Source organism: Seriola lalandi, unplaced genomic scaffold, assembly GCF_002814215.2.
Source record: "Seriola lalandi dorsalis isolate HSWRI2012SDOR001 ecotype SW California unplaced genomic scaffold, Sedor1 jcf7180002054767, whole genome shotgun sequence".
Taxonomy (NCBI): Eukaryota; Metazoa; Chordata; class Actinopteri; order Carangiformes; family Carangidae; genus Seriola; species Seriola lalandi.
In genome coordinates, this window is record NW_019525320.1 from 3286722 (window position 1) to 3339643 (window position 52922).

At 43.4% G+C, this 52922-nt stretch overlaps 3 protein-coding genes and 1 long non-coding RNA gene across 8 annotated transcripts in view; 2 read left to right on the plus strand and 2 right to left on the minus strand.

The window, feature by feature from the left end:
- The first annotated feature begins 3819 nt into the window (after positions 1-3819).
- dhh (desert hedgehog signaling molecule) lies at positions 3820-9378 on the plus strand. Of its 2 annotated transcripts, XM_023425164.2 has the most exons (3): positions 3823-4918; positions 7659-7920; positions 8074-9378. In XM_023425164.2, exons 1-3 carry the CDS (start codon positions 4607-4609, stop codon positions 8889-8891), a joined length of 1392 nt encoding a protein of 463 aa, XP_023280932.1. In that variant the 5' UTR covers positions 3823-4606; the 3' UTR covers positions 8892-9378. The 2 variants fall into 2 exon arrangements, with proteins under 2 accessions (XP_023280931.1, XP_023280932.1); XM_023425163.2 differs by having other exon boundaries at positions 3820-4918; positions 7659-9378.
- Positions 6832-13580, minus strand: LOC147818023 (uncharacterized). The gene is made up of 2 exons (XR_015438387.1): positions 12443-13580; positions 6832-8615 (listed from the first exon to the last, which is right to left on the minus strand). It is a non-coding gene; the product is annotated as an uncharacterized LOC147818023 (long non-coding RNA).
- A 3-nt stretch (positions 13581-13583) lies between these two features.
- Positions 13584-44339, plus strand: kmt2d (lysine (K)-specific methyltransferase 2D). 4 transcript variants are annotated; one of them, XM_023425159.2, is made up of 55 exons: positions 13584-13719; positions 16141-16223; positions 16592-16703; positions 16810-17012; positions 17186-17295; positions 17382-17544; positions 17918-18089; positions 18235-18349; positions 18513-18691; positions 18803-19104; positions 19229-19348; positions 19485-20287; positions 20427-20540; positions 20635-20748; positions 20896-21000; positions 21085-21266; positions 21547-21711; positions 21914-22023; positions 22162-22206; positions 22315-22503; positions 22604-22771; positions 22883-23005; positions 23277-23398; positions 23498-23633; positions 23745-23831; positions 23921-23998; positions 24104-24262; positions 24413-24482; positions 24692-24930; positions 25062-25135; positions 25578-25628; positions 25743-27377; positions 27460-27630; positions 27890-28032; positions 28352-30135; positions 30228-30351; positions 31854-31935; positions 32029-32095; positions 32207-32439; positions 32570-35536; positions 35624-35773; positions 35886-36050; positions 36161-36308; positions 36412-36490; positions 36585-36757; positions 36977-37101; positions 37191-37326; positions 37743-37864; positions 37976-39371; positions 39483-39619; positions 39904-40034; positions 40436-40721; positions 40919-40992; positions 41100-41208; positions 41362-44339. In XM_023425159.2, the coding sequence occupies exons 2-55, from the start codon at positions 16175-16177 to the stop codon at positions 41452-41454; spliced, it is 15189 nt and encodes a 5062-aa protein (XP_023280927.1). In that variant the 5' UTR covers positions 13584-13719; positions 16141-16174; the 3' UTR covers positions 41455-44339. The 4 variants fall into 4 exon arrangements, with proteins under 4 accessions (XP_023280927.1, XP_023280929.1, XP_023280928.1 ...); XM_023425161.2 differs by having other exon boundaries at positions 23295-23398; XM_023425160.2 differs by having other exon boundaries at positions 22165-22206.
- Positions 44340-45811: 1472 nt separating this feature from the next.
- The window catches only part of acvr1ba (activin A receptor type 1Ba), a 15030-nt gene continuing 7919 nt past the window's right edge, over positions 45812-52922 (minus strand). Inside the window, exons 2-9 of the mRNA XM_023425183.2 lie at positions 51645-51881; positions 51274-51534; positions 50798-51028; positions 50342-50509; positions 50016-50172; positions 49062-49186; positions 48809-48939; positions 45812-48244 (exon numbers count right to left, since the gene is read on the minus strand). Of these exons, the coding sequence (XP_023280951.1) occupies positions 48119-48244; positions 48809-48939; positions 49062-49186; positions 50016-50172; positions 50342-50509; positions 50798-51028; positions 51274-51534; positions 51645-51881 (1436 nt within the window). The 3' untranslated portion in view covers positions 45812-48118. The remainder of the gene's footprint in view (positions 48245-48808; positions 48940-49061; positions 49187-50015; positions 50173-50341; positions 50510-50797; positions 51029-51273; positions 51535-51644; positions 51882-52922) is intronic.

A 52922-nucleotide genomic window follows, 5' to 3' on the forward strand; every position in this document is an offset into this window, starting at 1 on the left:
GTTCATTTCCTCATCTCATTTTTCCAAAGTCAGTCCAACAAAACCCCGGCTCTGATTAATTTCTCCCTCTTGATTTTTGTTTGCATTTCTTGTTTTGTTTTGTTGGATGTTTTAATTGAGCTTATTTGGTTTAGGTTTTGTTTTGCACTGCGTTTCCTTTGCTAAGAGGAAATGAACTAAAATGTCGCCGTAACATCACTTGCACATCTGGAGGCTGGTTACTCTCTGAGGAAGTGACACATAAGCCACATACAAGGTGTGTTTGTGTGTGAAGGTTTTGTTCATTATCAGTGTATCTTGAAAGAGTTTGTTCAGTGTCATTTAAGTTGAAACAAACCCAGACTGATGTTGTCAGTTGTGGGGTTAAAAGGTGGTGATTCAGAGCAAAACAACTCAAGAAATGCAATTTACAGTCATCATTCAAAATTTCCTTGGTATATGACTCGGGAAGCACATTTAGAACGGTACTTAGACATTGCTGAGTGATGCTAAGTGAATATAAACCCTTCCTTTGGTAAAATATAAAGACTTAAGCTGCGCCAATGCACTAAGTCCTATCGCCCACTCCCTGAACTGAAATTCTCCTTGACTTTAAAGAAACAATGCCACAACTGTGCTACTGAAAGTCTGGACACCACACTGTGTTACACTTTGGGGAAATGGTGCACAGTTTGTGCCAATGGCGCATTCAACTTTTTGGCTTATTAGAGCATCTCCAGCAAACCAAATTTGATTATTTTTCTCTATGGAGACACATTGTACACACACAAACATCATGAAGCAGTCCAACATATCAGTCTTAACCTTGTATTGTGTTGGAGAAACATTGGTATAGCACCTCTCCCTGCAGCAAAATATTAAGGGTTGATAGTGCAATCAAAGTGTCCCAGCAGTCCCACTGGGTAACACACTCTATTGGACTGGTTGCCGGGCATATCGGGGACAAGGCAGGAGACGGGCAGCTTGTAATGGGATGAGATAGGCTATCTTTATTGTCAAAAGATAAGAATGAAGGGGGGAAAAAGACACAGATTAGCTTTCCTGACAGTCGGCTGTTTGAAGTTCATGCCAAAGTGCATTAGGGGCTGTTATTCCCTCGTTTGTATGCTTGCAAATACAGAACCACTCACAGGAAAAGGCGAGACTTGCTCGCTAATCAACTGATAATGGGTCATACTGTCGGTTTGCCATAGCTGCCCGCCATCCTGCCTGCACACTCACGGCACACTTGCCTCACACTATTGACTGGCACAGGCCTTTGCTTGGCTGGCTCAGGGTGATTGGTGTGACATGTATTTTTAGGGAGAAACCTGTAATATCACAATTTGATTCAATTTAATAGAGAGCTCTTTAAGCATACAGAGAGTGATCTATACAATGCGAATGATATTTTTTTACAAAACAAGGTATAGCATCGTATCTGACCTCTGACCTGCTTGTCTGGGGCCAGGAAGTTCCACCCTTCTCAGCCTATTGTCCACTTCAGTGCAGCATCGCCTCAACTTCAGCTCACTGGTGCCTCTTTTTAAAAGGCCATATCAAGGCTGAGCAAAGTTAACTTAAACCTGGACTCAACACGTTTATGTACACTCTCTTGACTTCACGTGGCTCGTCTGAAATCAACACACGGCACATGCAGTGTTAGGTGTATCATTTTAAAGTGTGTGACTTACAACACAGAGTTAAAATACATAGGCCAAGAATCATGCAGTGTGTGCAGCCACATCAGAATGCACCACCCTGCTTCTTCCTGCACTGATAACACAGTGAGAGACAGTGGAATGGGCGGTGCAGTGGTGGGCAAAGAGAAAGGACGGGGGGCGCTCGTGTGTGTGTGTGTGTGTGTGTGTGTGTGTGTGTGTGTGTGTGTTTGGGAGCGGGGAGGGAGGTGGTTAGGTGTCAGTTCCTTGACTTTCCTTTTCCCCCCTCAACCCTTCTAATGGCCTCCATCTGAGGAAGTGGATCCTGCAGAGTGTCTATTCAGCTCCAAGAGACAAGACAAACACTTGAGATGTCAAAGCCAGCATTGTTTCAAAACCTAATTTCTATTCTATGATAAATGTATTGTTAAAAAAAGAGCTTCCAATCCTAATTTCATCTTTGGCTGCACTTGTATATGACCAGTATTTGCCAGTTATGAGGTAGTTTTTAGTGTCTGTTTTTCACCAACAGCCCCACGGACGAAGGAAAACCTGGCTTGCAGGTATATACTGTATTTGACCACCAGGTATAAGCATGTGTGTCCTTTTGGAAAGAATAAAGCAGGGGAGTCTTACCCAGGCAGGAAAGATCTCATTTTCTGTTCTGTGGCTTTGCAGGAAACCAAACCATTCATCCAGCCATGTACTCCCATCCTGAAATGGGGGAGTAAAATGCTAAGAGCCAGAAGGAGGCAGGGGGAGGCAGGGGAAGGCAGGGGGATAGGGGCACCAAAATAAAAACTAATAATAATGACTTTATTTCCATCTCCAACCCGCAGATGTTTGCTTCCTTCCTTTCCCTTTCATGTCAGATGGAAATCTCTTCTCTTGTATGGCTTTGAAAAGAAACATTGGTGTGGGTAATTGTAGATATGAAAGTGTTTGTTGCTTTTCTTTGATTGAGTCATTCCCTGCATTTGACATGAAGGCTGAAATCTCTCATCTGTGTTGCTCGGGCCAGACCTGATCCCTCTTCCATGTTTATCATGAGGACAGGAAGATGCAGCTTCGCCTTGCCACCCCTCCCTACAACATCCTGGGATCTTCTGGAAACTTCCCCAACAAGGGATGCCTTTCCACGGTCACTGTGGAGCTCTGTGACCTATTCCTCATGCCTATATGCAAAAGCAACATTTTAAGGGCTGTGTAGAACAGGCTCACTATCAGAAATTCAATTGCTTTTTAGGTAAGAGTTTTCATGAGAATTTTTCTATGGGACGTTTAGAGTTTGTTTTAACATTGATTTAACCTGGAAGCATCTTTAAACCCCCAGAAAGCAGTGAGCGGCTCTGCTGAGGGCCAAAGCCTCTCTGAAACAAAGTCACTGTGAGGGAACTGGCCATGATGCATCGAGTCCTGAAGTGTTCCAGGAAGCCAGAGATAGGATGGTGACACACTACGACCTTTAATCTGCCATTAATTTAAGCTTCCGTATGTGATTACACGTGTCAGGCCCCTGAGACACAATGATTCCTTTCTTTTCTGCTCCCTCTTCGGCATTATCTGACACATTTTATGACTCTCCCAGCTATTGTTCTGAAATGGATAAAAATAATATGTTGATGTGGCCAGCGGGTGTTTCCAGTGGAGAGGTCTTGGGTGCACTGGGTTCAGGGGGGGTCAGGCTGGCTCCCCAAACACAGGAAGGCAGCACTGTAAGTCACAGTCAGGGGTGTCAAGGCTGGACACTTGTGTTACCTCTAAGACCCTCACCTTCAACTCTGTGTGTGTGGGTGTGTTATTAATAGACAGAGTCATCAACAGTTGACCCGTCCACACTGGAGGGTGGGATGAGCAAACAGAAGCAAGGGCATGTTGGTTCAGAGATATCCAATTGTCATGAGAGTTTGTTTTCCCAACTGTGAAAATATTGCTTGTGCTTTAAATATGCCTCACAACGGTAATATCTACATTATTTAAAATATAATGTCTGTAAAGTTTTAGTAAATGTAGGTTGAGCTGTGAAGTAGCATTGATTTGACTGTGGAGATTTTTTAATGCGGTGGAGGGGGTGGGGGGTGGGGGGGTCATTGTGTTAACATAAGTAGGCTAATCATATGTCCTTTGTAAAGTTGAATTGGAGGCGTGTGCTGTCGCAGTGGGAGCGCACAGAGGAAGGGAGGGCAATCTTGTCCGGACGCTAATAAGACCCAATGGCTGGTGCAAGGTGGCCAGGAGCGCTGAAACGCGACAGAAGACGGTGGACGAAAGAGAGAAGGAAGAAACAAAACAAAACAAGAGTCTCAACGGACGCATTTCTGGATGGACAAAGAGGATGAGAGCGCCACAGGAGCGTCCATAGGAATTGCAGGGAGTCAGGGAGCCGTCGGGCTTTAGGCGTGCGTCACTTTGTGTGCCTCGTCAAGGGAACTGCGTGGAGAGGAAAGCGGTAAGTGAGCAGAAACCCAAATAAAAAGAATTGAACAAACACCTGCGCCGGGACAGGTACCTCCGAAGGACGTGTGAAGATGACTTTCGGTTCACAGGAGACTTAGAGGAAGCTGATAGGCTGCTTGCTGAAACCTTTGGACAGAAAAGCTGTTATGTCTTCTTCTTTTGAATAACTGGTGCCAAACTTTAGAAACTTTAGATTCAAGCCAAATCAGATCAGTCTGTAGCTGTAGCTTTTGGTGAGGTCAATCATCAAAACAGTCAACTTTGAGTCAGAACATCTGTCTCTGTACTTTTAAGCTCTTTTCTGATCATAAGACTGAATACAGTTAGAAGAAGAATCAAGATATCCCAACATTCAGTAGGTTTTTGTGATGAAAATAACAGCACTAATACTCCATGACTTGGAATGGACCGAGATTTGATCCTCATTCACATGCTATCACACACCTGGAACTGGGCTATCGCTGTAGGCACTGTGAGCCACTGACTCCTGGGAGCCCCAACCCTCCCCAATGAAGCAGTCCTGGTGGGCCCGCCTGGCACAGCCCAGCCTGCTTGCTGCATGGACCTGTATATGGCTGGTGCAGGGATGCGGACCGGGTCCCGGGTACGGCAGCGTCCGCCCCAGGCACAGAAAACTCACAGCCATGCACTACAAGCAGTTTTTCCCCAACTTCTCAGAGAACAACCTCGGGGCCAGCGGGAGAGCAGAGGGCAAGATCACACGCAACTCTGAGCGCTTCAACGAACTTGTGTGCAACTACAACCCAGACATTGTCTTCAAAGATGAGGAGAACACCAACGCAGACCGCTTCATGACCAAGGTGAGACTGGTGTGTTGTTGTTAATCAGGTTCATTTGTCTCAGATTCGAAGGATGGACTGGTTTCCATGAACCCCAATGACACCTGGCGACTGTTGCATAAAGTCAGCTGCAGATTGGCTCAAGGGTGCTCTCACTGTTTCACTGTCTCTTGATCCTTTTCCAGACAGTCCCTCTTCTAGATGATCCTTTAACCACATTTACGTGAAGGGACGGACGTCAGTTTACATGCCGTATTCTGCAAAAATGCAGCATTGCACCTTTCAAAATTTAAAACCTGTAACTTTGCTCACTGTTTGCTGTACTCTTCACAGCCTGCCCTCGCCCGGCTGTTAACGCACAAACAACACAGAGTGTGTACGTTTTAACCTAACTCCCTCTCCCTTTTCTTGTGATAAGAAGATCAGGATGTAATTCAACACTACCCCTTAAGAGGCCGAGTTCTCCTTCAGGAACACTTCCTTTTAATCTTTAACCAAAGTCTTTGTTATTGGAAATAAAACTATTCCTATGGCAGGTTCTCAGTGTGGCTGCCAGGAGAAATATCCAGGCACTTAAACTTGAATTCCTGATTGTTTACTTGGGATGAATACATTTAAAGATCATGCCTAGAAAAGACGGTTGGTGGCCAAGAGGATTTAAGATCTGGGCAGGGAGATGAACAACATTTGGACTACACATTTTGAATGGCACAGGGTTCCCTGACATTCAGATGTCGCTCTGTTTTGGATGCTGCGGCTTTCTGTGATTGTTTTAGGATATGAATCTTCCCGAGTGATTTTTTCTTTTTTTTTTGTGATGGAAATCTCTGGCTGTATATGTGTGCCCTTTTGATGCCCAATGTGAGTGTGTGTATGCGTGCATGTGCCCCTCTTTTGCCAAGATGTGAAAGACGCTCTTTGTGCGTCATTTGGAGACTCGGAGGGGTCGCCTATACAAAATTCCCGCCTGCTGAAGTAATGGCACCGTCGGAAAAGCGACTATTGTAGTTCTGACAATGAAACGCCTCTCTTCAATGGCATTGCGAGGAAAATGTACCCAGTTTGTTTTCTGTCTCTCTCGCTTTCTCACTCTTGGTGTCACATTCCCAAGTCCATGCCCATACATTCTTCCCCTCTGCCCTCTCTCTTTAGTCCCAACCTCAACTCTCCGCTACACTGCTTTCTTCTCACCCAACTCTCTCCTTCTCACACTCTCATCACTTTCTCTCCCAACCCTCAGTTTAAAAAATAATTAAATAAAAAATCAGCTGCAAGATAAGCTTTAACAAGTCAATTATAGGCCACAAGACCTGCCACATCACAGGTCACAAGCGAATTCAGGAGATGATGATGAGTGTATCACTTCAGACGTTGACGTCATCATTTTTCAGGCTGCTATTTTGTGACAATGCTGACAGTCTGTGATATTACGGCCCACGGGGGTGTTAAGAGTCACTGTGCACATTTCTGATTAAATGTCTCAGGGGTGAAACAGAGAAACTCAAGCCTGGAACAATCTGGAAAGGCAGAGAATGGCCTTGATTATTCTGTCACCCTGTCGAAAAGGCCAAGGAATGTGCCAAACTGGCTACAGTAGCTTTGTTCTTGTACCCTGATTGTTTGAGCAAGGTTGAGATGGACTTTAGCAGAGCAGAGGAGGAATTGTGTGACAATGCCAGCAAACAAACAATCATAACCTGGGAGTCAGAGACAGTGCTGAAATAATGGAATCATTTTTTTCTGAGTTGCACTGAAGTCTGTCTGTAGAGTCACATACTGTACATACCTCCTGGCTTCTTAGGTGCCATTCCCCTTGTTAATAAATGATTACAAGTGTCTATCACTTCGGCTTGAGCTTGGTTGAGACATGGCTTTCTCTGTACATTGAACATGCTGCAGACAGAGTGACTAAAAATATAATTGTTGCCTTAAAATTAACCTGAGAATCCTTCTTCTTTATTATCCCCTAAGTCCTAAAGCAAAAGTGTCCAAAGCTACACAAGAAAAACTCACAGTATAAAGTGCTCAATACAGTATTTTTCTACGCCTAAGAATAAACCTGCCACTCAACTCACCCCTCCCCTCAGGCAAAATAACAGACAAAAATAGGAATTATAACTAAAAAAAGAGACTCAGAAATACACGTTAATCCAAAAGATCATATATCCTTACTCATTTTATCACAAAACTAAGATCGAGGTTCAGTTTTACTGAATCGGCATCCAGTATTGACTCTGCTTATTCATATTTCAAAAATACCTCATTGATCTTGTTTCCACTTTTTAACAACATCAATAAATAAAACTTTAAAATAACCTAAAAATCAAAAGTTGTATTATTAACATTTTTCCAGGTATATTACATATTTAATATTAAGGTCGATTTCTACCTGAACGCTTTGCACATTAGTCTTTGATATAAAAAAAAAATTGAGAAGGGAGAAGATAAAATATTTACTAAAAGATTTGTTTGACTCTTGGCACCAAGCTGGAACCAGCTACCGGATTCTCACTCAAACATAAATGTTGTTTTCTTTAGAATAATGTTGTTTTAGAGCCACACTGGATTTTTGAGTCCGTTTATAAATCAGATGGCAAATTATGGGCCATTTTTTTACATTTTAAACATAAATGTAAAGCATAAACATTTTTTAAGAAGATTCCTTAGATTTGCTTCAAAACTATGATTAATATGTGCACGGGGTGGGATATTTTTTTACTGCTCCAAACTTAAAACCTTCCGTCTGTCTCATTTGTTCTAGCGATGCAAGGACTGTTTGAACAAGCTGGCTATCGCAGTGATGAACCAGTGGCCAGGGGTACACTTGCGTGTGACAGAGGCCTGGGATGAAGACGGTCACCACCCTCCTGGCTCTCTGCACTATGAAGGCCGGGCCGTGGATATAACCACTGATGACAGGGAAACAGAGAAGTATGGTCTCCTGGCCCAGCTGGCTGTGGAGGCTGGCTTTGACTGGGTCCACTATGAGTCCAAATATCATATCCACTGCTCCGTAAAAGCTGGTAAGTTTAAAGAGGGAGCTTTCATAGAAGGTCATGCTGTTAACTGTGTCAAATGCCATCACATCGCTGTATGGTGTATCAGGACATTTAAGACAAAAAAGGAACATAATCTGTGTTTAGTCATCTTGGCTTTTTCTGCTGACCTTCCTGCAGATCACTCTGTTGCAGTGGAAAAAGGTGGCTGTTTCCCAGGCTGGGCCCGGGTGACTGTAGCTGGAGGGGGGCAGAAGAGCCTGTCATCACTGGCTCCTGGGGACAGAGTCATGGCCCTGTCTGGGACAGGCCAAGTCGTGTTTAGCCAAGTCATCCTGTTTCTGCACCGGGACCAAGAAAGCTGGTCTACTTTCCTGTCTCTGGAGACAGAGGATGGCCATAGATTGGCCCTCACTCCACATCACTTGGTCTTTTTAGCCCCCTATTGCAGACTCGACAGCAGTGAGCACCAGGCTCAGTTTGCTAGCAGAGCCAAAACAGGAGACTGTGTTCTCATCCATACAGCAGAGGGTCACGTACGTCCATCTCGAATCATCTCAGTTTCAGTAGAGGAGAGCCTGGGAGTGTATGCGCCCTTGACAGACGCTGGAACTTTGTTTGTTGATGGCGTGCTTGCATCCAGCTATGCACTGGTGGAGAACCACAGACTCGCACACTGGGCGTTTGGACCTCTGCGACTCCTCTCCTCATTCAACCAGCTACTGTGGGGGGAGACAACAAAAGAACAGCAGACCACTGGTGAAACAGCTCGCACTAAGACTCCATTTCATTGTAGCACTTTGGCCACAAAGGATAAAGCAGGTGTATATGTGAATAATGGCGTTCTGAACAAACGAGACAATCTGAGTGAACCTCTGAGGATTGAAATCAATGAGAAGCGCTCCTTTCAAAGACAGACATCAGATGTGCACTGGTATGCTAGATTACTGTACAGTTTTGGATGCATCTTTTTAGACTCCAACTCCTTTCATCCTTAAAAGCCTAAAACTATAGACTTATATTCAAAATACATGTACTGCAATTTTGATACATTTACCCTAATACTTCCTGTTCATTTCTTCAATAAATTAAAAGCATTGGAATGACTTGCTTGTTTTTTTTTTTTTTGTTTGTTTTTTTTTTTTTATTATACTCTATCATAATGATATGCTAATACATATATGCAGACACAGATTGTCTGAGCAGGTTGATGTAAAAATGGTAATACCAAAATGACTGTATTATAGTCTATTTGTACATCAAGTTATTTCTTTAATTATTTCAGTTTTATATGTAAAAATATATATATATATGTATTATTCTAATGGGATGTAATGCATTTTCCCACAATAGAATCTTTATTTTTGTACTTTCTGAATCATAATATATAAATGTTTCATTTTATTATAATTCCACTACATGTACTGTATGTCCTCACATGTTTTCATGTCATAAAACAAATTAAAATGTAATTTTATTAAGCAACACTGTTCTTTTTTCAGATGTGGAGAAAATTTTGTTTGTTAAGCTGATTTACCTTTTGCTCATTTTGGAAAAGAATTTATGTAAAAGTTCATTTCCAGGGCTCATTTTGTTGAGCGTTATGTATGTCACCATGGAAATCCAGTCTGAGGGAATGACTGGTTAATAAAAAGCCCAGACATACTTAATATTCCCCACACTGTGCCGCCACCTTGACTTTATCACAGGCGTACACTTTATCACACAGCTACTTCAAGGGAGTTATCAGGTTTCTTAGAAGAGACAGTTTCATTAGTATCTACTGATCAATTAGGGTCACAAGTACTGTATCTGTTAGTACTGTCGTACAGTCCATTGTGTCTACAACTTTCTAATTTGCTAAAGCCCATGCTCCATACTTGCACCAGTTTGTACTATACATTTCAACATTTAATTTAACAGTTGCTATTAAACATCTACTTTAATTATGTTTACTGTAAAACAATGTTTCAAAGATTCATAATCATGTGCAGGGTTATACTCAATAAATCCAGGGTCATACACCCCCTTGTGGAGGAACTGGTATAACCCCTGTGAATTATCCATGTCGTTTCCTAAATTTCTCCATACACATTATAATGAACTCTAAACTCTAATTTAATAAACCATGATTTGACTTAATTTATAACACTTTTAGTTTATTGGTAACTGCCATCAACAATAATACATTATTAATTTGCAATTTTTTCAGAGAATCCATTTTACAGCACTGACAATGCAACAAATATATGAATGGAGCAGTCCGCACTATCAAAATCATGAACAGAAAACAAACTCCAAACAGACCAAACTACATCCTCTAGAGGTAGACATCAGTGTTTTTTTCCAATTAAATTTATTTAACTGTAAGAAAAGGTACATTGCATTCCCCTGTTCCGGTTTATGTTCTGTTGTAAACATCTGTGGAGGTATTCTAGGGGATTATCCTTGAGATGCAGGAGGCAGATGGGAAAGCACTCGTTCTACTGACTGGCCAATGGGAGAGGCCTGGTGTCCTAATACCACCCTCGATTTACATCCATTGGCCAATCAGTCACTGTCTTCCAACCAGTCTCAGCCTCCCAAAATCTAATCCAATCTTGCTAAAGCTGAATGGGGAGTTAACTAATCCTGTCAGGGGGCCCAGTAACAACCTGTTTTCAAAATGAAAACCTGCACACCCCACAGCAGAGATACTCACACATTAACCAAACAAATATGTTGTTTGTTTGTTATATGCATCATCTTTCCATGGCCTTGTAATGAAAATTAATTAATTACTTCACATGCCATACCTGAAGAATCGGGTCAATATTTTTTGTATGGCAGACATCAGATCTTATCAAGCCATATGTGATCGAAACTTCAGCTCTCTTCTCACAGGCTGATTTTTCAATTATTTAAACACCTCTGCAATCAATTATTTACCGTCTATAATCTAGTGAACAACTATCAAAAACAATGTGACTTAACTTGATATAAAACCACTTAACTGTTTAAATAGTACTGGTAAGTCAAGAACTCGTGATTTTAAAAAGCATAGCCCTCTAAGAACTGCTGTTGATTACTTTAAGGTTTTGTGCACACGAATAGCTCATGATCATTATGAAAAGAAACTAAAACTTCAAACCAGATTCTTTGGGTGTATATCAGTTGAAGCTAGTCTCTTAAGTGCTATCACAACCAAAACATTCATAATTTCATTCCAAATGTGGAAGACAATTCCTTATTTAATTGCATGGAGATTTGCCAACATTCACCCTGTTGATAAGAATTCTTTGAACGCGTTTCTCTTCAGCAGGCTCATCTGAGCCCTGAGGTGCACATTTTGTACACAAGCTTCTACACAAATACATTAAAACAGAAATTTCACAGTGCAGGGTCAACTGCAGATCACCCCCCTGCAGCAGATGCTTTCTCATTGCCTACAGAAGAGTGCACAATATATTTCACATGAGCCGTCAGGCATTTGTGTGAAATCACTAACATTACCTTAGCAGATGCTCTTCTCTACAGTTACTTATAAGTGTTGAGTTATAGCTTATAAGTAAGCTACTTACCTGTAACAGTTCAGTGTTTTTCTCTAGGGCATGACAGGAGATATACAGAAGCTGATGTGGATTAAACCTGTGACCTTCTCACAATGGGACAGACTGTCACCCAACCTAATTTTCTGCAAGTTCATAGGATCATTCCATTGACAGCCTAGCTTTACTGTGTGTAGTGCCTCAGGCTTTTGCTTCACAGTGTGGCCCATGAGAGGGCGGCATGGGAAGGCTGTTGTCTTGATTTAAGAACTACACACACACAAGAGGATTCGGAAGATCTGGTAGTACAGCCTCATAGTCTACAGAATGAAATAAATGTTTTTTTCATAAAAATTCCTTTGGGACAGTGCCACACTTTATGATAAATAGATAAATAAAAGCTTCAAAAATATGCATTTCTCTGAGGACTTTCTGCCCTTATCTCAATAACAACTGAGTAGTTGGGTTCACTAGTTTTTGTTGTGACAATATTGCACTATGTCACTCAGTCCTCCAAATTAAATTAACAGTTAAACTATTGAGAATACTCAGAGCAGCTGTCTTGAACCTGTCCTTCCTGGGTCATCCTTGCCATTGTGATTTTCTCACAATGATAAGGAAACCATATGAAGGCCAACAACCCAATCCGACCCACACAGGATCGGTCTAATGTTCAGTTAGATTGTGATTGCTCCTTACCCTAGATGAAGATCAGATTTGAACTTCCATTACATGAACAAATGATAAATAACTAAGTAAGAAAATTAACTTAAATTATCCACTTGGTATCCAATAATTAACTGTCAGGGTTGTAAAGTGTAGCGTACTTGTCTGCTGGATGGCAGAGTGTGCTTTCAAGACAATATAGTATTCTTTAAGTTCTGTACAATTACTTCAGTTTGATTATTCATCGCCATGTCATTATATAGATTTTACAAGTAGGGCATATGCCTGGGGAATAAAGTAAAACAATGTCGCCACAGATATACAGCTTTAAAACATGTCAAAATGAGCAACATTACGTGGATATTCTTATTTCGTCCATTTCCAGTGAACCTGCTGCTCGAGGTTTACTTCAGATTATGGAAAATTCAAGCCATCGACGATTGCACTTCGTTCTCAGTCACGCCAGCCAAATGCGCAATGTATAGCAGTACAGAAACAGAGGCAGAATAAGGATTTAGCAACCGTGATTTGCAACCAGACCCTTATCTGTTATGTTAATTGCGAAATGAATTTGCACCACGAGATATGAACCTAATCTAACTCAATGAGATCGCCCCCCATCATTAATCGAAACATTTATTACGATGCATTCATTTGCAGGCATGCCATAGCTGCTTTGGTCTTACAATCATAACAATCTAATGAAAAATGGCTTCCCTGGATCCGAAAATCTAATGACCTAATATCTAATATCCACCATATTCCAGTGGCCCGCGCTCTCCAGATTAAAATCTTATGTTATGTGCTAAATGATCAACCTCGCACCAAGTTATTCATAGTTGAACTCGAGCTTTCAACACACTTCACCTGTATGTAGTAATAAAACACGACTGTTGTCCGTTCTTTTGCATGAATTAATTTTTGACGTAGTTATTATTAGCTAGCACAGCTAGCACCGGCTAGTCACTTGGCGGAACAACCGTGTGCGGACGCAACGCAGTTCAGCGAAGTGAAGAGATGCTAGTGACCCATACAAGGGTACCTATGCAAAGTTGAGCTGTAAATTTAGGTAGATGAGTGTCTGCAGTCGACTAAAACTTAAAGAAAAACACAATTCCTGGCGTGTCAACAAAGTTCGGGGATGTAATTTCCGGACGGTCTATTTTGTGTAAACTTGCAGCAGCTTTAACGACCTCGCGAGCGAGATTCCAGAACAGAGCAGAAGCTAGCTAATGTTAGCTTGTTAGCCTTCGAGCTACATCCACAAGCAGGGAGCTAGGCAGACAGTTAGTGTTTGGATTCACTGCATGACGCTGGGGAACCTTTTCGGGACTGGCTGAAGAGTTGTCTCGGTGCTTAGTAGTTCCCCGGCAGTGCACGACCACTCGACACACAGCTCAAGTTGCTGGTTAGCTAGCTAACCATAGCATTATCCTTCTAGTTGAAGAGCTAGCTAGTTAGCACCACCGCACAGCCTGCCTTCCGCCGACGTGCACTTCCCCCACTCTCCCTCCAGCCGGCTAGCCGCAGCGTTAGTCCGGTACATAAAATGAAGCGACCATCAGCATTTTGGGAAGCTGTGTGGCTGTTTGGATTTTGCTGATGTATGAGGAGACGATATTGTTTTTGTGAGGTGAGCTGATTTAATTATGTCCTCTTTGAACTTATTGCAACAGACATACCTAAAGACACACCAACCCTGACCTTAGACCGGGTAATGTTAGCCCTGCTATCGGAATCGTTTAGCTGGTAGCCACGACCAGATGGGATTGTCTACTTGCTGGAGAACTAGCTATGGCACCTGGATGCTAACTTCAGGTTGAGATATGTTTTACGTTGGCTGTGTCCAAGTTACAATCCACCGAGCAGCCGGTTGGCATATTTTGAAGTGTATGTTTCTGTGCATAAAATTGAATGTATTTCTCGTAGTTTTACCTCTTCGGGACACTTTGCTGCTACGTCACCGTTGGTAGTTGTTAGCTTTTCCGTATCAGTCTGTCGCCAGTAATATGGACAAGGCTATTTGCTGGACAGAATCAACCCTTTGAAGTCGGTGTTTACATTGAGAAATAGTGCTTAGCGCTGCAGTTATTCAACTATAAAAAATCTCAGTATCTTTTACTGTATCATTGCAGACAAATTACGGCGGCTGTGGGCCAACATTACAAAATAACAACACACTCACCGGGAAAGTTAATTTGTAAACGTTAACACTTTTAACGTTAACTTAGCTAGCCAGGGTGTTCAGACGTTAACTTAGCCATCATGTCATCACTTTGCTCTGCACATTGCCAACTTCATTTTACATGAACATTAGCTGCGATATATCATCATCTAGATTATGTAGGACTCCGATTTGACGTTAGTTTGCAGTGGAGAAGGGAGTGAGTCTCCAGTGTTGCTGCCATCGAATATGTTTATTACGGAGGTGTAACGTTAACCTTACATAGATAAATTCATTTTGTCCATCTCAGTTACGTTAAGCTTTTAACAGCTTTTGATGCCACCTGTTTAGCATGGTTTAATGTAGCGCCGCATATTGTGTAGGTGAAGTGAATAGTGCAGGTTTATTTTGCATTTTCTTTTGGGAGTTTTGGCTCTAACCTTTAAGCTTTAACTGGACAGCCATGAAAAGCAGTCCTACATTATTTTGACAAAAATGCATATACAGTAGCACACTGGCTTACTGTTATAATGCATTACATGCTGTTATTGATGTTAATTTGTAATGAATTCTACTCCAAAATATTAATAACAAAAGAAAAGCGCACTTGTCCACGGCACTAACCAGTTTCCATTTGCATTAGTGACAATGAATAGGACATATTTCGAAATGTGTGTGTGTGGTAACCTTAGCTCACAGGATGATTTTATAAGTATGATGGCACAATTTCTGTTGTGTAACTGATGAAACACTGTGAGATCTACGCTGGCTCTATATGCCAATGCCACTGTCTAATTTATTGTCTTTTGAGCACATTCGATTAGGACATAAAGCATTGCATCTTCCCTTGATTGTCTATTTTGTAACATTTGGAGGTTCAAAATCATATAAACAAATATCTGTGAGGCTGTTATTATACCGCAAGTGAAATATATGTTGGGAGTCTGAGCCGATCGGCGCTTTTTTAAACTATCTTTACCATTACTGGACTTTAGACATTAAAAATCTGATATGACTTCCCATTATTAGCCTTGTGAACGGAAAATATGGTGAGCCTACCCAGTCCTGTATTGTTTGTTTTAGAGTATTTTTGTTTATGGCGTGAATCTCATAGCGGAACTATGATGCGAGCGACAATGGTTCTGCACGAAAAGAGCCCCGCTGCAACAGGAAGCTCTACATACGGAAGTTGTGTTTTCTTTGTGTATCCCGATTTATGGTTGTTTTATTTAGGAAAACACCATTTTAGTTGTAACATTTTGTGCTTTTTGTCGGAGCAGTTTCAACGATTTGGATTATGCATTGCTGGGTAAATATTAACTTGAATTGCTAAAGCGTTTTCCGATTGATCTGTCTATTGTAACACTGGTGCTATTTTCATGAGTTTGCGAGAAAGCTCGATGGCATTAGTGCTAACGTTAGTCAGATTAACACAAGGAATCAGCAAAAGTGAGGACATAACAGCCATATTTAATTGGTGGCATTCTTGGTTGTAGGTGTTCTTGTGAAAAGTGCTTTTGGATGAGGAGGGAGGCTAGTGTGTAGCATGATGTGGTAATGAAAGGTGCGTTTTTGAGTCCTTTTCTAATGATGATATACATATGGCTAATAAACACATTCGTTTTTTATTTTGGTAAGTGGGTACCTGCATATATCAAAGCTGTTCATTTTTTATGGAAGTAAACACAGATATGTTTTTTTTCATGCAATTATCAGATCTATTCTCTACATTCATTATGCAATGATAACAGACCTGATGTTAATGACATATTCATCTTTCTGTTATCAGACAAAATGCACACAGATTGTTTACATTCTGTAAATAATTTTATGAAACTATTCTTCTGAATAAAACGAAAAGTTGATGCTACTTATGATTCTACATTGCAGATCTCTGTCAAGGAGGTCAAAATCAGCACGGGGGATGGACGAGCAGAAATCAAACTGCGAAGAGAATGACTCTGAACCAACAGGTATTGTTCTTTTCTCACTCTCTTTTTTTTTTTTTTTTTTTTTAATTTTCCCATGTCCCAACATCATCCATTATAGATGTATACTATTCTCCATAAAGATGAGTATCATTGTAATTTCTCTTAAAGAAAAATTCACATGGTTGAAAACAAAGGTTTTTAATTCCCCACAAGAGATTTTGTTAACATAATTTATTAGTAGGGATGACAATAGAATAGAATGAATTAGAATATTTTTATTTTCCTTTTTCACATAAGTCAATATAGGTTTGGTGAGATCCATTTATTCACGTTTCATTTAATTTAAAAATTAAAGTTTGCTTTAAAATTAAATTTTCTGTTTTTCTCTCAACTTTTTTTTCATTTTCTAGCTGATGACAATGCCCCTGCAAAGCAGCCTGTCTCCTCTGAGGAAGAGTCCAAAGCCCTCTCTGGTGCTGAGGACACGTCTGCTGCTACTGCAGCCTCTTCCAGTACACCTGTGTAAGTTATTCATTCAGATCATAAAGCGATACATGCATACTGTAGCAGTCATTATCCCAAGATAGCTCATTGTTGGTGACACCAAAAACTGAATGTTACTGTACAGAGAGAACGTTCGAGCCTGTGTGCTTTGTAACTGTGTGGAGCGGAGCCTGCATGGACAGCGGGAACTGAGACACTTTGGCCCATCTTCTGAGCGGCCGACCCTCAAGCCATCAGCTTCCCCACTGCCACAACCCGGGAATGATGACCTGTCTTCCATTGGATTTGCCGACTCCCCCTGTCTGGTGGCACTCTTTGATGACTCAGGTTGAACTCAAAGCATTATACTGTTATATTTTATTTGTGTACAATACATTATTACTTTTACAAATGAATCCATCAGTAGACAGTCAAATGTTCCATTTAATAGAAATACAGCTCTACAGATGTAGAATTGTTTGGTTAGAAAACCTACTTATTTTGGGCTTTATACTGAACAGGGGGTTGTTGGGTTCATCACTGGTGTGCGGTGTGGTCAGAAGGAGTAAAGCGGATGGAGAAAGAGGAGCTGGAGAACGTGGATAAGGCCGTTATCTCAGGGACACAGCGGGTAAGTGTGCTGTCCATAGACTTGGATTGGATGGTATTGGGTGAGAATATAGTGATTACTCACTTTTTACAATTGGTTTGTTTCAGCTTTGCGAATACTGCAAAAGACTAGGTGCAACCATTCGATGCCATGCTGAGGGCTGCTCACGGTTCTACCACTTCCCCTGCTCGGCAGCCAGTGGATCCTTCCAGTCCATGAAGCAGTTGGTCCTTCTCTGTCCAGAACATATAGACAAGGCCGAGGAGTTAGGTAATAGAACCAGACACCTGTGTAAAAATGTGATGTCATTACCTGGGGCATGCTCACAATATAAGGCTTGCACATATCACAGAGATGACCAACTGCCCTAAAGGTCCAAGGCTGTGATGCTTTCTCAGAATTCCTGTAAGACAAAGAGTGTGCTCCAAACTGAGTTTGGTTTAGAAACTGTGGCCTGTCAGCGAAGGCTTTTAACATTTTTATGATCTATGTTGTTAGAAAATGGCTGCCTTAATAGCTTGTTGAACTCGTTACATGTTGAACTAAGAAGAACTGAAACAAAAACCATGCTTATATGAGTTTATTTTTTTAAATACAAATTGTATGTTTGTTTGTTTTTTTTTTTGTTTTTTTTGTTTTACAGCAGGTGAAGAGGCTTGGTGTGCAGTGTGTGACTCAGCGGGTGAGCTCATGGACTTGCTGTTCTGTACGGGTTGTGGCCAACATTACCATGCGGCTTGTCTTGAGATTGGTGCCACGCCGATCCAGCGGGCAGGATGGCAGTGCCCAGAGTGTAAAGTGTGCCAGACTTGCAGGTGAGTCCGCCCTTGGGAGTCAAACTGCACCCTGAACAAGATGTTGTGCTAAACATTTTGCATGATATTTACTTTGTTTTTTTTAAGATAGTTTTACTTTATTCCCGATTCCTACGAGTAATGTCTTGATTCTTCATTTTATTAGACAACCAGGGGAAGACTCCAAAATGTTGGTATGCGATGCCTGTGATAAGGGCTACCACACCTTTTGTCTCCAGCCAGCCATGGATTCTCTTCCCTCTGACCCATGGAAATGCAGAGTAAGTCACAATTGTCATTCCCCTCTGTGCAAAGGGAGGCCCTTACCATGGAAACTTACTGTGACAGCATTGTAACTGCCTTTTATGTTAATCTTTCAGACCTTTCTTGTACCTCTTTCAGCATTTGGTTTACATTTTATACCCATTATCTGTGTTTTGTCAGAGGTGTCGTGTATGCACAGAGTGTGGCGTCCGTGGACTGGTGCTGCCAGGTTCAGCCCAGTGGTTTGACAATTACACCGTGTGTGAGGGCTGCCAGCGTCACCGCAGCTCTATGTGTGGAGTGTGCAGCAAAGCTGCCAACCCATCTGTTGCTCTGCAGTGCTGCAGCATGTGCCACAGGTTAGTTCAATGCACAAGCACAATAGTGTTCATTGGAAGCAGCTATCATGTGTGCCTTTTGCTTAAACTGTCTTACAATATTTCATCTTGATGAACTCTTTATTGTCTTAGGTGGGTGCACAGTGAGTGTACTTTATCGGGGGAGCTTCCAGAAGCCAAGTGCATTTGCCTGCTTTGCAAGGAGGATCATCAGCAGCCTGTCACTCAACCACAGGCAACAGAGGTGGAAACCAGGGAGGCATCTGAGGAGACTGAAGGAAATGTGGATTTGGTGGAGATGACAATCCAAACGGATGCAGACATGGTGACAGAGGAGCATACGGGCTTATCAGAGGTGACACCAGGACAGATAGGAACATCAGAGATGGGTCAGACTGAAGCCACAACTGACAAAGAAACAACCATGGACTTGGGTAAGACACAACTAAATACAAAGTTTATAGACATGCCAGGAGTGAGTTTTACTGGACTAGTTAAAGACTGTGTCTTATTTATGTCTGAGATATGTCTACGTATGTTAACTACTTTTGGCTCTAGGGGTGGAGGCTGCCGTTGTTGAGACAACAGATGTTGCAGAGAAAACCAGTGAGGAGGAGCCGCTGATAGCAACAAAAGAATTAACTTCTGAGGTGCCCGCTGCTCCACTTGAGTCTACAGGTAAACTCAGAATGCATAGTGTCTGAAAATGAGCACAAAGCAGTGCTTTATAGTTTGTATGATGATGTGCCGTAACTAATGATAGATTTATAAATGATAACACTAATAAACTTGCATTCCTTAATCTCAAATGTAGAATGTGCAACAACAGAACAGGAGTCCTCTTGTCTATCTGCTGATGAAGAGAGAGCAGAAGAGGCAGTCAACCAGGTGACCGAAGCCACCCCTTCCCAGGATCCCACAGCAGAGACACAGTCCAACAACCCTAAAGTACAACCAATACCAGTGTCACAGCAGGGCCCTGAAAATATGGAGGTGGAGGAGCAGGAGGCAGCTCCCTCAGTGGAACAAGAAGCATCACCAGAGTTATTAAAGAGTGGCTCTGATCATTCTATCAGAGAACCATTCACTAAGGATCCACTTAAGTTACCTGCCTCTCCTGCCTCTGGGGACAAAACGGAGCATTTGCCCATGGTTGATCAGCAGGAAAGAAGTCCATGCCAGGACCCCCAGTTTGCTTCTCTTCTTTCTTTATCAGTAGACACACAAGAGGCCCTCTCTGCTGTGGACATAGAAGGGAGGTTACTACCTCACTCTGAGGAGGAGGAGGAAGAAGAAGAGGATGATGAGCAAATGAAAGGAGAAGGACATAATGATGACATTAAACAGGAACTGCAGGAGCGAGAGGTTAAGCCGGAATTACTGCTAGACGAGATGTCTAATATGAGCCATGGAGACGAGAGCAGCAGTGGCTTTCTGGGCTCTCCGGGAGAACCCGACCCTCAGCTCTCCATGGAGCTTGGCCTTGTACCTGCTGGCCGCTCACATGCAGATAACCTGCTCACCGAGACTGATGATTCGCTTCCCTTTGAACCTCTCAGAAGCGACAGAGAGAAGGCAAAACGCAGAGGATCCCCAGGCCGCTCAAGGGTCAAACAGGTGAGGTCATCATGTACAAGTTGGTGTATGTTTTTTGAGTCAGCTTGAATAGCTGACATTTAACCATAACTTGTTTTTATTGTTAAAGTGCCATTGTCGCAGTGTTACAACACAACTTGACATTGAAATGTTGTTTTAGGGGCGAAGCAATAGTTTCCCCGGGAAGCGTAGACCTCGAGGGGGTGGTGGAGGGAGAGGGCGTGGTGGGAGGTCACGCCTCAAAGCCATGGCCTCCTGCATTGATGCTTTCTTGGTGAGCTGTGCTTTACATGCCATTCAGATGTTCTTTCACATCCTTTCACTTTTATAGCGTGGTCATCACACATAATTTATCCCTTCGTCCACAGCTAAGCATGACCACAGACACTGGAATAAATAAGGATGAAGAGGATGAGGAAGATGACACCATGCAGAACACAGTGGTTCTTTTCTCAAACACTGATAAATTTGTCCTGCTCCAGGTACAGCTTTTCTTGTAGTTTGACGTTTTCATTTACCCTGTGGCATTTTTTCTGCCAAGAACCAAAGGTGTCACTTTGAAATGTGATGCAGATAGATTCTTTGTTCCTTACTTTCATTTTTCCTTCTCACTTTCTCTCCTGCTTTAGGATATGTGTGTTGTGTGTGGCAGTTTTGGAAAGGGTATGGAGGGGCAGTTGTTGGCTTGTGCCCAGTGTGCCCAATGTTACCATCCTTACTGTGTGAACAGCAAAGTAAGCACAATTTTATCCTGTTTTTTGTTTTTTCATCACTGTATCTGGTTAAATCCAGACAGATTAACCTTGTATCTCCTGTAGATCACCAAGACGATGCTTCGCAAGGGCTGGCGCTGTTTGGAATGTATTGTGTGTGAGATGTGTGGAAAGGCTTCGGACCCTTCCCGTCTGCTGCTGTGTGATGACTGTGATGTCAGCTATCACACCTACTGCTTGGACCCGCCCTTGCACACTGTACCCAAGGGTGGTTGGAAGTGCAAATGGTAAAAAAGAATACTTACACTCTTAGACCACAACGTTTCGTTCAGCCTTGCAGCTTTGAATAGGGTCAAATGGAAATGAATACATGTAAATTTGCATATTATGTAAAACACTCAAGCCTCTGCCCTGCAGTAGCAATTCAGAGGCCCATCCCTCTGTCTATTGCTTCTGTAGCAACAGAAAAATTGTTAGACCACTCACAATGGCATCTTTATTTGTTATTAAATCTTCCATATTGGCTATATAATTGCTAAATAAGAGTGCTTTACTACTTCTGTGCAGGTGTGTATGCTGTGTGCAGTGTGGTTCCAACTCACCAGGTTTCCACTGTGAGTGGCAGAACAACTACACCCACTGTGGCCCATGTGCCAGCCTCGTCTCGTGTCCAGTATGCAGAGAGAACTTCATGGAGGAGGAGCTGTTGCTGCAGTGTCAGTACTGTGATCGGTGGGTGCTGCTCATTAGAACTACACACGCACACACCAGGCACAGAAACTGAGGTATTCATGAGACTACAGCTAATGAAGACAAGCGGGGAATGGATTATTCATGTATTTCTCATATCATGAATTATTCCATAACATCTTTGATTTGCGGTGATTGGTGATGAAAAGTATGCGTATCAATGTATTTCTGTGTGCCTGTGCAGATGGGTCCATGCTGTCTGTGAGAGTCTGTACACAGAGGATGAGGTGGAACAAGCTTCTGATGAGGGCTTTGCCTGCACATCCTGCACCCCATATGTTCCGAAACCTGTGGGTAAGTCTCGAAATGACACTATATTAAAAATGAAGACCTAAAAATTGTGGTATCAAAAATATTCACAGGGTATTTCTGTCCTACTGATGACACAATTTCTTTTGCTTTCTCTACTTGTTTTTTTGCCTTTGGTCACAGTAGTAGAGTCAGCCATTATGGCTTCAATAAAGATCAAAGAGCCAGGTCAGTGGATTCAGCTTATTCATGTTGATTATCACAAGCACATTCTGCGTAATTGTCTTTTGTTTGTTTTATTTTAAGTCATTGAGATTAGAAATTGCCACTTTACAGAACCCCAGTTCTACTGGTTGGAGGGTGTGTGGCTGACAGAGTCGGGTATGTCCCTGCTTCGCACTATCTCCATGTCTCCCCTGCACAAGAGACGGCAACGTCGCTCCCGTCTCGGCACTCTGTGTTGTGAAGGAGGTCCTGATGGAGTGGATCTGAGAGAGGTCGAAGGAGAAGGGGAGGACGGGAAAGGTTGGCGCACTCTCTGCTCATCCATTGGTTTATGATTCATTTTCAGGAGTGTTTTGCTCCTTTTTTTAATGTGAAATTATTTTTTATCTTGTATATCAAGGCTGTGGGGAGCCCATGGAATGTGAATCCAAGATGGAGAACCCTGGGAGCCCTGAAAGGGAGGCAGGTGCAGAGGGGGGCACTGAAGGCATGGCTGACTGCGATGGTCTCAAAGGAGCAGAAGAGACAGATGATAGTAAAAAAAGAAAGCGGAAACCCTACAGGCCTGGTAAGATATCCAGAATTTAACAAAACAACATTTAACATCTACATAGATGTCTGAGGTCAAATCATTTACAAATATTTTATTTATATTTATTTATTTATATTTTCGTACCAGGAATTGGAGGCTTCATGGTGCGACAAAGGAAGTGTCACACACGGATGAAGAAAGAATTCTTTGCCCAGCTGGCTGGAGAGACTACGTTAGATGGACAGCCAATAGAGAGAACCATTGAGGAAGGTTAGTGACAACAATAAACTATTTACATTTGATAATGATATAATTCCATAATTCTTATGGTCTCCTCCTAAGACCATGTTCAGACAGACATTAGTCTTGCATGAAAAAACAGATCCCCCTTGTTCATTTAAATAAGGCCACTCTGTTGATGCAACAGGTGTGCCAACATGAAGGGATTGGGCAAGAAAAGCACGGTCATGCAGCAAAAACTGTGTGTCTTTTGTCAATATTATAAATTTAGGAAACTGAATTCATGGTTATATATTTATAGGACCTCACCCTGACACAGATAACATAATGGATCCTAAACCAGTGGAGGGGGAGGAACAGGCCAAGAAACGTCGAGGACGAAAGAAGAGCAAGCTTGAAGACATGTTTCCAGCTTATCTCCAGGTTTGTAATCTCTCTATGCTGTGTGCTTTAAACAATTTTGAAACTCAAGGTATTCAGGTGTGTAATATTCATAACACAAATATTTGTAATTCACTGCAGGAGGCTTTCTTTGGGAAGACACTAATAGACTTGAGTAAGAAAGCTGTGATGATACCCCCAGGGCAGAGGCCAGGCGCATGCCTTGTCCGACCTTCATTACCAGCACCATCAGGGGTCAGAACTACTGCCCCAGAGAGTAAGAACGCTAACTTCACCTGTGACACATGAAAACTCTGCTAATAATTTGTGATATTATGTGTGGAAAAGGTCATTACAGGGTATGTGACCTTTGTGCTTCTCTCACTAGCTGAGGCTAAGGATCGTGCGGTGGAAGATAATTTTCCTGTCAAGCAAGAGGGGGGTGAGGCCCCCCAAGCTCAGGGAGAAGGTGCAGGTAAGTGTCTCTTTGGACATTGATGTTACTGGTTTATTGTTATGGTCAAGAAGCAATTCCAAGTTGGTTTTAAAATTGCACATTTTTAGGAGTATCTGCACCATCCTCATCGCTGAAGGACCAGGCATCGACTGATCCTCATGACTCTGATGCAGAAAAAAGTGAAGGTAATCCCCTGAGAAGATACTTTTATATATACAGTATACAAAACTAACTTGGGGAAAGATTTAATATCTGTTGTTAACATCCTGTCTTACATGCTACTTTGACAGGTCTTCCACAAGGGGTGGAAAGTCAGGACTCTGAGCAGTTCTTCAGGAAGGTTCTGGGAGTGTCAGATGGCTCCTCTTTGGGGGGCATGAAGCCCATCTTGGAGGGCAGTAAGGGAGAACTCAATCGTAGCGCTCTGCCACAGAGAGCTCTCCTCTCAGGTGTGTACAAGGGATGCCTGCAGATGATCATGTCATTATAACCTTTTTGATGTTCAAAACAACATTTGTGGTATGATTTAGGACTAAGTACACAAATAAGGTTTAAGTGAAGTTCAGTTTTGGGATTCAAACATGGTAAATCTCTTACAGGGTCCCTGCCCTCAGCTGGAATGATGGATGCCTTTCCTGGCCTCTCTCAGTCGCCGTTCTTTGACATGCGGTAGGACCATTTCTGAATTGCCTAGTGCTTTTTATTTTGCGACACTCTGTAGTATTTAGTTCTGCAGCAACTAGTGCTGTAGATAACAGTGTAAAATAAGATGTGTAATTCTGTTTTATTTTTTCCATTTTAAAATGGACTGTTTCCAATGCTGACACATATAAGCCCTTTATTTTATATAAGACAATACGCTCTTGTATGGTGTACAGGGACCGAGGAGGGCTGTTCAGTCCAGATGGGGGTGAGGAGAGCCCCTGGGCCACTCCCTCTACCCCAGCAACCCCCTCCTCCCCACCAACCCCCACTGAGGCAGAGGGCGATGGGCTGTCCTACAACCAGCGCAGTCTCCAGCGCTGGGAGAAAGACGAAGAGCTGGGAGAGCTCTCAACCATTTCACCTGTGCTTTATGCCAATACCAACTTTCCCACTCTCAAACAGGACTACCCAGGTGAGTGCAGAAGAAATACTTCAAGACAATGAACAACTTATTATTAGACCAAACAGTCATGCTTTTTCAAAGTAAGGTATATATATCACTGTCAGATATTGAGCAACTGTTAAATATTTCTCCTGTCACAGACTGGGCTAGCCGCTGTAAGCAAATCATGAAGATCTGGAGGAAGGTGTCAGCTGCTGACAAGGCTCCATATCTGGTAGGTACTATATATTAACCAAGCCAATTGTTCCCTGATGGTCTGTTGTAACACAAATTTCAAAAATGTAGTGAATGACGTCAGGCTCTTGTTACTCTGTGTGATCATATTCCATCTAGTGGCTTGTGCAGCTCTCACTTCTATGCAGAAAGTGTCAAGGGAAAAATTACCAAATACAGAAATAAAGGAAACTTGTCACTCAAATTTAAAATGTCTGTCACCTTGACATTATCTGGAGTGGTGCGTACTGCTGATTAGAACCCTGATTAAAATTTTGACATTATGTATATCCAGGTTTAGGCTATACAATGTATGATGTTTTTGCAATTATAAATTATTACTACTATATTATATTATTAGTATCTGTTGTTACACAAAAGTAGAAATTTCTCTTTTAATATAATTAATTATATTATATTATATTTCGAATTATTTTCTTTAGCAAAAGGCCAAAGATAACCGAGCAGCTCAGAGGATCAACAAGGCACAGAAGGTGAGTTAAAGCATCAACATCCCTTTTTTTCCAGGATGAATGAAAGGTTTTGGTATCTTTCATTATAGTCGTAGAACAGATTCATGTTTCCTCTGTACCCTTCTCTTCTCACAGCAGGCAGAGAGTCAGGTGTGCAGGCCAGTCAAGCAAGAGCCAGGGCGTGTGAAGGGAGAACGGCCCAGTTTACACCTCCAGATCCCTCCACCTTCAGGCTCTACATCAATCTCTTCCCAGCCCAGCTCTGCAGAAAGCCCATTTCCCTTCCCTCCAGATTCAGGATCATCCTCTGTATTTTTCTCAGATGGACCTGTTCAGACCCCAGGGTCAGCTGAAATTCGGACAGATCCCTTGGCTAAGCTTCCTTCTCAGTCACCCCATTCTCATTCTCACCCAACCACACCCTTCTCCCACGCTGGGGCCAGCCCCTTACAGGCCTCTTCCTCAGGTTATTCTACTTCCGGCCCACAGGGTCCTCCTCAGGGACGGCCAGCCAGTCTTGGCCCCTTTGACATGCAACCAGGAACTCCTGGAACCCCCAGACGGGCTCAGCAGGTTGACCCCTACTTCAGATCACAGCTGCAGCAGCAACAGGGTCATTTACCACAATCACAGCAAGGCTCTCAGGAGTCCCTAGGACCTCCAGAAAGTCCTCATTCAAGAGGTGCTGGGCTTGGGGATTCACCCATCTTCTCACCACCCCACAATACTCATTACGGAGACCCTTTCAGAACCCAGCAAGGGATGGGACGACCAGAATATGGTTCCTCCCCATCACCCTCTGCAGTGGCTTCCTCACCTGCAAGCACAGGGCAGTACAGGGCTGATATGAGTGCGCCTTCTCCGCGCTCCTCTGCAGTTGGAAGACCTGACCTATCCACTGGCTCCCCCGCTGGGATGCTAGAGTCTGGTGACGGTTTATTCAAAGCACCCATGACGCCAAGGATGCACCAAGGGGAAGGTGGTGCACTTCATCCTGGAGCTTCCCCTAGCCATCCATCTGAAGGCTATAGGCAGTCTCCCTCACAGTCTTTCTCTGACCCCCACACTCAGCCACCACTAACTCCCCGACCGCAGTCAGGTGACAGCTGTTCTCTTGGGCCCCAGAGACATCCTGTAGCTCAACAGGAACTATGCCCTAGAGTGCCCTCCAGCCCACAGTCCCAGGGCAGCTCTCAGTCTCCCCACACTCCTGGTGGCCTCTCCAACGATGGTTACAGTGTCCAGTCTCCTGCTACCCCACGTTTCCAATCCCCAGACCTTTGTTCTCAGCCACCTTCAAGGCCACAATCTAGAGACCATTTTGCTACTATCCACAAACCTCCTCGTCCGCCCTCTGTTGCCCCAGAGGGTAGCACATGTTACAAAAGCTCACCTCATCCTAACCAGGCACCTCCACCCCATCCCACCAACAGTTCCATAGGGGATCCTCTCTCTGGTAAACCCTCAGCAGCTCCTAATTTCAGCCGCAGCCCCAGCACCGGAGGCCTACAAATACCCCAGCAGCAGAGTCAGATGGCACAGGGTCAGCTCCAGCAACCACAGACACAAACTCAGCAGACTATGGGGGCAGACAGCTTCAGCTCCAGGGTGCCACCTTCTTCTGGATCTCAAGACCTACCAGCTGTCCGCCCTCCAGACGCACCTCACCAGCCATCTTTGCCAGGCACTCAAGAAATGCCTGACATGTCAGCAGTGCAGGACCCTGCATTAGTAGGGCTTAGCCCCTCTGAGCTGGAGAAGCACAGACAGGTATCATAATATTAACCAGTGAACAATCATTCTATCTACCTCTTGCGTGTTTTGCTAATCAGTGCTTTGTGTGTGTTTTTAGCGCCAGAGACTGAGGGAATTCTTAATCAGACAACAAATGCAAAGAAATTCCATGAGACAAGAGAAGGAGGCTGCTGCTGCTGGTAGTGCATCCCCTGGCTGGTCTGGAGGAGAGATGGGGGCTTTTCAACAAGACAACAAGGCCCACAGAGCACCACCACCTTATCCACAGGTACACACCTTGATCAATATGCCATCAACATTACAAGTGCAACACCTTGCCAATAGTATGATGTAAAGACCTGGCTAAAATCCCAATAAGTATCTGCTCTGCTAAAGAGTTCATATAAAGTAAACTCAATTACTAAAGGTACAGCTGCACCATTCTATCGTTGATATTGTACTTTTTGACCTCTCTGTCCAGTGGTGAGAAAGCAGCAAGTAAAAGGAATGATACATTTACTTATTTTTGCTGTTATTACGTGCTTTAGGATCGTGCTACTACTGCTGCTACTGCTGGAGCTCAGGCTTCTGTGGCAGGGAAGATGCCCATGCCTGTTGGAGGTATGGAGGACAAGCTCATTCGCCCACCACCTACAGGAACCCCTGCCATTATGGATCCCAGTGCACTAAGGTAATCTCGTCATTGAAATAGATTCACAATTTGTGTGAAACAGTAAGATCTGACTCTCCATCCACAATTAGAACATTTCCCTTACTGTTGGCATAATGGTAACCCAAGAAACTTTAGCATCTGGTCATTTTGGTTGGTTACAATTATAGCATGTCAGTAGCTGTATTATGTACTTAACAATATGAAAGCATTACTAAATTGTAATATTACAGGAACTGATTTGGGAAGGAAATGGTGCCAGGAGTTCAAAATTCTGTAATGCCATTAACACTTTTTGATTTGAAATATATTTCTTCTTTTGTGCGTTTCTGTCCTTCAGGCCACCAGGGCACATCAGACCTCAGGGCATGTTTGCCCGCACACCATTCCCTCCACAGTGGCAGGGCCAGGCACCAGGGCCAAGAAGGTTCCCCCAGCCTGGCATAGAGGCTATTGGCATAAGGCACAATCTTAACCCTGCTGTCAACATCCAGGGTATGGAGAGCATGGGTAACCCTCACACCATGATACCAGCACATGGAGGGGAGACCATGCAGCCAATGGGTCAAGGACCTCCACCGCAGTTCATTGAATTGAGACATAACTCACAAAGGCTATCCCTACGACCCCAGTTTTTGCCCCGTGGACCCCAGCCAAGACCACGTCTCTTTCCACAGCAAGAGATGGCAGCACCTTATGTTCAACAACATCCCATTGCTCAAGCTGGTGGCATTCAAACGGAGGGGGGCAATGAGTCACAGCTAGGGTTACAGCAGGGTGGACTGTCAGTTTTACTGCCTCAGCAGTCTGCAGGCCCAGTATCACAGCAGACCCACCTGCAGCCCCAGGCTACTTCCAATGCCAACACTCCTAGCACTGAGCAGCATCAGCTTCCACAGTCGAGCCTAGTCACACAGCCTCAGACTGCCACCGTAGAAAACAGTGAGGAACTGCCAGAACCTGATCTTGAGGGGCTTGGGGAGGCCCCAGGGGATGGAGGTGTGGAGGATGAGGATGATTTGGCTCTAGACTTGGACCCTGACAAAGGAGATGATGACTTGGGCAACCTGGACAACCTTGAAACCAATGATCCACATCTAGACGACTTGCTTAACAGTGACGAGTTTGATCTGCTGGCTTACACTGACCCCGAACTGGACCAAGGAGACCCTAAGGATGTCTTCTCAGACCAGCTGCGTTTGGTAGAAGCAGAAAGTGAAGCACCTTCATCTTCCTCTGGATCTGCACTCATTAAAGTGGAAGAGAAAGCCAAAGTGGAGCCAGGGCAGAAGTCTGTCACAACAGCCCCTGCCACTGCAGGGGGGTCTGCTACCCAACTGCCACCCCCTACAGAATCTGTTGATACCTCCAAAGTCAAAGTAGAAGACAGAGGCCTGACCCCTCAGCTTCAGCCAGGACAGACAGTGGTGAAAGATGAAATGGGAGAGGCTGTATCAATGCTTCTTGGTGGGACCACACCATCAGCCAAGCCTGCACAAACAGAAAACCAGTCAGCTTCTCTCAGTTCTGTTCGACTGGGGGGTCTTCCGTACCCCCTTCCAGGACAAGCCGACTCATTGCCTTTTCCTCCAGCTGCTCCACATGCAGATATTGGTGATGATCCGCTGGGGCTCCCTGATGTAGGGGGACACCACTCCCCTGCTGTTGATTTGGCAAAGGTAGAGAGCTCTTTGGATGGTGAACTGCCTCTTCTAATACAGGATCTGCTGGAGCATGAGAAGAAGGAACTACAGAAGCAGCAACAGCTCAGTTCCCTCCACCAGGGAGGCATGGCCCCTCATTTTCCTGGCCTCCCAAGTCAACAGCCAAACCCACAGGCACCTGGGCAAATAATGTTGCAACACCACCATCGTCCACCACCCCAAGGAATGATGGGTCAGCCAGGGATGGTGCCCCGTGCTCCGCACATGTTGCAGCAGCAGCAGCAGCAGCAAAGGCTCATGGGACCTGGAATGGCGCCCCCACCTCACATACCCATGGCCCAGCAGCAGGCCATGATGAGGATGGTGCAGCCAGGGATCCATACAGGTCTCAGTCATCAACCACAGCCGCAGCCAGTGGTTAAACAGGCACCTCTGGCCAACAATTTCTTCCCAGATAAAGGTAAGGAACCTGGTTTATCTCCGTCATTACCCTATTTAATGATGTTCTTTTCATACTATATCAACAGATTTTGTCGTCTTCTTTCATTGCAGATTTAGACAAATTTGCTACTGACGACATCATGGACCCTATTGCCAAGGCAAAGATGGTGGCACTTAAGGGTATCAAGAGAGTGTTGGCACAAGATCCAATGGTTGGTCCCCCTGGCATTAACAGGTATTTTTTTTTATAACATTAGTTGAACATGTTTTGGTTTTGGTTTCGGTCAGTTTGTTCAGTATGTTTTCATTCAACAATTTTTTAATTATCCATACAAAAACCTAGATGGGAAAGAAAGAAATCCATCTTTAGCTTCTTCATCAGTAGATACTGCTGACACCTAGCAGAGCATGTTTCCACCCCACTAGAAATGCCAAAAAATAAACAAAGGCTGTCAAAAATAGTAATGCTCTTTGGACCAAGGATACCAAGACATTAATGAAAATATTCTGAGCTGACTTTGGTGTGAAGCAGTAGTGAAATGTTAAGGTCTACCAGACATGCATCCTTTTTCCTGCATATCAAGTATTTTTATTTTAATGATGATGGTACAGTGCCTGTTCGGCCTACTTAGTGGAGCATTTACCAACTAAAGAACCAGGTAATTCCTTCAGGAGTTGGTGGGCACCAGAGTTCAGAGGGGAGCAGATATTATACTTGCATGGCTACAAATAGATATTAGTGTTTGCTGGATGGTGTAAATAGACAACTGTCAGTGCTGTATGTGCTCCTCGCCTCTGCTGCCCCCAAGTGGCCAAAGAATTAACTCTCTTGGTTTAAAAGTATCTGCTTTCCTCAGAACTCAAACAACAGAATATGTTGGAAACAATATAAAACCTTATTTAAGAGCATTGTATTGAATGCATCACAGTCAATTGTAACTTCAACAAAGGAATCAATCAAATTGGTGTTGCGAGGTACGTGGCAGGGCACATTTGTCTACCAAGGCTAAACAATCCTATAGGTCTGTGAGATCCAGATTATCATCTAGAAAAAGCTGTCTATGACTTGCAGCTCTCTCTCTCTCTCGCGCTCTCTCATATGTTTTTTTCTGTCTATAGATTTCCACTGTTTAATCACAGCACAGCACCTACACACGACAAGCAGGTCTTCAATGACAATGAGCTGGTCGGAGTGTGTGCGTGCACGTCGGTGTTGCATGCATCAGTTATATGCGATTCTATATGTGAAACTTTGGCAGGTCTAATTAAACTTAATATTAATTCAATACTACAAATAATGATAATAATAAGTAAATACATTCATGGAAAAACAAGCCAAATATCGTCTTGACATTGGCATTGGCAATCGCTCTGATGATTTTTGTTCACCGAGATCAGCATCCATCAGCACAAACCTAAAAGCTGCCATCTTCTCTTTGAGTTTGTCAGACTAGGATGCTTGTAGGGTTATTATACTGCCCTTGTCAGTCCCTGAATAATCACATCTCCAGTACCTACGGCATCTATGGTACCTACGATACTGTAGGAAAAAACGAGCACCGTCACATTTTCAGACTTGGCACAGAAGTATTGATTCTCGTGACATTCCTAATCAGATAATGGTAGCATCATGATTTTGCAAGTTTTTTGTACAATGGTTTGGAAACTACATAACCTTATAGCCCATTGTTCAGTATACTGCAGGTATATACATTTTATGTTTTGCTTTCTCTTCAGGCAACAAGTTTCTCTACTTGCTCAGAGGCTGGCCTCCGCCCCGGGCACAGATCCAGGTCAACTTACATCTGGACCTCCAAAGGTATGCTCTCCTGCCTTTCAGAAGTGATTTGATTTGATATCATTTGACGTGTTATGTAGCCGATTTATTTAAATGCTTTCTTCTTGTCTTTAGGAGGGAGAAACAAGTGATCCCACCCAGTCAAGACCTAACCCTCCACAGTTTGTGCAAGGAATCATCAGTATGTTCTACTAATACTCGCTCTTGTTAGAAACGTATTTAGTCATTTGGATGCTATATTGCTGTCCCTATACTCTGATATGGATATAAAAGTTAGTCTCCTCTGTTACAGATGATGCAGAACAGCACCAATATGAAGAATGGCTTCTTCACACCCAGCAGTTACTCCAAATGCAGTTGAAATTTCTGGAGGAACAGATTGGAGTTCACCGCAAATCACGCAAGGCACTGTGTGCTAAGCAACGCACTGCTAAGAAAGCTGGCAGAGAGTTTGCTGAGGCAGATGCAGAAAAGCTCAAGTTGGTTACAGAAGAGCAGAGCAAAATTCAGAAACAGCTTGACCAGGTGTGTAGATTTTAAAGAATCTGAAAAAGACAACTGCAAAAAACCTTATGACAAGTTTACAAACTTGCTGCAAAGGCACTTAGCATCTTGTTTTGCAATTTCATATCTGTTCATCATTATTGTGTTCTAGGTGCGCAAGCAGCAGAAGGAGCACACCAATCTTATTGCAGAGTACAGAAGCAAGCAGCAGCAGCATCAGCAAGGCTCAGGTCTTCTTACCCCAGGTCATTCTGCACAGGGGGCCCCCCCTCACATGTTTCCCAAGATGCCTGGCCAGATGATGATGGGCCAACAGGGAACAGCAGTAATGGGCCAGCACCCTGGCATGATGCCACAAGGGGGAATGCCTGTCAGGATGCCCCAAGGGCAGCCCTTTATTGGAGGAGCCCAAACTCAGCTGCCTGCAGCTCTTGGAGCCAGTAGTGTCAGGGCCCCAGGTCCTCCTGGGGCTCCAACGGGATTCTTTCCACAGGGGCCTGGAATGCAAGCTGCAGACCCAAGGCTTCTCCAAGAAAGACAGCTTCAACATAGGATGCAAATGGCAAAGCTCCAGCAACAGCAGCAGGTGACGATGGGCCAGCAATCGATGCCACACCCAAATCAACAGTCTGGCTTAATCGCTCAAACACAGTCTGGTATGATGGGGAACCCACTTATGGCCCAACAACAAGCAAGCGCTCAACAGGGAATGCTAGCCAACCAGGCCAGTCAGCAGGGTATGGTGCAGGTTCCACAAGGAATGGTTGGAGGCCAGTCTGTGGCTCCACCTCCACAGAACCTTGTAGGAGGCCAGCCCATTAACCATGCTCAAGCCATGATGGCAGCTCAACCAGGAATTATGGGAAACCAGCCAGTTGCACCATCACAGCAACAGAGGCCTCAGCTGATGATGGGTCAGCAGGGAATGGTTGGATCTCCAGGTCATCCAGGCCTCAGAGGTCCCCAGGCACAGTTGACTCCCCAACAACAGAGCATTCTGGCCCAACGGATGATTGCATCTCAGCAGCAGCAACAACAGCAGCAGAATCTTGCTAAGAATTTGGCCCACCTCCAGCAGCAGCAGATGGCACAACAAAGACAACCAACACAATTGATCAGTCAGTCCAGCCACGAACAAGGAGGGCTGTCCCAACCCTCTACCCCACAGATGGGTTCCTCACCTTCAGCAGGAAGTATCACACCCCAGCCACAGGGAGCTTCAGACAGCCAAAACTCCGGCCCCAAAGAGGGTGGGATTCTGAGCCCTGATCCAAGAACACCACCACAGCAGAGTGGACCCTCCACTCCCAATCAGATGACTCAACTGGGCCCTGGAAATGACCATCAAACTGATTTTGGACGACAGCAGTTACAACAACAGCAGCATCATCAAAACCAGGTTTATATGGCCCAGCAGCAACAATCAAATCCTCAGTCTGTACCTGAGCAACAAACAAGTTTAGTCGGAAACCAACAAAGTGGTGTGCTTCAACAGCAGCAGCAACAACTTCCACTCACTGTCCAGAGGCAAGGTTCCCTTGGTGCTGACAAGCCCATTTTGATGACTGTTAAAGAAGAAGGCAAACCAATTGATTTCTTAGCTCAGCAGCAACAACAGCAAGTGGCTCAAAATGCCATGCAGCAGTCACAAGACCCCAGCCTCCAACAGCAGATCATAGGCCAGAACCATCCTGGCCAGCCACAGCCTGTTGTGATGGGCCATAGTTCACAACAGCAAGCCCTCATAGCCCAGCAGCAAAAACAACAGGCCATAATGGGCATGATGCGAGCCCAGCAGCAAGGAATGATGGCACAGAGACCTGGAGTTCCACCTGGACACATCCGCACTCCTATCAACATCCCAGCTAGTATTGCTCAGAATCCTCAGCTCCGCAATCTCCCCCCAAACCAGCAGATACAGCACATACAGGCCATGATTGCCCAAAGGCAGCTCCAACAGGGTCAGATGCTGCGGATGTCAATGGGTCAGGGACAGCAAAGTCAGTTGAGGTCTCACATGCCACCAGGTCAGATGCCACAAGTTGGGCAGCAGATGCAAGGGATGGAAGGCCAACAGATGACATATGGAGCCATGGGAAAGCCAGGAGCAGTGGGCACTCAACAACAGCTGGGCCAACAACCTGGTGTTGCTCCTCAGATGCAGCATGGAATGATGGTCCCTGGGCAACAGCAGCCACAAGTAGGGGAAATGATGCAGCAACATATTATGAGAGGCCAGGTACCAGTGCCACGGTCCCCCATGGACCAGGGTCGTATGATAAGGCCAACATCTCCACGTCAGCCATTAGCTAACTCACCTGGGGATCCACAACGGCACACATTTAGTCAAGCTATGGGTATGCGTCCACCCACTCCTAACCAGAACCAACAGCAAGCACTAATGGCAGCTGCAGCAGGCCGCATGCAGGGCTCTCCATCCCATGCATATTCTCCTAGAGGTCCCTTTGGAATGAGCCCAGCCCACCCAGCCTCACCCCATTCATCCCATGTCTCCTCGCCTTCGGTAGTTGACAACAGGGCTGGAAGGGGAAGTCCATACAACCAAGTCAAAGCATCCCCACTCAGGTCACCTGGAGCCAAGAGTCCACTTGATTGTCCAGGACTGAAAGTAGAAAGTCAAACATCAGGCAATGAAACATCTCAGACAGCCTCAGTTATCCCCAATGGGCCACAAAAAGGCATGAATGTTCAGCAACAGTCGCATCAGGTTACAGAGAGCCATCTTCCTCACACACAGCATGGCTCTAGAGAAGGGGAGGTATGCAAGATGACCCTACAGAACATTAAACAAGAGCCAAGGGAGGTTCAGTGTGATGGTGCAGCAGAGGCTCATCCTGGGGCTATAAAGCGAGAAGTAACAGGTGAGGTTGTTACTTCGGGGAACAACACTAGCTTTATTAATGCTGGAGACCCTGGAACTCAAGGCCCTAGGTCAGAGACTGGACAGCAACTGCTACAGAAACTCCTGCGAACCAAGAACCTTCAGCTTGGGGCTCAGAGACCCTCTGAAGGCATCCATAATGAGATCAATGGACACATCAACAGTAAATTAGCAATGCTGGAGCAAAAACTTCAAGGGACTCCACGAAATATGGAGGTATGTTTTTTACATTCATTGTTTTTGCCCTAATTATGCAGTTGTTTGTGAGGGAATAACCTCATTCATTTTCTCAATCCTTTACAGGACTTACAGTCTATAACAAAAAGGGCTCCTGTACAAAAGCCAAAGCGCACTAACAAGGCAGCTGGAGACAGAGGGCCGAATGCACGGAAGAAAAATAAGAAGGAAGAAGTTGGAAAAAGTGCTGAAGCCTTAATAAAGCAACTCAAACAGGTAGGGGATGGGGGATAGGGATGACAAATATTGATTTCCTTAATTATTTTTGCCATGAATGTTTTGAAGAGTGGTTCTTCATCATATAGACTAATGGATATATCCCCTTCAGGGTCTCTCTTTGCTGCCCCTGATGGAGCCTTCTATCACCGCCAGTCTGGATCTGTTTGCCCCTTTTGGGAGCAGCCCAGCCAATGGCAAAGCCCAGCTCAAAGGATCCTTTGGAAATGCAGTGCTGGACAATATCCCAGACTACTACTCTCAGTTACTCACTAAGGTATAACTAAGCTGCAACATGTACCAGTGGGTAGCTGTTGCAGGTTGTTGATGAATGCTTCTTCAAAAATAAAGTTGTTTTACAAGCCTATTGTTTTGTGCCTTTTACAGAGTAACCTCAGTAACCCACCAACACCCCCATCCTCCCTGCCACCTACCCCTCCACCCTCAGTACAGCACAAGCTGCTGAATGGAGTGACTCCTGGGGAGGAGCTGTCTGAGGGTCAGAAAGACACAGAGCCAGCAGAAGAGCCAATGGGTAAACAATACTGGATTTGGCATGAAATTATTGTTTTTCATGAATATTTAATCTGCAGTTGTACAGTAACTGGGTTTTAAATTCGCTGTAATTTTCCCTGCAGAATCCGTTACAGAGGTAAAGAGTGTAGACATTCTGGCAGCTCTCCCCACTCCACCACATAACCAGAATGAGGACATCAGGTACAATAGGAGGATTGTTTTTCTTTGTCAACCAGAATACATGGATTTCTTGTTGTTGAGGCTATAAACCTAGGAGATTTCCTTTTTTTAACAGGATGGAGAGTGATGACGAGGATGCCCCTGAAAGTATCATCCCAGCATCTTCCCCTGAGAGTAATGTAGGGGAAGAAACACCACGTTTCCCTCACCTACGGGAGCCTAAAGAGGAGGAGACAGAGAGAGCAATATCCCCCATCATCCCCCTCATACCTCGCACTGCCATACCAGGTATTGTGCAACTTTCTAAATGATAAATGTAACTCCGAAAAACAACAGCAACATGTATTATATCAGCAAAATATGGAGAAATCCATTCTGAAAGTGTTGCATTACATTTTACTGATCAAGACTTTAATTTTTAATAATATTAAATTAATATTAAATCCATTTATATTGCTAAAATGCAAACTGACAAAAGATGGATTCACACACTTGCTTCTGTTGTAGCATTCCCAGAAAACAAACCATTCGAAGCAGCTGATAGCAAGGTAGTTTCCACATCCAACCACTGGGACAAGGCCAAAAACAACGAGGTGTCTGTTACCTTCACATTGTCCTCTGCTGCAGCCAAGGTACTAAGCCGTGATATCATTGCACCCTGTTTAACCTTTTTTTTATCTTCATGTATTGTGAACAAAAACTTGAACTGCCTTTTTTCCAGAAACTGAACCACGTGATGATGGCCATGGCCCAGTTGCTCAACATTAGAATGCCGGGTTCTTATGAGGTGACTTTTCCTTCCCAAAACCCTGACATGCCCACAGTGGATGGGCCTGGGAAAGGACCCAGCCAGTCAGGTATGCATTCAAAGACGATTTTGTGCGTTTGGATTGTCCTATTGTCTCACTGGGTTGGGAAGTTTATCATACAGGTCACAACATCTGGGTGTGAATCTGTGTCAAGACATTTCTCACGTTAGCCTACAACAACCAGTCGTGCAATTAATGTCCTGAATCATTTGCTTCCAATTTAATGTATCTGTTGAAGGTAATGCAATGTCAAACTCTTGACCTTTTTTGGCCTCTTGTGATGCCAGTCTCTTGCTTGTAGCTTGAGCATGTGAGTTGAGCAGAGTTGCTGTTCGAAACGTTTTGTCACTGCGGTCGAGTGACTACACTGCTAGGGAAACACTTGTATGCTAACATTGCTCTCAAACAAACATGCAAGGGTTTAAGTTTCTCAAGACTAATGTTAAGGTGGCGCTGTTTTCCAGGGGCCCTGTGTACAAAGGACGGTGCCTCACCCAGTCAGGATGAGTGGCTCAGGCAGTTTGATGTGTCTCTGCCAGGCTGTACATTGAAGAAACAAGTTGACATTCTGGCACTTATTAAACAGGTTAGTCATTACGGGACTCTTGAGAACTGTGTAAATTATTGACCTTTTTTGATCATGTTCCTTGTATTATATATTTCCTGAAGCTGTAGATCTCATGTGTTTTTCTCCCAGGAATTCCCAGAAAAAGAGGACAAACCGGTCCAGCACTGTTACACAACCAATGTAAATGACTTGGATGTGCGCCACCTTCCTATTATACCAGTGGAGGAATCTCCACCCCCATCACCATCTCCTCCACAACCTCCCCCATCTGTCCCAGATCCGACTAGTGAAGCTGAACCTTCCAAAAAATCTGCTTCTCCATCCCCCTCTCCCTCCAGTCCCACCATTGTCCAGATCAAGACTGAACCTGAAACTGAACCTGAACCTGAACAGGATGTTGATCCTCCTACTGATGCTGCTCAACCAACTGATGTCACAGAGTCTGAAGTTGCTGCTCCAGAGTCGGTCACTGATCCACCACCTGCGTCTGCAGTTTCTGATCCTACTGCTCCTACTGAAGATCAGAAGGATCTGAGTCCTGTCATCAAAGAGGAGGACTCGGCTGCTGATCCAGCACAACCTCCTAAAGATTCTCCCAGCACCATGGAGTCCTCCCCTAAGGCTACCAAGCAGCGCAGGCCTCTCTCCCCTGATGAGGAGGTGGTACACCCCAAAGTCAAAAAATGGAAGGGGATTCGCTGGAAGCGTCTTCAGATTGTCATCTCAATACGTAAGGGTGGGTCTAAGAAAGAGAGCAGCCGGGAGGTGTCTGAGCTGATGGAACGCTTGCGCATTACTCTTAGACCAGACAAGCTGCCTCGGGATAAACGTAAATGCTGTTTCTGCCACGAGGAAGGTGATGGAGCTACAGATGGGCCTGCCCGCTTGCTTAACATTGATGTGGACCTGTGGGTGCACCTTAACTGTGCCCTGTGGTCCACAGAGGTGTATGAGACGCAGGGGGGTGCCCTTATCAATGTGGAGGTAGCCCTGCGTCGTGGATTGCGGACTCTTTGCGCATACTGCCAGAAAACAGGTGCCACCAACAGCTGCAACAGACTGCGATGCCCGAATGTCTACCACTTTGCCTGTGCCATCCGGGCACGCTGCATGTTCTTCAAGGACAAGACCATGTTGTGCACTCAGCATAAGCTGAAGGGGCCCAGTGAAGATGAGCTAAGCACATTTGCTGTTTTACGGCGTGTCTACATTGAGCGTGATGAGGTGAAGCAAATTGCCAGCATCTTACAGCGAGGTGACCGCATCCACCTGTTCCGTGTTGGTGGTCTCATCTTTCATGCTGTTGGCCAGTTGCTACCCTCCCAAATGACCAACTTCCACTCACCCACTGCCATCTTCCCGGTTGGCTATGAGGCCACGCGCATCTACTGGAGCACCCGTGTGCCCAACAAGCGCTGTCGCTACCGCTGCCGCATCAGCGAGGATGATAGTCGCCCTCTGTTTGAGGTGCGTGTTCTGGAGCATGGCATGGAGGATTTGCAGTACCGCGACACAACTCCAGAGGGTGAGAACATATACATTGCTCTCACTTTGCTATATGGTACCTCTGATTGTTAAGATAATAATAAACTCTCTTTACCATTGACTGAATTAAATTCACCGTCTTTGTCTTTAGGAATCTGGGACCGGGTAGTTCAGGAGGTGGCTAAACTCCGAGATGAATCGTCCATGTTGAAGCTGTTCACTGAACATGTCAAAGGAGAGGAAATGTATGGTCTCACAGTTCATGCTGTCATGCGAATCACTGAGTCGGTAAGAATTTGCAGCAGGAAGGAATATCACTCTGTGTCCCATTTACTTTGTCTTTATCTCCCAGTTGTATTCGAAGCTGTTTACTAGACAACGGTCGAGTGTCAGTCTTTGAAAACCCATGTTTAAAACTTAACATCACAAGCAGACATGATATATGAAAAGCTTTACCCTGTGACTAGAGCCCTTGGGCTACAGAGCTACACAAGTCATGCTATGACATAATGAGTCTACTATACATAAAAGTGCATGATTAACACAATTTATGTTACTTCGTTGTGTTTTAGTTGCCTGGAGTGGAGAACTGCCAGAACTATCAGTTCCGATATGGCCGTCACCCTCTGATGGAGCTCCCTCTGATGATCAATCCCACCGGCTGTGCTCGCTCTGAGCCCAAGGTTCCCACACACTGCAAGAGGTGAAGACAGCAGTACTTAAGCAATAAGCCACAAGAAGCTGAGCTTTAAAGTAAAACTTAACATGTTAGGAGAGTAAAACCTGTGTGGCTGGTAGAAAATGATTTTAAGCATGGTGTCCTATTGGACAGGATTGTTGACTTAAATATCAATGCTTTTGCGCAGTTACACAACATTAGCACAGAATGTTTTTGTTGGTTATCTTATATCAGTCGTTTTTAAGTTTTCCTCACCAGGTAACATATTCTCTTACAGTTGATGAAAAAAGTTCCTCAATATGTAACCCAACAAATATGCAGTCCCATGTTGAGGACCAAAGCTCTTCAACTCTTTATTTGATGCACAATACATCTTACAAATGCCTGGGGTACCCACTCACACTCTGTTTTCTTTTTGTCTCAAGGCCTCACACTTTAAATAGCACCAGCATGTCAAAAGCCTACCAGAGCACCTTCACTGGAGAACTCAACACACCATACAGCAAGCAGTTTGTCCACTCCAAGTCCTCCCAGTATCGCCGCCTGAAGACCGAGTGGAAGAACAATGTGTATCTGGCACGATCCCGCATTCAGGGCCTGGGTCTGTACGCTGCCAAGGATCTGGAGAAGCACACCATGGTCATTGAGTACATTGGTACTGTCATACGCAACGAGGTCGCCAATCGCCGTGAGAAGATCTACGAGTCACAGGTACATCAATAAAACACTGGCCCTGGGATATAAAGTACACAGAAATGATTCCTTATAAGTCCTTATAGGTTGGGGAAGCATTTATTTTGGTGGGGTACCCAAATTTATTCTACAACAGGACAACACTTCAAAACAAAAAAAACTTTGAATGGAAGAGTGCGTATCGATCTTTTTCTGCTTCTTTTGTCTTAACTTAGAACCGTGGGATCTACATGTTCCGCATCAACAATGAACAGGTGATTGATGCCACTCTGACAGGTGGCCCAGCTCGGTAAGTGTTGATTTGTCACTGGTTTTCTCATTGTAAATAATGTTAAACCCTTGAGTTTGACTATTGTGTGTGTTTTTTATTAACTGGCATCTTTTTGTCCTTTCCAGCTACGTCAACCATTCCTGTGCCCCCAACTGTGTTGCTGAGGTTGTAACATTTGACAAGGAGGACAAGATTATCATCATTTCCAGCCGCAGGATCCCCAAGGGAGAAGAGGTGCAGTGCATTAGAAAGCTTTCCACTCTTCACTCTTGCATGTCACCTTAATTTCACTACCTTTTCTATGTTTTTGCTTATCATCATTATTATTATTGTTTATGCAATTAAGATTTTCAGCTCCTGTTAACTGTATGTGTTTCTTAATTCCAGCTGACCTATGACTACCAGTTTGATTTCGAGGATGATCAGCACAAGATCCCTTGCCATTGTGGAGCTTGGAATTGCCGCAAGTGGATGAACTAAGGAGAAGAAAGAAAAATGGAGAACTTCCCTCTCACTGGTGCCAGAACACTCCTGCGCCAAAGCCTTTGAATCCTACATAGCCAGTGCATAAGCTGTTCTGAAAGATGTGGATGGAGGAAGGCTGGCCTCCGCCATTGAAAGACTAAAGCGGTGACACCTGTAGCCAAAGGTTTGAAGAGCATTAATCAATAAAAGCAACCGACCACCGCCATCAGCAGCAGCTTGATGGTGGGACTGACTTTCATGTTTGGACTAGTGAATCACCCTTTCCTCAGCCAAAACCCTTTTCCCCCCTTCGACTGTTCTCAATAAGCTTACAGTGGCTGGAAAACAATCCTCAACATCTACCAAATGATTCTGACCCTCTGATATCAATACTCGTAGTGCAGAGCTCATCTGGAGCTTCGACAAAAAGCCATTTTAAAATACTAAGAATGAACTAATGATGCATTTTTATGTTTTAAGTCGGACCTATTTCCTGTCCCACCTAACCACACCTCCCCCTTACCTCCCAGAAAAGGCACTTTCCCATCAAGTCATCAATGAAGACAACACGGATATTGGTTAGCTAGACAATCTTGATGTGGCTCTGTGTAAGAACTACATATGATCGATGGAAAAAAAAAAAAAAAAAAAGATGTAAGTTAATATAAAATTTGAGATGCTATTGATCTGTGTCTCCAGAGGCACCAGATGTTCTGACTGTGTGGAGTCCCAAGGTGGGTTAGTTGGACTCAGTCTACCTCATTGATTTAGCGGGAAGTGACTGCTTTGTATGAAAACTGTTAACTGCTACTGTGGAACCGGGGGGAAAGGGGGAATGTTTTTATGGGCTTAGCCTTCTCGGACAAGCAGGGAATCTTAAGCAGCAGGTTTGCTCTATCTACTCTATGCTGATGATGATTTACAAAAATGAGCCAACATAATTATTATTCATGAATTATTTATACAGAGGAAATATATGACAGTTTTGATAAGATATTGCATTAAAATCACAATCAGAAGCTTAGCGGGTGTCCTGTATGCCACCAAATCATCCTGGATATTGATGTAGCTTTTTCTCTTTTTTTTTTTTTTTTTGTACTTTTTATTTATGCGTCTCAAAACCATGCTATTAGCTGTGTGAAAGCACAATAACATCCACCTTTTAAGTTGCTTAAGACCGTAATGGTGCGAGTGAATGGCTCTAGGATCACAGGACAAATGGTCTTGGAAGAAGACTATGAAGTCCAAAACTAACCAAGTACACATTTTGCTTGTCGCTTCATACATTGAAGTTCCACTTGTTGAAAACCAGCCGGTGGATGCATGACTACTGTCCCATTTAATGCTTTTTATTCCCCAGCAACTCGACCTTTTCACAACTCAACCTTAAACTTTGAATCATGCCTCTTCCTCTCTGTATAATTTCGTGGACTGTTGTTAAACTTTACTGTAGTAAGTCTTCCTCTGCCTGAGTACAGCCTGCAGTGTTTCTACTTCCCCTGTAGTGTGCTTTTCTAGTGCTGGTACTGTCCTCTTGAGGCTGAACTGATGGCAGGGAAAGACTTATTGGAAAAAAGGGCATTTGTTTTCATTTCTATGTAAGATGAATGAAAAAAGTCTTTAAAGGGAGCTTTACTGAAACTCCACCTTCCCATACTACTTTGTTTCCTCCTTCCCCTAACCTAAGACCTCACATGATTTAAAAATGCAAAGTTGTACAAACTGTATATATAGTATATGCATTAGGGGACAGCAACTCTTTATCCAGCCCCTTTGTAATCAATAAAGTCAAAAGTGTAGAGAAATAAAATTGAAAAAAAATCAACCACTGGATATCATTTTAACAAAGATAAAGCTGTATATAAATATAAATATATGTAAAATGGCAAACTAATATCTTTATGTATATGAACCAGAGTGTTTTGCATTTACCTGTTTTTCTATTAGTGTTTTTTGCTATAAGCTCTCAGAGACAAGTTTGTTAAAATAGGTATGAGAAAATGTCTGGTCTTCTCCAATCAGTTGCGACGAGAAGCCGAGGTGATTACAAAACTGTTTGGATTCATGTGGAGAGTCATTAATTAAGACATGAAAATCACTTCTTGCATAAAGCAGTACAATGGTGCATAGCATTTGTATTTATGTAATATTGTTCGTGTTTATTTTTCTTTTTATTTATGCTACTGCTTGTTGATTACCAAAACCTGTCCCTTAATCGGTTACAATTGGATTAATATACTCTTGAATGGAAAATCTTGAATTCCCTAGAATATTGTTAGTGTTTTGCTTTTTTATATCTTCCCTATAGAAGTGAATGTGTTGGTAAACCTTGTGAAATGGTTACTTGGCCTAATGTATGTTATGATGTAATACTCAAAGTTAATCCCATACTTAACCTGGTAATGAATTGCACTCTCATAGTATAAACGGAGAACTTCTCTAAAGTGGTAGATATTGATCAAGTATCCGAAGCAGTGATATATATATTTTTTGGTATGTTTCTATTTCAAGGGAAGACCATGACGAGACATTATGCCGCTCACTGGATTTTAGCCTGAATAATTTTTAACTTCTCTGAATCTTAATTTAAGTTCTCTGCATATCTTATAATTTAATAAAGTTTGCTCAAATTGAAGGTTTTTTTTAACCTCACCTACTTTTTAAAAAGATGTTGCATCTGTACAGCAGAGATACTTTTAGGGAATATGAATAAATATAATGATCATTTTTATTGTATGTGGCATGTTTTGTATGGATATTATTTTGAATTGTACATATTTTTTTCAGGACGCCAGAGGTTGCATCTCTTTATATACAGCTTTCCCACTCCCTCTCCCCTTCATCTTATTTCTTTGTCTGCTTTTGTTTCTTGTAAAGGAAAATAAAATGCATTTTAAATATGTGCTCAGTTTTCTTTTCGTTTTAAGCTCAAAATCCAAGCAGCCTCCTGAAATAGTAACAAAAAAATGAATTGACTTCTTGTAGAGCTTCATGCCACATCTCATGGCCGTCATCATCAGATGGAGTTTGGTTCCGCTGTCAGTCTCTTCTGAGTGAAACTTCGGTGATGTGATTCCAGTTTGTGGTTGTATATGAAATGATCTGATTAAGGCCACAAGGTTTGACTGAAAGCTCTTGGAAAAATTCTAATAAGTGAGACTGAGTTAAGAACTATCTGTAAAAGCAGTAACTATCTTCTCCTCCTGCGCCCAGGTTAGACGATTGCCAACCATCTGGTTTCACACTCAGGACTCATAAAGCAGTTGTTGACAAAATAATAGAAACCCATGAAAAAATGATGCAATTTACAACCACAAACCAGCTTTAAAAAACAGTTGACTGTATAAAGGATAGGTTCACAATTTTAATTCAAGTCAGTCTGAAAACAGTCAGGAACACTGAAAACTGCTTTTGCTCACTACAGTCATTCCTCCTATTGATACTGGCAATTAAGAGATCTCTTCCTGATGATGCACAAAACAAACATTGTTCAAAATACATCCACAGTTTATCTGAAGTTAATGAGGCTTCAGCAGTCTGTATCAATCAGTTCAAGTGGGTATATTCCAAAGTTAGTCTTCTCTAATGCACGATTCTCTCGTGTGACTGAGGAAACACAAGGAAGAAACTTTGTACTAAGTTAGTGTTTTAGTACAAAATCCATTCTTTGTATTTCTGCAGACAGTAACACAAAGAGGGAACTACACATTAAGACTTAATTTTGTAAGATAACATGATTTGATTAATGCAGTCACCTGAAGCCTCATTATCTATATTGTTGCATGGAATGAGGATTGTGTATGGAAGCTCATCTCCGCCAGTAAAAGAAAAATAAGATAAAAACACCTTGATTAAAAAAAAAAATAAATAAATAAATGATTGTTATAATTATGAGATAAAAAGTCTTGGGGAGTCTTCCTAAGGTGATCATTGAGGCACCATCAGCTGGGGCGGAAAACTACAGCTTTGAAAATTTGGGGGAAAAAAAAAGAAAAAAAAAAAAAAGTGGTTGTGTGAAGTGAGAAAGAAGTGAACTTACCAGACCATCTCTGCTTGGGTTGCATTAGCCGCTACTGACCTGAATCTATGACCAAACTGTTGGAAGTCGAGTTGCATTGTGGGTAATGCAGGCGCCACTTTTTGATAAGGAAAAATAATGACTAGAATAAAAAAAATAAAATAAAAAGATATCTCTGGTTTTGTTGCATTGATTTTGATCTTTTTAAACTGTCCATAGTCCAACGTTGTAGTCAGTGGAGTATGAACAGTAGAAGACAGACTTGAAAATATGTGAATCCTATCCTTTAATCCCAAACACACAATGAACACAGCGTATGGCATCTTGAATGAGCAGCACAGTTGGAGTCACAGATAAGAAAAAGAGGAATTTATTGTATATCATCTATATACACTTTTGAACTAATTCTGAAAAGATTTGCACAACATGATTTTTGAAATCTTGAAGTATTACTTATGAACAGGATGTCTGATGGTCATATACCCATGGCAACAAACCAAACATGGACAGGAGTGTTTTGACAATTTTGGTTCAACCGACAGCAGTCTCCCACCCCCCCCACCACCGGCTCTCCTTCTCTTCTGCCTGCTGAACTTCTACCCATGTTAACAGTAGCAGCTACATTTCTGGGGTACACAGCCAACAACCCGAACAAAAAAAGAAAAAAAGGAAAAACAAACAGGTAGGAGGAGGGAAAACGAGTCTTAAGTTCATCTACCTCAGTGCAGAGGACCCAGTGTTTGAGACAGCATGCAAAATGGACACTAACATGACACATGGATTCTGGATCAAGTGATGACATAACTAACATTAACTAAAGTCCATGTGGACATAACAGTGCAGAGCCCAATGGTGACAAATGTCAGTGTAATACTTTCATAGTTTTGTCTGCAGAAAACCTTGCAGCTGCAGGCGACAAAGTACAATGAAAACGTGCAGTTTCACTTTACAGCATGTCAGTCTTTGAAGTAAAACCTCTGAACTACTTCTCACATCTAACTGTATGTTCCCTGCGTGTGAACTGTCAGCGGTTGACTTTATTTCTGAATAAAAAGCCATTGGCAGAATCAGAATTCAAGGTTTACATCATGCTCCTAAATATTCCAGTGTCAATGAGAAAGAGATGTCAACCCGGAGGACGTATGTAGAAACAGATCTGCATGACTGAGCTCTGAAAAGAACTCAAGTAATTCAACAATTATACATTTAAAAAAAACAACAAAAAAAAACAGACGTTGCAGCAAACTTATCTGGGATCAGTAGTACCACCAAATTGCCAGAGGAGCAAATTAAAAACAAATTCCAGCAAATGACACAGTCTATGTCCTGGCACAGTTAGAAACCATGCAGAGAGATTCTGACTTCTGAAAGTACCATTCAAGCGAAGTCGCTGTTCAACCGTCACACTGGTGCTTGTGGCATAAAAGGAAAAAAATTGCATGTTTTATATACAAATCATATGTACCCATCAGTAGTGTCTATGTCAAAGTAAAAAGAAAAACACCCATCATGATGTCTTTACATAAAACACATAAAAGTATTTAAAAACAAAACAGTATTTTTGATTGCCTTTTCATACGCCTCTTATTTGCTCAGTGTTCACGATGTCATCGCCTGTCACCAACCCGTCACTATGGCTACATCCATATTTGAACTGAGCGTCTTATTAAATGAATGCAACAACCCCATTTCATCTAACACCTGAAAGATGGTGAAGAGTTGGACTGAACTACAACATTAATTTTCATATCAAGACTCTGGCTTGTCACATCTCATCTCACAGTGTTCATCAATATGAAATAAAAATAATATCAACAAATAAATAAAAATAAAACCATCCCAAACAGTATCCCTGCCACATTTCAAACTAACACCAGGACTGGACCACATCCGTCATGTGATACCTGCGGGTCTCACACATGATGAGGAAGCTACAGTTGAGTGCAACTAATTTCTGTTTGTAGGATATTCAAGTGAGGGATTAAGAAGCACATTCTGGCTGTTCATGCTTAATTAACCAAAAGTCCCATAACTGCTTTTGTCTAATGAACTACAGCCTATATGCTAGTAGTCCGGACACCTTTTATACACACACACAACTACAGACAGTGCTTCAGCCTCTTTCCCCCCCTCACACACTCACAGTGACAGACTGTGATGGTGCATGGCCAACAGAATATGAAGTGTTATTATTCTTAAACTTAAAACCCACAACATGCTTGACTCTAGTTAGTCCGTCGTGGGACAATTTCAGAGGTAAAAAGGATCAGAAAAAAGAAAAAGAAAAAAAAAAGAAAAGAAAAATTTCCCGTCACTGTACAATAGTAAGAATTCCTGCCATGGGAAATGAAAACAAAAAATGCTGAGTGTAATGATATTAACAGTGGTAGTGCTGTAGTGTTGTGGCCCATGGAGAAGGGGGTCAAAGTGAACAGGGAGGAGACACGAGGATCAAAGGGAGGCAGGGGAGAGAAAAGTCAGGAGGGGGAGGGGTGATTCTCAGTAGTTTTGGCTAAAAAGGTGAGGTAGGCCTTGTCACAACTTGGAGTGTGGCTTTAAAACTGGCAGGGTTTTCATTTGCAGTCTTGTCTTTAGTGTTCGTTTCCTATGGGAGTGTGGTCTGGTTGTGCGTCTCCAGTGCGTCTCTTCGCCGCCTGGTGCTCACATTTTGACGTCCTCCTCCACGCTGAGCTGAGACAGAGTCTTCTTGATGCGCAGGGCAGTCAGTCTGGCCGCTCCGTTGGCGTACCAGCACTCCCTCATGATCTTCCCCATCACACGCAGTGACTGCACAGGGAAGGACACAAAGGAATGAGTTGGAGTCTAAAACAACATGTCTGAGGCAGTGTAGCTAATGTTACAACAGGGGGAAAATGACTTAGGATTGATTATGATGACGAAATCTAAAATACTACAAATCGAATGGAAATATTCTAAATGTTTTGTGTCATTATGTCAACATTTCCCATAAAATGCAGTCTGATTAGATTTTCAACCAACTGCTGTGTTTATAAAAAATAATCCAGTGTTTAAGTGGACAACTCTCATCTGGAAAATAAGGCCTGTGAAAACAGTGTATCAATACATTTTCAGTGTTGAATCATGTGCTTTCAAGAAAGGAAATAAGAAAATAAAAGAAACCACTGGCCCTTTTATATGATAAAAGATAATCCAACATTATGGAATAACAAGATTCTAACAAAGGAAGATAGATTTGACTATAAAATTAATTTAATACTCCCCCTCAACACTGATTTAGAAGTCTGCCTCCGTATAAAGCCACTGAATGTATTTTTAGAGAACTGTAAGTAGCAGCCGTAGGTTTTTTAGTGTTTACATAGTGTGAAATACCTCGTAGCTCTGCCACCAGTTGGGCACATTGGGCCTCAGTTTCTGGTCACACACCACCTTCCTCATTTCCTCTATGGAGGGGTCGGAGGGCACGAGGTCATAGTAGGGCAGCTGGTACTCCTCGTGGATACCTGCGGTACACAATGGAGAAGTTTTCTCAGTGTCTGGTTCCATGTTCCTTTTCATTAGATCGATTCATTCACATGAACAACATTTCGTTTTTTTTCCAGTCAGCTGCCGTTTGCGGTCTTACCTCCTGCATTGCAGCGACGCGCAATTTCCCAGTACACCAGGCCCAGTGCATATATGTCGGCACACTTGAAGGAATCAAAGTGTTTCATGTTGATGGTTTCATCCAGAACCTCTGGAGCCATATACCTAGGACGGACGCAAAGGGTAGGAATCAGTCATAGAATTTATATATGACTTGTGAGCCCTTTACAATGATCATACTTAGAGAAATTCAAGGTTCAAGGAAATAAAATTGTGATGTTTAGGTCTAATAAATGACATGCCCAAAGAAATTGGATCGGTCTGACTAAAATATTTAAAAAAAAACAAAAAGGCCACAAACTTTTAAAAGCTGTTGACTCATTTCAGAATAATAAATGTTTAATTTTCATTTCATAAACTTCCATTGAATTTAATAAAGTATAAGACTGGTGATGTTATTTTTTTGTTGTTACAGTCAAAAACTTCCACAAAAAAAAAAAGTACAAAAGCAACAATTCATATATATTATTTATTATATCATATATATTCATATATATATATATATATATATATATAGTTTAAGTATATATATAAGTTTCACTTTCAATAAGTAATTGCCCAAAACATCTGGGCACTGTAGGTTTTAACAAACGTTTCTCAAACAGGAGTAAATAATGCATTGGTTTAAGATAAGGAGTCAGCAGCAGGACAGAGGTGAATGCAGGACTTGTAGTACAGTGACCATGTTCAAGGTAATTAACATGTCAGACAGTTCAATCGTTGGGCTCATTAATGTGTTTTTCATCATTTCTGGACACCACGGAGGACTGTGGCACGGAGTAATAATCTGCCGTTGGCAACGCAGTATTTGTTAGTTGGATCTTTTTGATCTTTTCATGGGGTTTGCCGACATTTCACCTTCAAAGACCCACGAGATCCCTAATGTCTAACTACATTTGGGTGCTTATGAGTGAATGAGTATGGAAACATTTACCTCTTAGTGCCCACGCGCTGATTCGGTGCTATATCGATTGTGTCTGTGATGGACTCGTGGCGGACTGCCAGGCCGAGGTCAGCTATGGCACACATGCCGTTCTTCTTAACCAGGATATTTTTAGACTTGAGGTCACGGTGAGCAATGCCAGGCTTACCTGAAGAAGGACAGATCACACATCGTTATATTGGCCTCCTCAACACAGACAGCGCATGCTAGCTGAATGTAAATAACCAACGTGTGCGCTTTCGTGTTCCTGCTGTGCTCGTTCGTTTTTTTCATGGTGTTTGCAGCGTGCTGCATTTTAACAGGCACGTTCATCTCACCCTGAGTGCCGAGGATCTCCATGTGTAGATGTGCCAGGCCGCTGGCAGCTGACAGCGCAAGTTTGATCATGCCCTCGATGGTGACAGAGTAGCGGTTCAGGTAATCAAAAAGAGAGCCGTGCTCGTGATAGTCTGACACCAGCCAGAGCTGAGTCCATGTGCCATTGTCTGACAGAGAGCGGAAGAAAAAAAAAAGAAAAGTCAGAGAACATGTGTAGTATTTACACTGTGTCAAATGTCACTCAATTCATGGATATTTTGCTTAAACTAATAGTGAGAACTTCAAAATTCAATTTCTAAACATCAGATAAACATGGCTGCCCTATGGGAACCCCATTTTTCTTGTAACATAGGTGAGTCTAGGAACTCACCTAAACAATGTTGCTTTCATCGTATGTTTTGGATAAATGTCTGAAATGTTCATGTAAATAGTTCAAATCCTCACAATGTTCATACCTTTATTATCTGCTGCAATGAATCCTAGGATGTTTTCATGTCGTAGCATGATTGTCTGGTAGATCTCGGCCTCTCTGAACCACGAGCGCTCCTCTCTGGATGAGAAGATCTTCACCGCCACGTCTCCTCCTCTCCACTTCCCTCTCCACACTTCACCAAAACGACCCTTTCCTATTATCTCCTGAAGCACGATGGTCCTGGCTACTGTCCGCTGCACAAACAGAGGCAAACCTGCAGGGGGCGATGGCGAGACAAACAAAAAATTAGCCATTGTTCCCTGTAGACTTGTTTTGTAGATGTGGGGTGGTGCAAGTACGCTCAGTAGATTCTAGGTCAGGATCATTTTCATTAGAGTTGCAGTTGAGTGATCACTCATTTGTATATTTATAGAATGACATAAGGAAGACTGTTTTGCTGCTGCTGCTATCGCCGACAGGAAAGGACAAAAAGGTATTAAAGGCGTTTTTTGTACTGACCGGAGCCTGATCCGGAGGTGGACATGTCATAGATGAGGTCTTGCAGGGTTTTGTCCTTGGCCAAGTACAGATGGTCACAGGAGGGGTCCTCTACCTCCAGCCTCTGCCTGTGGCTGTAAGCCCTCTGGTGATACTGGAACAGGAACACGCCGACCATCAGCAGCACACATAGCAGGAACACTGGCCCTGCGATGACCGCCACCAGCTCCACTGGCCCCCAGGGACTGCCTGGGCCTGACCAGTTCCCCCCCTTTGTTGGGACTAAGGACGGCAAACGAAAGAGACAGAGAAGCAGAGGCCGATTACTTTAAATTCAACTGACAGTGTCGCTGTTAAACTGAAACTCTGTCTGATTTATGATGGAGCCTTACCTGGGACTTTCAGGTCAATACTATTGCAGTAATCTACATAGCAGCAATGTGTGTTGAGCAGGCCCTCAGCACTCAGACAGTAGAAGGGCTGTCCAGGGGGGACCAGGTTGTCCCTGTTGATACAGATGCGTACGTGTTGCTCCTTCCCCTGGATATAGTATGTGGAAGCCATGCAGGCGCCATCTGTCTCACACTCAAACCCCGTCTTCTCACAGTTTGTACAGTTACAACGCAGAGCTGTGGGAAAGGACAGAGAGTTAAGTAAATAACAATTTATCATATAGGGACCACTCTGTAAAAAAAACAAAAAAAAAAAAACATATATCACTTCTCCATCATGTCCAGCAGGGGGCAAGCTGACCCCACATGTTCAACACAGGATGTAAAGAGTGTAGTATCCCATTCAGCTTTAGGCATTTTGTGACATAAGGACACAGCAGCAGCCAGACAGCCTCGACGGCCCTGAAATCAGATCCGTCACTGCAGATGAACCCAAACACGCAGGGTGGAGATGGACCTGCCCAGTGGGACAGACAAAGTGAAACCCAACAACGGGAGACGGTTCCTGCCAAATCCCCAGTGCAGCATTCTGCTCCATGCCTCTCCTCTGTCTTTCTCACACCGACACAGAGAGCTGCCACTGTTTAAGCTAATGAGACAGGAGTTTTATTAAACACAGCACACTCCTGCGCGGGGACCTATTAAAGCTGACGGAATGGAACTCCTGCTACCGCTGTAATAAAACTACAATGGTCCACCTACACGCTCAAATGAGGTCAGTGCCAGAAAGTCCGCACATATCCGCCGCATCCAAAACCAAAAAACAGCATTTGCTGAGCAGCCCAGAGAACAAGAAACTGCAAACTGATTAGATTTGGAGTGAAATGTGATTTTCAGTCACAGCACACATGCTTCTTATTTGGAGTAAGGTCAGCACAGAAGGCTTCTTCCAGGGTTTTATACTTTCAGAGTGCAAAGCAGGAGCAGGATAGGTCAGATGGCTGTGGGACTAGTTTTCACATGGGAAAAACACAGGGAAGCAGCTAAACTCAACTGAACCCCAGTCAGTGGTAAATGACTGACAACAGGGCCGTGAGTGAGGCGTGACAGGCCAAGAGCTGATCCATGGTCAAGACAAAGGCTGGACCACTCAAGACTAATCGCTGTGGACTTACCGAAGACATGACCATCGTACCAACAACAACAGAGGAGGAGACACAAAGCAGAGAGGAATTTCAATCCTTGTTCTCCTACTAAAAAAAAAAAAAAAAAAAAAGG

Excerpts from the sequence above, each read along its gene's own strand:
- dhh (XM_023425163.2), top strand. The coding sequence starts at position 4,607 with ATGAAGCAGTCCTGGTGGGCCCGCCTGGCACAGCCCAGCCTGCTTGCT. Across the intron at positions 4,919-7,658 it reads CAGACCGCTTCATGACCAAG|CGATGCAAGGACTGTTTGAA; the intron begins GTGAGACTGGTG and ends CATTTGTTCTAG.
- kmt2d (XM_023425159.2), top strand. The coding sequence starts at position 16,175 with ATGGACGAGCAGAAATCAAACTGCGAAGAGAATGACTCTGAACCAACA. Across the intron at positions 21,001-21,084 it reads CTTACTGTGTGAACAGCAAA|ATCACCAAGACGATGCTTCG; the intron begins GTAAGCACAATT and ends TATCTCCTGTAG. Across the intron at positions 32,096-32,206 it reads GTTTGTGCAAGGAATCATCA|ATGATGCAGAACAGCACCAA; the intron begins GTATGTTCTACT and ends CCTCTGTTACAG.